This window comes from Zonotrichia leucophrys, unplaced genomic scaffold, assembly GCF_028769735.1.
Source record: "Zonotrichia leucophrys gambelii isolate GWCS_2022_RI unplaced genomic scaffold, RI_Zleu_2.0 Scaffold_64_270646, whole genome shotgun sequence".
NCBI lineage: Eukaryota > Metazoa > Chordata > Aves > Passeriformes > Passerellidae > Zonotrichia > Zonotrichia leucophrys.
The window spans coordinates 195646-262484 of record NW_026992269.1 but is presented as its reverse complement, the minus strand read 5'-3'; the positions used below and the strand labels follow the sequence as shown (position 1 = coordinate 262484).

Sequence of the window (66839 nt, the reverse complement as noted above, 5' to 3'; positions counted from 1 at the left end):
CAGGTGAGTGGGCGTGGCCATACAGGTTAACCCTCACCTGCCCAGGTGTTATCGGGCCAGGGGGCGGAGCGACACCTGCAGGGGCGGGGTTTAGGGGTGTGTCTATGCAGGTGGGCGTGGCCATACAGGTTAACCCTCACCTGCCCAGGTGTTATCGGGCCAGGGGGCGGAGCGACACCTGCAGGGGCTGCGCCAGGCGGCGCTGGCGGCCGGGGAGCCCCTCCCCGAAATCTTCCTTGACCCCGCCTACGCCGAGGCCACGCACTTCCGGCTCTGCACCCTGCAGGTAACCCCGACACACCTGGGGGAGCCAAAAATTCACCTGGGGGAGAAAAAAAAATCACCCGGGAAGCCAAAATTCACCTGGGGATCGCAATATCCACCTGGCGGACCCCAAAATCTCCCAAAAATCCCCAGCCAAATTCCCCAATAATTCCCAAAAATTCCCCAAAATTACTTCCACCAATAAAATTCCCCTGAAGTCTCCCCAAAATCCCTCTAAAATCCCAGAATCCACAAAAGTCGCCAAATCTCCCCAAATCCAGCAAAATGCCCCCAGAACTTCTCGAAATCCCCTCAAAATCAGCAAAAGTCCCCCGAATCCCTCAAAAATTACACCAGAACTCCCCGAAATCCCCGAATCTCCAAAACTACCCCCCCAAAAAATCCCAAAATCCTAAATCCCCAAAAATTCCCCAAGAAATCCCAAAATCCCTCAATATCCCTTCAAATCCGCCAAAACCCCCCAACGCGCCCAGAATCGCCCCAAAAAATGCCCCAAAATTCCCCTGAACCCCCAAAAAAATTCCCCAAAAAATCCCCAAAAAATCCCCAAAATCCAAAAAATCCCCAAAAAATCCCCAAAATGCCCCAAATTCCGCCCTCACCTGTCCCCAGGTGCGCTCCCGCGAGGGCTCTTGGCTGCTCCGGGGTCCCCTGGTCCCGGACGGGTACGGGGTGGGGGTGGGGCACGTGCTGGCCCCGCCCCCCGGGGACCCCCGAGGCCCCTCCCCCGGCGTGGGGGCGGGGCTTCGCGTGGCCGTCACCGCCTTCGCCTGCTGCAGCCACACCCAGGCCGCGCACCTGGGCGGGGCCATCCGCGAGGTGTTCGACCAATTGGGGGCGCTGCTGAGGGGGCGGAGCCTCGGCTGAGACACGCCCACTTCGGGGGACACCGCCTACTTCATGGGGACACGCCCACAGCTGGGGGGACACGCCCACATTGGGAGACACGCCTGCATTGGGGGGACACGCCCACATGGGGGGACACGCCCACACACACCAGGACACGCCCACAGCTGGAGGGACACGCCCTCACCCCCCCCGAAAAATTGTAACTCCTCCCCCCTCCACCCGATGTTGGAATTTGGGGTTAAAAACGTCGGATTTGGGAACAGAAATAAAAACTTTTGGATTCGCGGTGGAGTTTTTGGAGTTGGGGGGGGTTGGGGGGACAGGTGAGGGTTGGGGTGGAATTTTGGGGTTCGGGGGAAAATTTGGGGTCCAGGTGAAGGTTTGGGGGTTCAGGTGAGATTTGAGATGGAAATTTGGGGGGTTCAGGTGGGAATTTTGGGGGATCCAGGTGAGAATTTGGGGGTTCAGGATTTGGGATCAGGATTTATTGGGAAAAGGTCCAATCCAGGGAATCCAGGCCGGGTTTTGGGGCTGATTCCAGGTCAGAACCGCGGGGATCCAGGCCGGGATTTTGGGGTTCAAAAAACTCCAATCCATGGAATCCAGGCCGGGGCTTGGGAGTGATCCTGGTCTAATCCAGGCCGGGTTTTAGGAAGTTCCTGTTCATGGAATCCAGGCCACGATTCGGAGTTGATTCCAGCCCCAATCCAGGGAATCCACACCAGGTTTTTGGGGATCCAGGCTGGGATTTGGGAGTGGATCCTGATCCAATCCAGGCCAGATTTTGGAGTTGATTCCAGGTCAGAATTTAACCGAAACCAGGCCAGGATCAATCAGACCCTGATCCAGCAGAATCCACGCCAGGATTTGGGGGTGATCCTGATGCAATCCAGGCCAGGTTTTTGGAGAGAATCCTGATCCAATCCAAGGAATCCAGGCCAGAATTTGCCACACCCAGGCTAAGTTTTGGGGCTTGATCCTGATTGGATCCAGAAGAATTCAAGCCGGGTTTTGGGGAGGGATCCTGATCCAATCCATGGAATCCAGACCAGGATTTGGGATTTAAAGAAGTCCAATCCAGGAATCCAGGCCAGGATTTGCCAGATCCAGGCCGAGTTTCAGGGGCCAATCCTGATCCAATCCAGGCCAGGTTTTGGGCCTGATTCCAGGTCAGAATCTGGGGGATCCAGGCCGGGATCTTGGTGTTCAAAAAAGCTCCAATCCAGGGAATCCAGGCCGGGTTTTAAAGATCGATCCCGGTGCAATCCAAACCAGGTTTTCAACTCAATCCTGATCCCATCCTATGGAATCCAGGCCGGGTTTTGGGCTCAATCCTGATTCAATCCAGTGGAATCCAGGCCGGATTTTGGGGATGGATTCTGATCCAATCCAGGCCGAGTTTCAAGGAATCCAGGCCGGGTTTTGGGGCTGATTCCAGCTCCAATCCAGAGAATCCAGGTCAGGATTTCGGCTCGATCCTGATCCAATCCAGGCCGGGTTTTTGTGGTGATCCTGATCCAATCCAGAGAATCCAGGCCAGGATTTGGGATTCAATCCTGATCCAATCCAGGCCAGGATTTGGAGGTTGACTCCAGCCCCAATCCGTGGAATCCAGGCCAGATTTGGGCTCAACCCTGATCCAATCCAGGTCGGGTTTTGTGCTCGATTCAGTCCCACTCCAGCCGATCCAGGCCAGGTTTTGGGGATCCATCCTGATCTAATCCAGGCCAGGATTTCAGGATCAATCCTGATCCAATCCAGGCCAGGATTTCGGCATCAATCGTGATCCAATCCAGGCCGGGTTTTGGTTGATCCAGGCCGGGATTTGTGCTGGATCCTGATCCAATCCAGGCCAGGATTTTGAGGACTGATCCTGATCCAATCCAGGCCGGGTTTTGGGTGATCCAGGCCGGGTTTTGTGCTCGATCCTGACCCCGCTCCAGCCCAGCGGATCCAGGCCGGGTTTTGGGGGTCCCGGTCCCGGTTCGGCCCGGCCATGGCGGCCGAAAAACCCGGTACGGAGCGAGGGGGGGGGGATGGGAACCGGGGGGGGGTCCCCAAAATTTGGGGGGTCGGGATGTGGGGGGGGCGAGGGGGGGGGGCTGCGCGCGACCCCTCCCCCAACGGTGCTAAAAATAACCCGAAATGGGGAGGGGGGGAGGGGGCGGGGCGACCCAAAAACGTGGATGGGGGGAGGGTGGGGGAGGGGTGGGAAATTTTTAGTGGGGGGGGGAGATGGGGATGAGAATTTTGGGGGATGGGATTTTTTGGGGGGGTGGGGGATGAGAATTTTGGGGGGCGAATGGGAATTTTTGGGGGGCTTTGGGAATGGAATTTTTTTGGGGTGAGGAATGGGAATTTTGGGGTGGGGGATGGATTAAATTTTTCGGGTTGGGGGCTGGAATTTTTTTGGGGGGGGGGGGAATTTTTAGGGGGGCGGGGGATGGAAATTTTGGGGAAAATGGGAATTTTTTTGGGGGGGTCAATGGGAATTTTTGGGGGGGTGGAGATGAAATTTTTTTGGGGTAAATGGGAATTTTTGGGGGTGAGAAATGGGATTTTTTAGGGGGGATGGAATTTTTGGGGGGTTGGGGGATTAATTTTTGGGGTGCCGGATGGGAATTTTGGAGTGGGGAATGGATGGAGTTTTTTTGGGGGGGATGGATAAAATTTTGGGGGGGTTGTGGGATTTTTTAGGGGGGGTGGGATTTTTTAGGGGTGGGGGAGCTGAGATTTTTGGGATGAGAGATGGGAATTTTGGGGGGGGATGGAAATTTTGGGGTGTGGGATGGATGAATTTTTTGGGGGGTGGGATGGGAATTTTGGGGTGAGGAATGGAAATTTTGGGGTGGGGGAAGGATGAATTTTTTGGGGGGTGGGATGGGAATTTTGGGGTGAGGAATGGAAATTTTGGGGTGGGGGTCTCGCTGCTGACCCCTCCCCCTTTTTTTTTTTTTTCTCTCTCCCCTCCCCCTTTTTACCCCCCCCCCCCAGGAGGGCCGGACGGGGCGCCCCTCCCCCACGCCTCCCCTCCCCCCTATGGCCCCCCAGCCCCTCCCCTGGGCGTGGCAGGGGGCGGGGCCTCCACCCTGCCCCGGGGTTTCCCAGGGGCCGCCACGTTACCCCGGGGATGGGCAGGGGGCGGGGCTTTAGGAGTAGGGGGCGGGGTTGGGGGCGGGGCTCTGGGCGCGGCCACGCTGCCTCGGGGGCTGGCGGGAACGGGAGGGGGCGGGGCTCTGGGAGGGGGCGTGGCTCTGGGAGGAGGGGGCGGGGCGGCGCACGCGGCCACGCTGCCCAGACCCCCCCACCACCACCACGCCCCCCACCACGCCCCGCCCCTCCCGCCGCAGCCCTACGGCCCCGCCCCCAGCGCAGGCCCCGCCCCTCCGGCCCCGCCCCCTCCGGTGGGGTTCGCGGCCCCGCCCCCCCCGCCCCCCTTCGCGCTGCAGCTGCAGCAATGCGGGAACAGCGGGGGAGGGGCGGCGTACCTGCCCGTGTACCCCGGGCAACAGGTGAGGGGCGGGGCTTAAATGGGTGGGGCTTAATGGGGTGGGGCCAATGAGGGAGGGGATTGAGGGGGTGGAGCCCAATGGAGGTGGGGATTGAGAGGGTGGGGCCACCGACCTGCCCGTGTACCCCGGGCAACAGGTGAGGGGCGGGGCTTCAATGGGTGGGGCATGAGGGGGCGGGGTTGGAGAGGGTGGAGCCATTGTGGAGGGGGTGGAGCCCAATGGAGGTGGGGATTGAGGGGGTGGAGCCAATAGGGAGGGGATTGAGAGGGTGGGGCCACCGACCTGCCCGTGTTATCTGGGCAACAGGTGAGGGGCGGGGCTTAAATGGGTGGGGCTTAATGGGGTGGGGCCAATGAGGGAGGGGATTGAGGGGGTGGAGCCAATGGGGTTGGGGATTGAGGGGGTGGAGCTTGAAGGGGTGGGGTTGGAGGGGGTGGAGCAATCATGGACAAAGCATGAGGGGGTGGGGCTTAATAAGGTGGGGCTGGAGGGGGTGGAGCCATTGGGGGAGGGGAGTGATGGGGTGGGGCCATGGGGGGCGGGGTGGAGGTAGGGAGGGGTGGGGTTAAATTCGGGGGTGTGGTTAAATAGGGGCGTGGCTAAAGGGGGTGTGGTTAAATAGGGGGCATGGTTAAATAGGGGTGTGGTTAGATGGGGCGTGGCTAAAGGGGTGTGGTAAAGTTGGGGCGTGGTTAAATAGGCGTGGTTTGAAGTAGGCGTGGATAAATGGGTGTGGTTAAAGAGGGCGTGGTTTAATACAGGTGTGGTTTAGGTGGGTGTGGTTTAAAGGGGTGTGGTTTAAAATGGGTGTGGTTAAAGTGGAGATGCGGTTAAAGAGGGTGGGTGGAGTTTAAGGGGCGTGGTTAATAGAGGGCGTGGCTTATGGACAGGGTCATTATGCAGGTGGGCGTGTCCACTTACGGGAAGGGGGCGTGGCCTTGTAATCACAAATGAGGCGTTTCCTAAACAGGGCGTGTCACCCCTAAAGGGGGCGTGGCTTAACTCTCACCTGACCCCATTTTGGGTTAAAACCCAGGAAATTAATTTCAAAAAAAGGCAAATTTTGGGGTGGGGTGGAAGGGGGCATGTCCTAAAAAAGGGGGCGTGGCTTAACTCTCACCTGACCCCATTTTGCGTCAAAACCCAGGAAATTCATTTCGAAAAAATTATTATTTTGGGGTAAGGTGAAAGTGGGTGTGGCATAAAAAGGGGGCGTGGCTTAACCTCCACCTGACCCCATTTTGGGGGTAAAACTGGGGAAAATAATTTCGAAAAAATTCATATTTTGGGGGTGAGGTGAAAGTGGGCGTGGCATAAAAGGGGGCGTGGCTTAACCTCCACCTGACCCCATTTTGGGGTTAAAACTGGGGAAAATAATTTCGAAAAAATTCATATTTTGGGGTGAGGTGAAAGTGGGCGTGGCATAAAAAGGGGGCGTGGCTTAACCTCCTCCTGCCCCCATTTCGAGCTAAAACCCCGGGAATAAATTTTTAAAAAATTCAAATTGTGAGGTGGGGTGAAAGTGGGCGTGTCCCTTTCTAACCCCACCCCCTTTTCCCCCACACAGACCTTTGGCTCCGCCCCCCCCGGGCCCGGCCCTTTGCCCGGCTCGGTGGGCGGGGCCGGGGGGGCTCCCCTGGGTCCTCCCCTGGGTCTGGGGGTCCCCGAGGGGCACCGGGGGTCCCCTCCCCACGATTACCTGCCCATCGCCGTGCTGACCACGCTCTGCTGCTTCTGGCCCACCGGCGTCGTGGCCATCGTCAAGGCCGTGCAGGTACCAGCGGGTTTTGGGGCATTTTTTGGGGGTTTTTGGGATTTTTTGGGGATTTTTGGGGCGATTTTTGAGGCGTTTCGAGAAAATTTTGGGGCATTTTAGGGGGGGGGGGTTGGAGGTTCTAGGGGGGCTTGGGGGTGTTTGAACAGGATTTGGGGAGGTTTTGGGGGGATTTTGGGGGGTTTTGGGGGTTTTTGGGATTTTTTGGGGATTTTTGGCGCAATTTTTGAGGGTTTTTTGGGACATTTCAGGAAAGTTTTGGGGCATTTTAGAGGGGGTTTGGAGGTTCTAGGGGGGGTTTGGGGGTGTTTGAACAGGATTTGGGGAGGTTTTGGGGGGATTTTGGGGGGTTTTGGGGATTTTTGGGATTTTTTTGGGTTTTTTGGCGCGATTTTTGAGGGTTTTTTTGGGGGGGTTTCGAGAAAATTTTGGAGCATTTTAGGGGGGTTTGGAGGTTCTAGGGGGGTTTGGGGTGTTTGAACAGGATTTGGGGGGTTTGGGGGGGTTTTGGGATTTTTAGGGGTTTTTGGGATTTTTGGGATTTTCTTTTGGGAATTTTTTGGGGATTTTTGGCGCAATTTTTGAGGGGTTTTTTGGGGCGTTTCGAGAAAATTTTGAGGCATTTTAGGGGGGGGTTTGGAGGTTCTAGGGGGGCTTGGGGGTGTTTGAACAGGTTTTGGGGGGTTTGTGGGGATTTTGGGGGGTTTTGGGGAATTTTTGGGATTTTTTGGGGATTTTTGGGGCGATTTTTGAGGGTTTTTTTGGGGCATTTCGAGAAAATTTTGGGGCATTTTAGGGGGGGTTTGGAGGTTCTAGGGGGGGCTTGGGGGTGTTTGAACAGGATTTGGGGAGGTTTTGGGGGGATTTTGGGGGGTTTTGGGGCATTTTTGGGGCATTTTTTGGGGATTTTTGGGCAATTTTTGAAGGTTCTTTTGGGTCATTTCGAGAAAATTTTGGGGCATTTTAGGGGGGGGTTTGGAGGTTCTAGGGGGGCTTGGGGGTGTTTGAACAGGATTTGGGGAGGTTTTGGGGGGTTTGGGGGGATTTTGGTGGAATTTGGGGTGGTTTTGGGGCAGTTTTACTGAAGTTTTTGGGGAGTTCGTGGGGTTTGGGGGAGCTGTGAGTGGATTTGGGGGAATTTATGGGGTTTGGGTCATTTGGGAGGATTTTGGGGTTTTTTTTGTTTTATTTTCTGTGGGATTTTGGTGGTTTTAGGTGGAATTTTGAGGTTTTTTTGGAGATTTTGCTTGGGATTCTGGTGGTTTTAAGTGGGATTCTGGTGGTTTTGAAGGGATTTGAGTGGGATTTTGGTGGTTTTAGGTAGGATACTGGTGATTTTAGGTGGGATTTTGGGGTTTTTGGTGGAATTCGAGTGGAATTTTGGTGATTTTAGGTAGAATTCTGGTGATTTTAGGTGGGATTTTGAGGAGATTCGGGTGGAATTTTATATAGGATTTTAGGTGGGATTTTGGGGGGATTATGGTGATTTTAAGTGGGATTTTGGCCGGGATTTTCATGGTTTTAGGTGGGATTTTGGGGGAGTTTGTGAGGTTTTGGGTGGGATTTTGTTGGTTTTAATTGTGATTTTTTTTGAGCGTACGGGTGGGATTTGATATTTGATCACGGTGGCGATGGTTAATTAACGAATTTGCGCTAACGAGGTGCGCACGGCGGTGGCGCGGGGGGACATCGTGTCGGCCGAGATCGCCTCGAGGGAGGCGCGGAATTTCTCCTTCATCAGCCTGGCCGTGGGCATCGCCGCCATCGTGCTCTGCACCATCCTCACCGTCGTCATCATCATCGCTGCCCAGCACCAGGACAACGACTGGGACCCCTGAGACCCCTCCCCAAAAAAAAAAAAGAAAAAAATCCCTCTGAAAAAAAAAAATCGCAAAAAAATCCCCCCCAAAAAAGCCCCAAAAAATCGAAAAAAATCCCCCAAAAACCCACAAAAAATCACAAAAAATCCCCCCAAAAATGCCCCAAAAATCGAAAAAAATCCCCCAAAAAATTACCCCAAAAATGCCCCAAAAACCCACAAAAAATCACAAAAAAGTCCCCCAAAAATACCCCAAAAATTAAAAAAAATCACAAAAAATCCCCCCAAAAATACCCCAAAAATTAAAAAAAATCCCATAAAAAATTACCCCAAAAATGCCCCAAAAACCCACAAAAAATCACAAAAAATCCCCCCAAAAATACCCCAAAAATTAAAAAAAATCACAAAAAAATCCCCCCAAAAATGCAAAAAATCGTAAAAAATCCCCGAAAAATTACCCCAAAAACCACAAAAAATCACAAAAAAATCCCCCAAAAATGCCCAAAAAATCGAAAAAAATCCCCCGAAAAATTACCCCAAAAATGCCCAAAAACCCACAAAAAATCACAAAAAAATCCCCCCAAAAATGCCCCCAAAAATCGAAAAAAATCCCCCAAAATTACCCCAAAAATGCCCCAAAAACCCACAAAAAATCACAAAAAATCCCCCCCAAAATACCCCAAAAATTAAAAAAAAATCCCATAAAAAATTACCCCAAAAAAGCCCAAACCCCCCCCCCACAAAAAAAATTTAAAAAAAATCAAAAAAATTCCCTGAAACAACAACCACAACAAAAAAAAATTCCCAAAAATTCTGAAATAATTTCCAAGAATTCTGAAAACGTGCCAGCAAAAATCCCCCAAAACATTCCCTCAAAAAGTTTGTAAAAATCCCCCCAAATCCTTTAAAAATAGGAAAAAAAAGTCAAAAAAATTTCTCCCCAAAATTAAAAAAAAAAAAAAATTACTAAAAATACAAAAAAAAAAAAAATCCAAAAAATCCTGAACAAAATTCTCAAAAAAATCCTCCAAAAATTCCAAAAAAATCCTATAAAAACTCTCTGAAAAAAACAAAAAAAAAGAAAAAAACCCCCAATTAAAACCCCCCCCAAAAATCCCTCAAAACCCACCGGGGAGGGGCTTCGCCATCCCATAATAAGCCCCGGGGACGCGGTGATGGTTTTGGGGGGCCGGAGGAGCGACGCCGTTGCCATGGCAACAAGGGCTTAAAGAGGAAAGGATCCACCCCAAAAATGGCGTTGCCATGGCAACGGGGAATAAACTGCATTGCCGACATCCCATAATAAGGGAGGTGGGGGGGGGTGTGATGCCGGCCGTCGACGTTGCCGTGGCAACCGTGGACGCCCACACGAAGGAGTTGCCATGGCAACGGGGCAAAAATCGGCGCCCGGCACCCCATAATAAGGGCGGGGATGTTGCCATGGAGGTGAAGAGCGTTGCCGTCACCATGGTAACGGGGAAGAAAACGCATTTTTCGGGGGCGTTGCCATGGCAACGGGAGCCTGGAATCAGGTGCCTGGCATCCCATAATAAGAGCGGATGACGTCACGGAGCGAAGGCGCGTCGGCGTTGCCATGGCAACGCGGCGGAAACGGCAGCGATGGCGTCTGGAGCGTTTCCATGGCAACGGGGGGGAGGGAATCGCGTTGCTACGGCATCCCATAATAAGGGGGAGAGAGAGGTCATCGTCGCCATGGCAACGGCTCAGAAGAAGCGTTCTTAGGGTCGTTGCCATGGCAACAGGGCAGAAACCCACGCTCTCCATCCCATAATAACCCGCCCACGGTCGCCATGGCAACGGCCGGCAATCCCCGCCCCCCCTCCCGGCTCTCCCAGGATGCTTTGCGGCCGCACCTCATTTGCATGCCAAGCCCCGCCCCCCTCGCGCTGTGCCCCGCCCCCTTTGGTGGCTCAATAAAGCTCTATATTGATACTGGGGGAGGGGCGGTGCTTATGGTAATGAGGGGCGGGGCTTATGAGAGTGGGAGGGGTTTGTGGTCTCCATGGTAACACCCCCAAATTAATGATTCCTTGTTAATGAGGGGGTTATTAATTTGAGGTGGGCTTCACGCTAAGGAAATATGGTTTAGGGGTTAATTAGCATAAATTAGAATTAACAAGATATGCTAATTAGCATAATTTACACCCTCAAAACAGATCCACTCCCAATCCCTTGATAGACCCGCCCTCATTAACACACTCGTTAATTTCCTTTAATGACATCGTTAATTAACAACACAACAAACCCCCTGTAATCACCATAATGAACACGCTTTAATTATACATTACACAATTAACAGCTAATTAACGAACAACGGCCCCAACAACGCCCATCCAACAATATGAATTACTCTGCCTCCCTAATTGCCCCAATTAACCACAAAATACCCCCTAATTAGCGCAATTTAAGCCAAAACAGCGCTAATTACCCCCTAATTCACACGAATTAACGTTAATTAGTGTTAATTAAGGGAACATTTTCCCCAAGCGCACGGCCACCTCTGTGTCCCTCTCCATTGCCATGTCCCTGACCCTAAATAGCCCCAAATTACCCCAAATTTACTCCTCTAATTAACCCCAAATTATCCCCTAATTACACCCCAATTACCACCAATTTCCTCGCTAATTACCCCCAAATTTCTCCCTAATTAGCGCTAATTACAGGAACATCTTCCCCAGGTGCACGTTCAGGTGCGCGTCTCTCTCCACAGCTGTGCCGCTAACTATAAACAGCCCGAAATTACCCCAAATTTACTCCATTAATTAGCCCCCAAATTATCCCCTAATTACACCCAATTTACCTCCAAATTACCCCGGAAATTACCCTTAATTACCCCTAATTAGCGCTAATTAAAAGAACACTTTCTCCAAGCACATGGCCAGTTGCACGTCCCTCTCCATGGCTGTGTCCCTGACCCCAAATAGCCCCAAATTACCCCAAATTTACTCCACTAATTACCCCCCAAATTATCCCCTAATTACACCTAATTTATCTCCAAATGATCCCCTAAATCACCCCCAAATTACCCCTTAATTACCCCCTAATTAGTACTAATTAGGCGGACATCTTGCCCAGCTTAATGGCGAATTGTGCATCACTCTCTATGGCTGTGCTGCTGACCCTAAATAGCCACAAATTACCCCAAATTTACTCCATTAATTAGCCCCCAAATTATCCCCTAATTACACCCAATTTACCTCCAAATTAACCCCAAATTACTTTGGAAATTACCCCCTAATTAGCACTAATTAAGTGAACACTTTCCCCAAGCACATGGCCAGTTGCACGTCCCTCTCCATGGCTGTATCCCTGACCCCAAATAGCCACAAATTACTCCAAATTTACTCCCCTAATTAGCCCCCAAATTATAACCTAATTACACACACTTTACCTCCAAATTAACCCCAAATTATCCCCTAATTAGCGCTAATTAAGAGAACACATTCCCCAAGCACATGGCCAGGTGCGCCTCCCTCTCCATGGCTGTGTCCCTGACCCTTAACACCCCATAGATACCTCCAAGTTAACACTAATTAACGCCTAATTAGTGCTAATTAACACCTAATAACTCCTAATAAGTGCCAATTACACGCTAATTAGTGCCAATTAACCACTAATTAGCACTAAACAACCCCTAATCCTCCCATAAATACCCCTAATTCCTCCATAATTCCCAGTAATTGACACTAATTAGCGCTAATTAACACCTAATAAATCCTAATAAGTACCAATTACACACTAATTAGTGCTAATTAACCACAAATTAGCACTAAACAAGCCTAATCAGTGCTAATTTCCCCCCAATTTCCCCATATTTTCCCCAAATTTTCCCCTAAAATCCTCGAATTTTCGCTAATTAGCGCTAATTACGCGAACATTTTCCCCAGTCTCGTTGCCAGCTGCGTGTCCCTCTGCCGGGCCTTGTCCCGGACCCGCGCCAGCTCCTTGGTGGCGCCGGGGTGTCCGGGCCGGGCCCTGAGCACGGCCAGCAAATCCTCCCGGGCCGCCTCCAGATCCATCATGGCGGCCCTGGCCACGCCCCTCACGTACCGCGCGCTCAGGTGGGCGGGGCGCAGCTCCAGGGCCCGGCCCGCGTTGGCGGCGGCGGCCGCGGGGTGGCCGAGCCGCAGTTGGACGTCGGCCATGCCGGCGTGGAGCTCGGCCTTGAGCTCGCTGACCGCCGGGGGGAACGGGGGAGGCCCCGCGGCCGCTGCGGCAGCGCGGAGTGACCGCCGGAAGGCGCGTCCGGCCGCGCTGACCAGCCCGGCGTTCAGCAGCTGCGCGGCGTGAGCGTGGCCGGAGCGCACTGACCGCCAGCGTACGGATGGCGGGATGGCCCAAAATGGCGGCGGCGCGGTGAAACGGCCGAGCCGGACGCTGAGGGCCGCGCTGTCCGCTCCGCGCGGCCGCAGCCAGGCCAGCTCGCCCGCGGTCATCGTCTCCAGGACGGCGTCCAGCAGCGATGACCACTGACCGTCGGCCGAGCCCAGGCGGACGTTGCGCCAGCGGCCGCAGCCGGACGCGGCGGCCGGAGGGGCCCAGGGGGAGTGGCCGGAGGGAGGGACGGACAGACGGACACGGCACAGAGAGCCCGGGCCCGGCCGGGCCAGGCCACGCCCACGCCGGACGGTCAGCTTGGACCACGCCCCGTCCGGGCTGGGCAGCCAATGGCCGGCCTGGGGAGGGGCTGGACACGCCCCCATGGGTCTAAGCTCCGCCCCCTGGGTATTAGAACCCTCCTCATAGTGTTTAAGCTCCGCCCCTTTGCCTTTAAGCTCCACCCCCTGGGCTTTGAGCTCCACCCCCTGGCCCTTAGGCTCCGCCCCACAGTTCTCAAGCTCCACCTCCCAGTCCTCAAGCTCCGCCTCCTCATCATTAGGCTCCACCTCCCAGCCTTCAAGCTCCGCCCCCCAGGCTGCCAGCCCCTCCTCCTCAGGTGCCCTAAGCCACGCCTCCTCCAGCGACCAATCCCAGGGGTCTCGCGCCTGATTGGCTGTGGCCGCCAGAGGTGTGAGGTCATTGGTGGGATCCAGGAGGGGTGGGGCTTGGCTGTCATTGGGTCTGGGAGCTGCGTTCTGATTGGTGGATTGTGTTGCTTTGTCCTGATTAACTGGAGATTTGTGTCCTGAGCTCTGATTAATTGAAACTCTGTGTGCTGTGTCCTCATTGGCTGCCGTTACCTCCTTGCTGTGATTGGTCACCTCCGTTGTCTCTGTGTCCTGATTGGCTGAGCTGCTCCTCCCCTTCCTCTCATTGGCCGAGCCCTGAGGTGCATCATCCATATTGGCCGCTAGTAATCCCCCGTCTCGCTGCTGATTGGCCAGCGCTTCCTCAGTGTCTTTGCTTCCATTGGCTCCCTCAGGAAGCGCTGCTCCCTCATTGGCTGATGTCGCTCCTTCCATCTCCTCTCAACGAATCGCGATCCTGCTAGAAAATAAAGGGCGTGTCTTCATAAAATGGGCGTGGTCTCGTATACAGGGGCGTGGTCAGCCCTAAGGGGGCGTGACTATCCCTGCGTGGGCGTGGCCTGACAGCGGTTTGCTCTCAGGGAGCTGAAGCCCAACCCCTTGCCCTCCCTTTGCCTTGACGTCACTTCCGCTCTCCCCCGCTAGGCCCCGCCGCGCCGCTCCGCGGTTGCCATGGAAACCCCGCTCGCCCTTTCCCGCCCCCGCGGGCCCGGGCCCGTCTCCTACCGGCTCTGCGCTCCCGGTTCTCTGCTCCGGTTCCTGAATTGGCGCCGGTGCCGCCGGCCCGGGCCGGTCCCGCCGCCGCTTCCCCTTTAAAACCCTGAGGGAGCCCTGAGGGAACCCGGAAGCGCCGCACTGCGCAGGCGCCAAGAGGCTGGCGGGAATTCTCCGCGCTGCTATTGGCCGGAGGGTGAAGCAGAGCAAGCGCTGATTGGCTGGCGGCCAGAAGGGGCGTGGCCAAGCGGCGTGAGGGGGGGAAGATGGCGGCGGCGGCGCTGGCGCCGGAGCTGCTGGTGCAGCTGGACCCGGGGCGGTTCCGGGCCGATAATTTGCTGGGGGCCGAGGATTGGGGTGAGGCCGCGGCCTGGGGAGGGCTCTGAGGGCTGAGGGAGGGCGGGGAGGGGAAGAAAAGGGGGGAGGATTCGTGTGGGAAAAGGGGGCGTGGCTTGTGCAAGGGGCGTGGTTTCTATAAACAAATTAAGGTAGGTGTGGCTTGTGTGGGCGTGGTTTTGTGGGTGGGGTTCAATATGGCATGGCCTGGAGAAGGGGGCGTGTCTCGTTGATGGGCTTGGTTTGCATAATTTAACAAAAATAGGCGTGGCTACATTGTTTATGGGCGTGGCTTCGTCGCTGACCACGCCCCTTTTTATGCAGATGACGCCCTTTACGGTTGCCTTGACGACCGCCTGGACCCCGCCCACCTCTTCCCCTCCCTGGACCCCGACCCCATGGTAAGCCCCGCCCATTTCCTCAAGCCCCGCCCGTTTGTGGGCGTGGTTTGCTTTGGCCACGCCCACCCGGGGGTCCCCAACACCTCCCCTCCCCCACAGTTCGGCTGCGCCCTGGACCCCCCCGACCCCCCCTGGCACCAGGAGCCCCCCCCGGCCTGCCCAGGTGAGATTTGGGGGGATTTTGGGCGGTTTTGGGTAAATTTGGGGAGGTTTCGGGGAGATTTGTTGAATTTTGGGGGTTTAGAGGGGGTTTAGGGGGTTCCTTGCGGGTTTTTGGGATATTTTGGGGGAAATTTGGGGAATTTTGGGGGATTTTGCAGCAATTTAGGGGAAGTTTGGGGAGTTTAGGGTTGTCCTGAGGGAATTAGGGGAGATTTTTGGGGAATTTTGGGGTTTTAGGAGGAATTTTGGGGGGGTTCAGGGTGGATTTGAGGAGATTTTGGGGTTTTTTTGGGGTCTGTAGAGAAGGATTTGGGATATTGGAGTGGGAGGGGTCACCCAAAACCCCCAAAATTCCCCAAAATTCCCCAAAATTCTTCCCCTCCACCCCCCAAAGATCTGCAGGTGAAATCTGAGCCGGACTCCCCGACCTCGTCCCTGAGCTCCGACTGCTCCTGCTCCTCTGAGCCCCAAATCTGGGTAAGAGACCCCCAAAAATCCCCCCAAAAATCCTCCTTTAAAACCCCAAAAAACCTCAAAAATCCCCCAAAAATCCTGTTAAAAATCCCCTCAAAATCCCCCAAAATTCCTCCTCAAAATCCCCAAAAGTTCCCCAAAAATTTCCCCCAAAAATCGCCTTTTAAAAAACCCTGAGAATTTCCCCAAATCCTTCACAAAATCCCCCAAAATCCCCCCCAAAAATCCCCCAAAAACCCCCTTAAAAATCCCCCAAAATCCCCAAAAATTCCTCTCAAAACTCCATTCAAACTCCCATCAAACTCCCCAAAAGTTCTTCCTAAAAATCCCAAAAAATTACTCTAAAAGTTCCCTCAAAATCCTTTCAAAATTCCTGTAAAATAACCACGAAAAAAAATCTCTAAAACCCTCCCAAAATCCGACTAAAAATTCCCTAAAAACCCATCAAAATGCCTAAAAATCCTATTAAAAATCTCTGAAAAACCGTCTCAAATCTCTCCCAAAAACTCCAAAATCCTTGAAAAAATCCCCTAATAATTCCCGAAGAAATATTTTAAAATCTCCCAAATTTCCCACAAAAATCCCCCAAAAACTCTTAAAATCTTCTCTAAACTTCTCCAATAATCCCCATAAATCCCCAAAAATTCCTCCTAAAATCCCCCTAAACTCCTAAAAACTCCCTGGAAAACACTCTCAAAATCCCCCCAAAATCCTTCCAAAAGTCCCCAAAAATCCACCTAAAAATGCCCCCCAAAAAACCTGAAAAATCCCTTAAAACCTCCCCAAAATTGCCACCAAATCCCACAAAAATCCTCTCAAAATATTCCCAAAAATCCTCCTAAAATCCCCAAAAATTCTTCCCAAAAATCCCCAAAAATCCTCTAAAAAATCCCTAAAAAATCTCCTAAAAATCTCCCAAAAAATTCCCCCAAAATCCCCCAAAAATCTCCAAAAAATCCCCCCAAAAAATCCCCCAAAATCCCAAAAAATATTAAAAAAAACCCCAAAATTTCCTCAAAATCCTTCCAAAATCACCTTAAAATTCCCCAAAATCCCCAAAAATCTCCCACAAAATCCCCAAAAATCCCCAAAAATCTCCCAAAAAATCCTCACAAAATCCCCCGAAAATCCCCTCAAAAATCCCCAAAAATCTTTTAAAAAAAACCCAAAAATTCCTCAAAATTCTCCCAAAATCACCGTAAAATTCCCCAAAAATCTCCAAAAATCTCCCAAAAATCCTCACAAAATCCCCTGAAAATCCCTCAAAAATCCCCAAAAATTTTTAAAAAAACCCCCAAAATTTCCTCAAAATCCCTCCAAAATCACCTTAAAATTCCCCAAAAGTCTCCAAAAATCTCCCAAAAAATCCTCACAAAATCCCCCGAAAATCCCCTCAAAAATCCCCAAAAATCTTTTAAAAAAACCCCAAAAATTCCTCAAAATCCTTCCAAAATCACCTTAAAATTCCCCAAAAATTTCCAAAAATCTCCCAAAAAATCCCCATAAAATCCCCAAAATCTCCCAAAAAATCCTCACAAAATCCCCTGAAAATCCCCTCAAAAATCCCTAAAAATCTTTTAAAAAAACCCCCAAATTTCCTCAAAATCCCTCCTAAATCACCTCAAAATCCCCAGAATCCTCCAAAAAATTCCCAAAAAATCTCCCAAAAAAAAACCCCAAAAAATCCCCAAAAATTTTTAAAAAAACCCCCAAAATTTCCTTAAAATCCCTCCAAAATCACCTTAAAATTCCCCAAAAGTCTCCAAAAATCTCCCAAAAAAACCCACAAAAATCCCCCAAAAAATCCCCAAAAATTTTTAAAAAAACTCCCAAAATTTCCTCAAAATCCTTCCAAAATCACCTTAAAATTCCCAAAAATCTCCCAAAAAATCCCAAAAAATCCCAAAAATCTCCCAAAAATCCTCACAAAATCCCCTGAAAATCCCTCAAAAATCTCTCCAAAATCCCCAAAAATCTTTAAAAAAACCCCAAAAATTCCCCAAATTGCCCCAAATCCCGCTCAGCTCTGTCCCCACAGGCCCCCAGCCCCCCCGAAATGGGGGTGAAACCGGAGCCCCCCCAGGACCCCCCAGGTGAGTTTGGGAAATTTGGGGAGGGGGCTCCAAAAAACCCCAAAATCCTCCCCTAAAAACCCCAAAATTCACCCCAAAACCCCAAAAATCCACCCCCAAAAAACCCCAAAAATCCACCCAGAAACTGACCCCAAAACCCCCAAAAACCCACCCAAAAACCCTCAAATTTTCCCAACAACACCCCAAAATCCACCCCAAAATTCACCCCAAAATCCCCAAATTCCTCACAAAATCCATGCCAAAAACCCCCCAAAAATCCTCTAAAAAATCCCTAAAAATTCTCCTAAAAATCTCCCAAAAAACCCCAAAAATCCACCCCCAAAATCCTCCCCAAATTCCCAAAATCTCCCCAAAAGCCCTTTGGACCCCCAAATTCCCAAAATCCCCCCAAAATCCATCTGGGACCCCCCAAAATCCCCCCAAAAACCCTTTGGGACCCCCAGATCCACCCAGGACCCCCCAAAATCCCCCCAAAACTCCCCTGGGACCCAAAAATCCCCCCCAAAATGTCCCCAAAATCCCATTAAATCCCCCCAAAATCCATCTGGGACTCCCCAAAAATCCCCCAAATCTCCCCCAAAATCATCCTAAGCCCCAAATTCCCTCAAATCTCCCCAAAACCCCTCTGGGACCCCCCCAAAAATCCCCAAATCCCCCCAAATTCCCCCCAAATCCCCCCTAAAACCTTTCCCAAATTCCCCCCAAATCCCCCCAAATCCCCCAAATTCCCTCAAATCCCCCCAAAACCCCTCTGGGACCCCCCAAAAATCCCCAAATTCCCCCAAATACCCCCAAATTTCCCCCAAATCCCCCCTAAACCTTCCCCAAACCTCCACCCAAAATTCCCCAAAAAATCCCCCCCAAAATCCCCCCAAATTCTCCTCAAATCCCCCCAAAACCCTTCTGGGACCTCCCCAAAAATCCCCAAAATTGCCCCAAACCTCCCCAGGACCCCCCAAAAATCCCCCAAAAATCCCCAAAAATCCCCCAAAATTCCCCAAAAAATCCCCAAAAAATCCCCAAAAAATTCCCAAAAATGCCCAAATTTCCCCAAAAATGCCGGAATTTCCCCAGGGCAGCCCCCGGGGGGGGTGAAGGCCGAGGGGCCCCCCCAGATCCAGCCCCGACCCCCCCAGAGCCCCCCAAAATCCTTCGGGCCCGGGAACGGCGGCACCGCGACCCTGCCAGGTGGGCACGGGGGGATTTTGGGGATTTTGGGGAGAAATTTGGGGGTTTTGGGGGGAAATTTGGGGGGTTTGGGGATTTTGAGGGGGATTTTGGGGGGTTTTGGGGGATTTGAGGGGAAATTTGGGGGGATTTTGGGGGAGTTTCAGGTGGATTTTGGAGGGGGATTTGGGAGGTTTGGGCATTTTTGGGGGAAATTTGTGGGATTTAAGGGGGGATTTGGGGGAAATTTTGGGGGAGTTTCAGGTGAATTTTGGGGGGATTTTGAGGGTTTTTTTGGGGAGTTTTGGGGGGATTTTGGGGGATTTTGGAGGATTTGAAGGGAAATTTAGAGGGATTTTGGGGGAGTTTCAGGTGGATTTTGGAGGAGCTTTTTGGGGGAAATTTGGGGGGAATTTGTGGGATTTGGGGGAAATTTTGGGGAGTTTCAGGTGAATTTTGAGGGGATTTTGGGGGGATTTGGGGGTTTTTTGGGGGGATTTTGGGGGGTTATTTGGGGATTTGAAGGGAAATTTGGGGGATTTTGGGGGAGTTTCAGGTGGATTTTGGAGGTTTGGGGATTTTGGGGGATTTGTGGGGTTTAAGGGGGGATTTTGGGGAGAGTTTTGGGGCAGATTTTGGGGTGATTTTGGGATTATTTTGGGGTTTTTTTAGCTGATTTTTGGGATAATTTCAGGATTATTTTGGGATAATTTCAGGATGATTTTGGGTTAATTCCCGCTGATTTTGGTCCATTCCAGTGCCCTGCACGCTGCTGCTCTCCCTGATTTGGGGCTGATTTTGGGGTGGATTTTTCAGGAATTTTTGGGGTTTTTTTAGCTGATTTTTGGGATAATTTGGGGCTGATTTTGGGATAATTTTGGGCTGATTTTGGGGTTGATTTTGGGTTGAATTTGTGATATTTTGGTCCATTCCAGTGCCCTGCACGCTGCTGCTCTCCCCGGCCGAGCTGCTCCTCCCGGGGGGGCTCCTGTGCCTGCCCCGCCCCCCCCCAGCCCCCCCCAGAACCGAAACCCCCCGGGCGGCCATCGCCCCTGGCCCCGCCCCCGCCACGCCCACGGCCACGCCCACACAACAGCCAGACGTGAGTGACCAATGAGTGATCAATGAGTGACCCCTGAGTGACCCCTGACACCCTGAGTGACCCCTGAGTGACCCCTGAGTGACCCCTGACCCCCCCGAGCGGCCATCGCCCCTGGCCCCGCCCCCGCCACGCCCACGGCCACGCCCACGGCTGATGTGAGTGACCAATGAGTGACCCCTGAGTGACCCCTGAGTGACCCCTGGCCCTACCTGAGCCCACCTGTGCCCACCTGGGGCTTCCCTGAGCTCACCTGGCCCCATTTTGTGTCCACCTGTGCCCATTTGGGGCTCACCTGTCCCCACTTTGTGCCCATTGGGGGCTCACCTGCCCCCACTTTGGCCTCACCTGTGCCTGTTGGGTTCACCTGTGCCCACCTGTCCCCATTGGGGGCTCCCCCGTGCCCACCTGTGTCCATTGGGGGCTCACCTGTTCCCACTTTGTGCCCACCTGTCCCCATTGGGGGCTCCCCTGTGCCCACCTGTGCCCATTGGGGGCTCACCTGTCCCCACTTTGTGCCCACCTGTCCCCACTTTGGCCTCACCTGTGCCCATTGGGGGCTCACCTGTGCCCACCTGTCCCCATTGGGGGCTCACCTGTGCCCACCTGTGCCCATTGGGGGCTCCCCCGTGCCCACCTGTTCCCATTGGGGGCTCACCTGGCCCCACTTTGTGCCCACCTATCCCCATTCTGTGCTCCCCTGTCCCCACTTTGTGCCCACCTGTCCCCATTGGGGGCTCACCTGTGCCCATTGGGGGCTCACCTGTGCCCACCTGTCCCCACTTTGTGCCCACCTGTGCCCATTGGGGGCTCCCCTGTGCCCACCTGTGCCCATTGGGGGCTCACCTGTGCCCACCTGTTCCCACTTTGGGGTTCCCCAAGCCTACCTGACCTCACCTGTCCCCATTTGGCGCCTGACCTGTCCCCATTTGGGCTCACCTGTCTCCATTTGGGGCTTCCCTGAGCTCACCTGTGCCCATTTTGTGCCCACCTGTGCCCATTGGGGGCTCCCCCGTGCCCACCTGTGCCCATTGGGGGCTCACCTGTTCCCACTTTGTGCCCACCTGTCCCCATTTTGGGGTTCCCCAAGCCCACCTGAGCTCACCTGTCCCCATTTGGGGCTCACCTGTCCCCATTTTGTGCCCACCTGTGCCCATTGGGGACTCACCTGTGCCCATTGGGGGCTCCCCCGTGCCCACCTGTCCCCATTGGGGGCTCCCCCGTGCCCACCTGTCCCCATTGGGGGTTCCCCCGTGCCACCTGTGCCCACCTGTGCCCACCTGTGCCCACCTGCCCAGGTGCGTGCCCTGCGGCGGCAGCAGCGCATGATCAAGAACCGCGAGTCCGCCAGCGCCTCCCGGCGGCGCCGCAAGGAATACCTGGAGCAGCTGGAGCGGAGCCTGAGCCTGGCGCTGGCCGACAACGAGCGGCTGCGGCGCGACAACGGCGCCCTCCGGCGGCGGCTGCAGGAACTGCAGGTGAGACACACCTGGGATACACCTGGGATACACCTGGGATACACCTGAGAGAGGTGAGATACACATGGGATACACCGGGGTTACACCTGGGTTACACCTGGCGCTGGCCGACAACGAGCGGCTGCGGCGCGACAACGGCGCCCTCCGGCGGCGGCTGCAGGAACTGCAGGTGAGACACACACAGGATACACCTGGGACAGGTGAGAGACACCTGAGAGAGGGGAGATACACATGGGATACACCGGGGTTACACCTGGGTTACACCAGGGTTACACTGCGCTGGCCGACAACGAGCGGCTGCGGCGCGACAACGGCGCCCTCCGGCGGAGACTGCAGGAACTGCAGGTGAGACACACACAGGATACACCTGGGTTACACCGGGGTACACCTGGGATACACCTGGGACAGGTGAGAGACACCTGGGATACACCGGGGATACACCTGGGATACACCGGGGTTACACCTGGCGCTGGCCGACAACGAGCGGCTGCGGCGCGACAACGGCGCCCTCCGGAGGAGACTGCAGGAACTGCAGGTGAGACACACACAGGATACACCTGGGATACACCGGGGTTACACCTGGGTTACACCTGAGAGAGGTGAGATACACATGGATACACCGGGGTTACACATGGGATACACCTGGGTTACACCTGGCGCTGGCCGACAACGAGCGGCTGCGGCGCGACAACGGCGCCCTGCGGTGGAGGCTGCAGGAACTGCAGGTGAGACACACCTGGGACAGGTGAGATACACCTGGGATACACCTGGGATACACCTGGGTTACACCTGAGAGAGGTGAGATAACTGAGACAGGGACAGGGACAACGGCGCCCTGCGGAGGAGACTGCAGGAACTGCAGGTGAGACACACACAGGATACACCTGGGATACACCTGGGATACACCTGAGATACACCTGAGATACATCTGGGTTACACAGGGGTTACACTGGGACACCCTGGATCACCTGAGTACATCTGGGTTACACAGGGGTTACACCTGGGAACACCTGGGTTACACAGGGGTTACACCTGGGATACACCTGGGATACACCTGGGATACACCGGGGTTACACCTGGGATACACCTGGGATACACCTGGGTTACACTGGGGTTACACCTGAGATACACCTGGGTTACACACAGGTTACACACAGGTTACACCTGGGTTACACCTGAGATACACTGGAGTTACACCTGGGTTACCACCTGGGTTACACCTGGGTTACACACTGGGGTTACACCTGGGTTACACACAGGTTACACACAGGTTACACACAGGTTACTCCGGGTTACACACAGGTTACACACAGGTTACACACGGTTACTCCAGGGTTACACACAGGTTACACCTGGGTTACTCCGGGTTACACACGGGTTACACACAGGTTACACACAGGTTACACCTGGGTTACACACAGGTTACACCGGGGTCTACACACAGGTTACACCTGGGTTACACACAGGTTACACACAGGTTACACCTGGGTTACACACAGGTTACACACAGGTTACACACAGGTTACTCCGGGGTTACACACAGGTTACACACAGGTTACACCTGGGTTACACACAGGTTACACCTGGGTTACACACAGGTTACACACAGGTTACACACAGGTTACACCGGGGTTACACACAGGTTGCACACAGGTTACACACAGGTTACTCCGGGGTTACACCTGGGGGTTGCGGTGCCCCCCTGACCCCTCCCCCGTTCTGTGCCCGCAGAGCCCCCCGCCCCTCCCCCCGGTGAAGCTGGCGTGTGTGGGGGCGCTGCTGCTGCTCACCTGGTACCTGGCACCGCTCAGGTGAGCCCGCCCCGAACCCCCAAATCACTGAAATAGCCCAAAAACAGCGGGAAAAAATATCCCCAAAATTCCAGAAAAATCCCCCCAAAAACACCAGAAAAATCCCCAAAAAAAGAAGGAAAAAATCCCCAAAAATCCAAAAATATCCCAGGAAAATCCCCCAAAAATCGAAAAAAATCCCCAAAATCCAGAAATCCAAAAATCCCCCCAAAAAATCCCCAAAAATCCCAGAAAAACCCCCCCAAAAACACACCAAAAATCCCTAAAAATCCCAGAAAAATCCCCCCATAAAATCCCGAAAAATCCCAGAAAAATCCCCCCCAAAAACACTGAAAAAATCCCCAAAATAAAAATCCCAGAAAAATCCCCCCCAAAAACACCGAAAAAATCCCCAAAAATCCCAGAAAAATCCCCCCAAAAACACCGAAAAAATCCCCAAAAATCCCAGAAAAATCCCCCAAAAACACCGAAAAAATCCCCAAAAATCCAGAAAAATCCCCCAAAACACTGAAAAAATCCCCAAAAAAACCCCCCCAAAAACACCGAAAAAATCCCCAAAAATCCCAGAAAAATCCCAGAAAAATCCCCCCAAAAACACCGAAAAAATCCCCAAAAATCCCAGAAAAATCCCCAAAAATCCCAAAATATCCCAGAAAAATCCCCCCAAAAACACCGAAAAAAATCCCAGAAAAAATCCCCAAAAATCCCAGAAAAAAATCCCCAAAAATCCCAAAAAATCCCACCCAAATACCCAAAAATCCCTAAAAACCCTAAAAAATCCCAGAAAAATCCCCAAAAATATTGGAAAAAATATTCTCAAAATCCTTGAAAAATTTCAGAAAAATCCCCCCAAAAATCCCAGAAAATTCCCCCCAAAAAACCAAAAAAAAATTTCCCCAAAATCCCTAAAATTCCAGAAAAATCCCCAAAATGCTGGAAAAAAATCCCCAAAAATCCCTAAAAATCCCGGAAAAATCCTCAAAAATCCTAAAAAAAAACCCAAAAAATGCTGGAAAAATCCCAGAAAAATAAAAAAAAAAAAAAGCTGGAAAAAATCTCCCAAAATCCTTGAAAAATTCCGAAAAATCCCCCCAAAATCCCAGAAAAATCCTCCAAAAACATTGAAAAAATATCCCCAAAATCCTAAATAATTCCAGAAAATCCCCCCAAAAACCCCAGAAAAATCCCAAAAAATCCTGGAAAAAATATCCCCAAAATCCCTGAAAAAATCCAGAAAAATCCCCAAAAAATCCTGGAAAAAAACCCCCAAAAATCCCTAAAATATCCCAGGAAAATCCCCCAAAAAATCCTGGAAAAAATTCCCCTCAAAACCAAAAAATCCAAAAATCCCAAAAACATGAAAAAAAAATCCCCAAAAATCCCCAAAAATCACCAAAAAACGCTGGAAAAAATACCCCAAAAATCAAAATCCCAAAAATCTGGAAAAATCTCCAAAGATTCATTCAGAAATCTTGGAAAAATCCCAAAAGGTCCCCAAAAATAAATCAAATAAAGCCCCAAAAAATCTCTTAATTGCTCCCTAAAAGAATCCCTGAAAATCCCCCAAAAATCCCCAAAAATCTCTGAAAATTCGCCCCCAAAAAAAAAAAAAAAAAAAAACCAAAAAAAAAAAATCCGAAAAAATCCAAAAAGTATCCTGGAAAAATTCTCAAAAATTCTCCCAAAAAATCCCTGGAAAAAGTCCAAAATTCAAAAAAAAAAAACCCACAAAAATCCCCAAAAAAATCCTCAGAAATCCCCAAAAAATCCCTAAAATTCCCAAATTTTCTCTTTTTTTTGCAGCCTCGCTCCAGGCCCCGCCCCTGCCCCTCCCCCGCGGGGGGGGCGGCGCCTCCTGGGGGCGGGGCCAGAGCCGGGGCCCCTCCCCCCCCTCGGGGACCCCCCCGGCATTTGGGGACCCCCCCGGGAGCCCCGCGGCCCCTTCAGGTAAGGACACCCAAAAATTCCAACTTTTACCCCAAAATTCCTCAAAATTTCCACAAAATTTCAGCCAAAATTGCCCCAAAAATTCCCCCAAAATTGCCTCAAAATTCCCCCAAATTTCTCCAAAATTTCCCCAAAAATTCCCTCAAAATTCCCCCAAAATTGCCTCAAAATTCTCTCAAAATTCTGCCCAAATTTCCCCAAAATTTCCCCAACAATTCCCCCAAAATTGCCCCAAAATTTCCTCAAAATTCCCCCAAATTTCTCCAAAATTTCCCCCAAAATTTCCTCAAAATTCCCTCAAAATTCCCCCAAATTTCTCCAAAATTTCCCCCAAATTTTCATTCCTCAAAGTTCCCCAAATTTCTCCAAAATTTCCCCCAAATTTTAATCAAAATTCCCTCGAAATTTCTCCAAATTCCCCAAAAATTCCCTCAAAGTTTCTCCAAAATTGCCTCAAAATTCCCCCAAAATCTCCCCCAGTATTTTACCAAGATTTCCCAAAATTCTCCCAAAAATGCCTCCTAATTTTCCCAGAATTTCTCAAAAAATTCCCTCAAATTTTTCTCCAAATTCTCCCAGAATTTCCCCCAAAATTTCCCCAAAATTCTCCCAGAATTTGCCTCAAAATTTTCCCCAGAATTCCCCAAAAATGCCCCAAAAGTGGAGAAAATTTTATGGAAATTTGGATTTTTTTAATGGAAAAATCTCCAAATCTTTGTGGAAATTTTGAATTTTTTAATGGAAAAATCCCCAATTTTTGGTGGAAATTTTGAATTTTTTAATGGAAAAATCCCGAATTTTTGGGAAAAATTCCCAAATTTTGGGGTTTTTTCCCCTCCCCCCACCAGGAATTCGTCGCTGACCCCGTGGGGCCACGCCCCCATCGCTGGCCCCGCCCCCTCCGCTGGCCACGCCCCCAGCGCTGGCCCCGCCCCCAGCCCCGAGTGCCGCAGCTTCAACCGCAGCGAATCCCTCAGGTAAAAATGGGGAAAATTCGGGGAATTTTGGGAAAATTTGGGGAAATTTGGGGAATTTTTTTGGATTTTTCTGGATTTTTGGGGGGGAATTTGGATTTTTTTTTTTTCGGATTTTTTGGGGGTTTTTTTAAAAATTTATTTTTGGGGAATTTTTAGAGAGTTTTGGGACAATTTTATTTTTGGGGGAATTTTTTGTGAGATTGTGAAGATTTTGTCAAGATCTTGGGAGGATTTTTGGGGCTGTTTCTGGGAGAATTTTGGGATTTTCTGGGGGTTATTTGTGAAGATTTTGGGCTGCTTTTTGGGATTTTTGGGAATATTTTGGGAGGGTTTTGTGAAGATTTTTGGGGCTGTTTTTTGGGAGGATTTCTCGGTTTTCTGGGGTTATTTTGGGGAGGATTTTGGGGCCATTTTTTGGGAATTTTGGGGCCGGTTTTTGGGATTTTTGGGAGGATTTTGTGGGGATTTTTGGGAATATTTTGGGGGGATTTTGGGGGTCATTTTGGGAGGATTTTGGGGCTGTTTTTTGGGAGAATTCTGTGGGGATTTTTGGGAATATTTTGGGAGGATTTTTGGGGCTGTTTTGGGGGATTTTTGGGGGAAGTCTGTGGGATTTTTGGGAATTTTTTGGGGGGGGGATTTTGGAGGTGATTTTGTGAGATTTTGGGGCTGTTTTTTGGGATTTTTGGGGCTGTTTTTTTGGGATTTTTGGGGCTGGTTTTTGGGAGAATTTTGGAATTTTTCTGGGAGTTATTTTGGGGCTGTTTTTTGGAGAAATTTTGTGGGGATTTTTTGGGAATATTTTGGGAGGATTTTGGGGCTGTTTTTGGGGATTTTTAGGGCTGTTGTTTGGGATTTTCTGGGGTTATTTGGGGCTGTTTTTGGGGATTTTTGGGGCTGTTTTTTGGGAGAATTTTGGGATTTTCTGGGGGTTATTTTGGGAGGATTTTGGGGCTGTTTTTGGGGATTTTTGGGGCTGTTTTTTGGGATTTTTGGGGTTTTTTGGGAGAATTTTGGGATTTTCTGGGGGTTATTTTGGGGCTGTTTTTTGGGGATTTTTGGGGCTGTTGTTTGGGATTTTTGGGAATATTTTGGAGGATTTGGGCCGTTTTTTGGGATTTTTTGGGGTGTTTTTGGGGTCCCCGCCCCGGGCAGGCTGGCGGATGAACTGCGGGGTTGGGTCCGGAGGCACCAAAGGCAAAAGGAGCGAGAGACCCCCGGGGGGACCCCCCAGAAACCCCCCAAGGGCCAGGTGAGAGCGGGGGGGGCTTTGGGGGGATTTTGGGGGGATTTGGGACATTTTGGGGGGAAATTTGGGGGGATTTGGGGGAGTTTGAGGGTCCCAAGGGGGTTTTTTGGGGGTCTCTGTGTGGATTTGGGGAGGTTTTGGGGGGGCCCAGGGGAGTTTTAGGGGGAATTTGGGGGTCCCAAGTGGTTTGGGGTGGTTTCAAGGAGATTTTGGGGGATTTTGGAGGAATTTTGGGGGAGTTTGAGGGGTCCCAGGGGGGTTTTGGGGGTCTCTGGGAGGATTTGGGGAGGTTTTGGGGGGGTCCCAAAAGGGTTTTGGGGGGATTTTAGGGGGAATTTGGGGAGGTTTTGGGGGGGTCCCAAGAGATTTTGGGGGGGTTTGAGGGGTCCCAGGGGGGTTTTGGGGGGGGATTTTGGGAGTCCCAAGAAGATTTTGGGAGTTTTTTGAGGGGTCCCAAAAGGTTTGGGGGGATTTGAGGGGGGTTTGGGGGGGATTGCCAAGGGATTTTGGGGGGATTTTGGGGGGATTTTTGGGGAAATTTTTGGGATTTTTTGGGGGGGGGTCTCTGGAAGGTTTTGGGGGGGGGATTTTGGGGGAAATTTGAGGAGATTTTTGGGGTTTTTTGGGGAGGTTTTTGGGGGGATTTGGAGGATTTTGGGGAGGTTTTGGATTTTGGGATGTTTTTGGGGGTCCCTGGAGGTTTTGGGGTTCCAGGGAAGTTTTTGGGGTTTTTTGGGGAGGTTTTTGGGGGATTTGGGGATTTTGGGGTTTTTTTGGGGTCTTGGGAGTTTTTTTGGGGGAATTTTGGGGAGGTTTTGGGGGATTTTGGGGAAATTCGAGGAGGTTTTTGGGGTCTCTGGATTTTGGGGTTTTTTGGGGAGATTTTTGGGGGGATTGGAGGATTTGGGGAGTTTTTGGGATTTTGGGGATGTTTTTTGGGGGTCTCTGGGAGTTTTTGGGATTTTGGGGAAATTTGAGGAGGTTTTTGGGGGTCTCTGGGAGGTTTTGGGGTTCCAGGGAAGTTTTGGGGTTTTTTGGGGAGGTTTTTGGGGGGATTTGGAGGATTTTGGGGAGGTTTTTGGGATTTTGGGGAGGTTTTTGGGGGTCTCTGACCCCTCATTTTTGGGGCAGTTTCAGGGCTCGGGGCTGCTCCCGGCTGCGCCCCCCAGGCCTGAGAGGTGAGACCCCAAATTCGGGCACCCCAAAACCCTCCTGGACCCCCCCAAAAATCCCAAATCCCCCCAAAATCCCCCCCTAAAACCCCCTCCCCAAAAAATCCCAAATTCCCCCAAAATCCCCCAAAATTCTTCTCCAAACTCCCCCCCAAAATTTTCCCTTTTTCCCTTAAATACCCCCCAAAATTCCCCCAAATCCCACAAAAATCTCCAAAAAATGCCCCCAAAAATTCCCCTAAAATCTCCCAAGTTTCCCCTAAAATCCCCCCTAAACCCCAAAATCCCAAAATTTTCCCTAAATTTTTCTCTCCCAAACCCCAAATTTACCCCAAAATCTCCCTCAAAATCCCCGCGAATTTTACCCAAATTTCTTCCCTAAACCCCAAAAATCCCCCAAACCCCCCCCAAAATCCCCAAAATTCCCCCCAATCCCAAATTTTGCCCCAAATTTACCCCAAAATCCCCCTCAAAATCCCCCAAATTTTCTCCCCCAAACCCTAAATTTGTCCCAAAATTCCCCAAATTTTCCCCCAAAAATTTTTCCCCAAAACCCTCAAATTTTCCCCAAATTTACCCCAAAATCCCCCCTAAACCCCCCAAAATCCCCTGAAAATCCCCCAAAAATCCCCAAATTTTCCCCAAATTTTCCCCAAATTTTCCCCAAATTTTCCCAAATTTCCCCAAATTTTCCCAAATTTTCCCAAATTTCCCCAAATTTCCCAATTTCCCCCATTCCAGGCCCCCCCCGTGGCCGCTGCAGCCGTTCCAGGGCCGGGTCCCCCCCGAGCCCCCGATCCTGGCGGCCATCGAGCGCAGGGACGACACCTTCTACGTCGTCTCCTTCCGCAGGGTAAAATTGATTTTTTTGGGGATTTTTTGGGATTTTTGGGGTTTTGGGGGTTGGGGGATTCTTGGGGAATTTTTTGGGATTTTTTAGGATTTTTTTGGGATTTTTTGGGGTTTTTTTTGCATTTTTTTTGTGATTTTTTGCGGATTTTTATGGTTTTTATTTGGATTTTCAGAGGAGTTTTTTTTGGGATTTTTTTGGGGGATTTTTGGGGTTTTTGGGGTTTTGGGGGTTGGGGGATTCTTGGGGAATTTTTTGGGATTTTTTTGGGATTTTTTGGGGGGGTTTTGGGGGGTTTATTTGGATTTTTTTGTGATTTTTTGAGGATTTTTACAGTTTTTATTTGGATTTTCAGTGGGGTTTTTTTTGATTTTTGGGATTTTTGGAGTTTTGGGGGGTTGGGGGATTTTTGGGAATTTTTTGGGATTTTTTTAGGATTTTTTTGGGGGTTTATTTGGATTTTTTTGTGATTTTTTTGAGGATTTTTACAGTTTTTATTTGGATTTTCAGAGGGGTTTTTTGGGATTTTTGGGTAATTTTGGGGGTTTTGGGGTTGGGGGATTTTTGGGGAATTTTTTGGGATTTTTTTTGAATTTTTTGTGGGGTTTATTTGGATTTTTTTGTGATTTTTTGAGGATTTTTATGGTTTTTATTTGGTTTTTCAGAGGGCTTTTTTTCGGGTTTTTTGGGAATTTTGGGGTTTGGGGTTTGGTGGATTCTTGGGGAATTTTTTGGGATTTTTTAAGGATTTTTTGTGGGGTTTATTTGGATTTTTTTGTGATTTTTTGAGGATTTTTATGGTTTTTATTTGGGTTTTCAGAGGGGTTTTTTTGGGGATTTTGGGAATTTTAAGGGATTTTTTGGGGGGGTTTTTTAGTTATTTTATTTGGGTTTTTTTAGGGGATTTAAGAAGCATTTTTGGGGATTTTATTGGGATTTTGGGAGGCATTTTTGGGTTTTTTTGGTGCAATTTTGGGGTTAATTTAGGGATGGTTTTTATGGGATTTTGGTGTTTTTTAATGGGATTTTGGGATTAATTTAGGAAGGATTTTAATGAGATTTTGGTTTTTTTTAACGGGATTTTGAGGTTTTTTGGATGGGATTTTGAGGTTAATTTAGGAAGGATTTTAATGGGATTTTGGGGGGTTTTTTAATGGGATTTTTGGGGTTTTTTAATGGGATTTTGGGGTTTTTTTAATGGGATTTTTTAATGGGATTTTTTAATGGGATTTTGGGTTTTTTTTAATGGGATTTTTGAGTTAATTTAGAAAGGATTTTAATGAGATTTTGGGGGTTTTAATGGGATTTTGGGGTTAATTTGGGGATGGTTTTTAATGGGATTTTGGGGTTAATTTAGGAAGGATTTTAATGGGATTTTGGGGTTTTTTTAAATGGGATTTTGGGGTTAATTTGGGGAGGATTTTAATGGGATTTTGGGGTTTTTTAATGGGATTTTGGGGTTAATTTGGAAAGGATTTTAATGGGATTTTGTTGGATTTTTTTAATGGGATTTTGGGGTTTTTTTAATGGGATTTTGGAGTTAATTTAGGGAGGATTTTAATGGGATTTTGGGGTTTTTAATGGGATTTTGGGGTTTTTTTAATGGGATTTTTAATGGGATTTTGGGGGTTTTTTAATGGGATTTTGGGGTTAATTTAGGGAGGATTTTTAATGGGATTTTGGGGTTTTTAAATGGGATTTTGGGGTTAATTTGGGGATGGTTTTTAATGGGATTTTGGGTTTTTTTAATGGGATTTTGGGGTTAATTTAGGAAGGATTTTAATGGGATTTTGGGGTTTTTTAATGGGATTTTGGGGTTAATTTGGGGATGGTTTTTAATGGGATTTTGGGTTTTTTAATGGGATTTGGGGGTTAATTTGGGGATGGTTTTTAATGGGATTTTGGGGTTAATTTAGGAAGGATTTTAATGAGATTTTGGGGTTTTTTAATGGGATTTTGGGGTTAATTTGGGGATGGTTTTTAATGGGATTTTGGGGTTTTTTAATGGGATTTTGGGGTTAATTTAGGGAGGATTTTTAATGGGATTTTGGGGTTTTTTAATGGGATTTTGGGGTTAATTTGGGGATGGTTTTTAATGGGATTTTGGTTTTTTTAAATGGGATTTTGGGGTTTTTAATGGGATTTTGGGGTTAATTTGGGGAGGATTTTAATGGGATTTTGGGGTTTTTTTTAATGGGATTTTGGGGTTAATTTAGGGAGGATTTTAATGGGATTTTGGGGTTTTTTGATGGGATTTTGGGGTAAATTTGGGGTTTTTTGGTGCCTCCAGGACCACCTGCTCCTCCCAGCCCGGAGCCACAACAAAACCTCGAGGCCCAAAATGTCCCTGGTGATGCCGGCGGCCGCTCTGAACGGTGAGGGGAGGCCCAAAAACCCCGAAAACGCCCCAAAAATCCACCCAAAACACCCCAAAAACCCACCCAAAACAGCCCAAAAATCCCCCTAAAAATGCCCCAAAAATCCACCCAAAACAGCCCAAAAATCCCCCTAAAAATGCCCCAAAAATCCACCCAAAACAGCCCAAAAATCCCCCTAAAAATCCCACCAAAAAACCCCAAAAATGCCCCAAAAATCCACCCAAAACACCCCAAAAATTCCCCCAAAAAACCCCCCAAAAAACCCCAAAAATGCCCCAAAAATCCACCCAAAAACCCCAAAAATCCCCCTAAAAATCCCACAAAAAATAAACCAAAAATGCCCCAAAAATCCCCCCAAAAATGCCCCAAAAATCCACACAAAACACCCCAAAAGTACCCCTAAAAATGCCCCAAAAATTCCCCTAAAATTGCCCCAAAAATCCACCCAAAACACACCAAAAATCCCACCAAAAAACCCAAAAATCCCCCTAAAATTCCCACCAAAAAAAACCCCAAAAACACACCCAAAAATCCACCCAAAACACCCCAAAAAATATCCCAAAAATCCCCCTAAAAATCCCACCAAAAACCCCAAAAATCCATTCAAAAACATCCCAAAATTCCCCCTAAAAATCCCACAAAAAATAAACCAAAAATGCCCCAAAAATCCACCCAAAAACCCCAAAAATCCCCCTAAAAATCCCCCAAAAATCCACCCAAAACACCGCAAATTCCCTAAAAATCTCACCAAAAATAAACCAAAAATGCTCCAAAAATCCACCCAAAACACCCAAAAATCCATTCAAAAATATCCCAAAAATCCATTCAAAAATATCCCAAAAATCCATTCAAAAATATCCCAAAAATCCCCCTAAAAATGCCCCAAAAATCCACCCAAAACACCCCAAAAATCCAGTAAAAACACCCCAAAAATCCACCAAAAACACCCCAAAAATCCCCCTAAAAATCCCACCAAAAATAAACCAAAAATGCCCCAAAAATCCACCCAAAACACCCCAAAAATCCCCCTAAAAATGCCCCAAAAATCCACCCAAAAACCCCAAAAATCCCCCTAAAAATCCCACCAAAAATAAACCAAAAATCCACCCAAAAATCCCCCTAAAATTCCCACCAAAAAATCCTTAAAATTCCCACAAAATTCAACCCAAAACACCGCAAAAATCCATTCAAAAAATATCCCAAAAATCTCCCTAAAAATCCCACAAAAAAACCCAAAAAATGCCCCAAAAATCCACCCAAAGCACCCCAAAAATCCCACCAAAAACCCCAAAAATTTCCCCAGAATTCTCTCTAAAATTTCCCCAAAAAATCCCTAAAAATGCCCCAAAAACCCCTCAAAAATCCAGACAAAAATCCCTCAAAAATGCCCCAAAAATCCACTTAAATCCCCCCAAAATCCCTCAAAATTCCACCCAAAAATCCCTAAAAAAACCTCCAAAATCCCAAAGTAAAAGATCCAAAAATTCCCAGATTTTAGAAATTCCGATTTTAGGAAATTCCAGGGTTTGGGATTTCCAATTTTTGGAAACTCAAATTTTTGGGATTTCCAAATTTTAGAAATTCCACTTTTAGGAAAATCGTATTTTAGGAAATTACAATTTATGGGATTTCCAATTTATGAGATTTCCGTATTTCTGGGTTTCCAATTTCAGGAAATTCCAAATTTTGAGGTTTGTAGTTTTTGGAAATTCCAGATTTTGGGGTTTTCAATTTTTGAGAATTCCACATTTGTTAATTTTTTGAAAGCTCCAATGTCTGAAAATTCCAATTTTACGAAATTCCAAATTTGTGAATTTTAGGAAATCCCAATTTCTGGAAATTCCAATTTTATGAAATTCCAAATTTGTGAATTTTAGGAAATCTCAATTTCTGGAAATTCCAATTTTATGAAATTCCAAATTTGTGAATTTTAGGAAATCCCAATTTCTGGAAATTCCGATTTTACAAAATCCCAATTTTAGGAAATTCCAAATTTTTGAATTTTTGAAAACTCCAATTTCTGAAAATTCCAATCTCAGAAAAATCCCAATTTCTGGATATTCCAATTTTACGAAATTCCAAATTTGTGAATTTTAGGAAATCCCAATTTCTGGAAATTCCAATTTTACGAAATTCCAAATTTGTGAATTTTTGAAAACTCCAATGTCTGAAAATTCCAATTTTAGGAAATTCCAAATTTTTGAATTTTTGAAAACTCCAATTTCTGAAAATTCCAATCTCAGAAAAATCCCAATCTCCGGATATTCCAATTTTGGTAAATTCTGAATTTTAGAAAACCCCAAATTTATAAATTTTAATATTTTTCCCCCAAATTTAGAGTCGCTGGGCGGGGCCCAGCCCATGATGCAGGTGGACTGCGAGGTGATGGACACGCGCGTCATCCACGTGCGCCGGCAGGCCACGCCCCCTCCCAGAGCCACGCCCCCTCCCAGAGCCACGCCCACCCGCAGACCCCGACCAATCAGCTTGGGGGGAGATGGCGGCTGAGACACACCCACTTCCGGGAAAAGCCACGCCCCCTTTGTTATATGTGCAGGTAGAAGCCACGCCCCCTTGCGATTGAGTTTAAGCCACGCCCCCTCATAACTCACGAGTTTGAGGCCACGCCCCCTTTAAACTCATGTCTATGAGGCCACACCTCCATCGGATTGAGAGGTTAAGCCACGCCCCCTCTAAACTCACATGCTTGAGGCCACGCCCTCTTTAAACTCATGTCTATGAGGCCACGCCCCCATTGAATTGAGAGGTTAAGCCACGCCCCCTCTAAACTCACATACTTGAGGCCACGCCCCCTTTAAACCACGTGTTTGAGGCCACGCCCCCATCAGATTGAGCGGCTAAGCCACGCCCCCTCTAAACTCACGAGTTTGAGGCCACGCCCCCTTTAAACTCATGTCTATGAGGCCACACCTCCATCAGATTGAGAGGTTAAGCCACGCCCCCTCTAAACTCACATGCTTGAGGCCACGCCCCCTTTAAACTCACATGTTTGAGGCCACGCCCCCTTCCAACTCACGAGTTTGAGGCCACGCCCCCTTTAAACTTACATGTTTGCGGCCACGCCCCCTTGAGGATCGCGTTTAAGCCACGCCCCCTTCCAACTCACGAGTTTGAGGCCACGCCCTCTTTAAACTCACATGTTTGAGGCCACGCCCACTTGAAAGTGAGAGCTTAGGCCACACCCCCTTTGAATTAATGTGTTTGAGGCCCCGCCCTCTTTGGATCAATCATTTAAGCCCCGCCCCCCACACATGTTTGAGGCCACACCCCGTGTCAATCCACAGGGTTTAGGCCACGCCCCCACAATGCAATTTAAGCCACGCCCCCTGCCCAACAAGCACGGTTCATGGCCGTGCCCCTCTAATTTGCATAATTAAGCCACGCCCTTCCTTTTAGAAGTTTATTCAATGCTATCTGGCCTTTAAGCTCCACCCACTTTTACATCAGGCCCTGCCCCCTCATTAAAACCCATTTGTGGCCACGCCCCTCAAGGGAAGTGAACCTGGCCATGCCTACTGTGAAGCCCCGCCCCTTTTGTGTGTGGGCGTGGTTTATGCTGAGGCCACGCCTCTTCTTAAAGGGGCGGCGCCATTTTCTGTCCCCGCCTCTCCCCTTGCAGCGTTTTTTTACCCGAATCAATAAAAAATGGGGGAAAATCCCCAAAAATCCACCTGGAGTTTGTCTGTGGGGGAGGGGCTGGGGAAATCTGGGATTTTGGGGGGAAATCTGGGGATTTTGGGCAATTTTGGGGAAATTTTGTGATTTTTTGTGTGATTTTTTGTGTGATTTTTGTTGTGAATTTTTAGGGGAATTTTGGGGGGAATTTTGGGAAATTCTTGTTTTCTCTTTAAGGAATTTTTTGGGGTTTTTTTGTGGTTTTTGGGTGAGTTTATTGGAATTTTAAAGGAGTTTTTTAGGAACTTTTGGGGCATTTTTTGCAACATATTTCAAGTGTTCCTCACGAGTTTTTAGGGGGGATATTTTGCAGATTTTTTTTGAGGAACTTTTCCAGAACTTTTGAGGGATTTGGGGGGGAATTTTTGGGGTTTTTCCCTCAATTCCAAACCACAAACCACACTCAGCCTCGTCGGTGGTGGAACAGCTGCTTTAATTTAATTTTTGGGGTTATTTTTAGTGGAATTCGTGGGGATTTGGGGGTTTTGAGGGAAATTTTTTGTTTCTGGGGTTTTTTTTTGAGAGGGGGGCTCTCACCTAATGGGTGAGAGACCCCAGATTCCCTCCCAGGAGGCCCCAACCCCCCAAAAACCCCCCAAATTTCTTCAGTAGTGTCTTCAATCTCTCTTAAATCTCCTTTTTTGGGCTCCCAGCCCCTCAGAACCTCAAAATCCCCATAAATTCCCCAAAACCCCTCACGATCGCTCCTGGTTGCCGCCATCTCTTCTTCCCCTCACACACCATCCTCCCTTCCCATTGGCCGCCTAGCCTGCCAATCAAATTACCGCACTGCTATTAGTGGAAACTCTCAAGGATCCGCCCACCATGAGGCGCTGTGTATTGATCCTGGGCGTGCCGCGCGCTGATTGGTTATTTAATTTGACAAGCAGCTCTCTTGTCCAATCAGCTCCGCGAGCCTGCGTTGCCCTCGCGACGCCGCAATTTCCCGCCTGTTCGTTACCACGACAACCACGCAGAGCGAGGAGGCGGGGCCAGCCGCGCTGTTTAAGGCGGCGATTCGCCGAGCGCGCTGTCAATCAGCGACGTGGCTTCCGGCGGCGGGACGGGCCCGCGCCGCCGCCGCAGCCGCCGCCCCTCCCGGTACCGGCGGGGCCTGAGGGGACCTGGGGGGTCCTGAGGGGATTTTGGGGCTCCCGAGGGGTCCCGGGGGGTCCCAGCGGCTCCCGAGGCTCCCGGCGAGGCCTCGAGGCCCTTCCCGGGCCGGGGATGCCCCGCCCGGTCCCGCCCGGTTGGGCCCGGCCGAGCCCTGAGGGGAGGGCGGGGCCGGGGTGGGGCCCGTGAGGGGAATTTGGGGAGCCTGAGGGGATTTGGGGCGTTCTGAGGGGATTTGGGGGTGGAAATGGGGAATTTGGGTTGGAAATTGGGAATTCGGGGTGGAAATCGGGGATTTATAGTGAAATTTGGGGTTTCGGGGGATTCTGAGGGGAATCTGGGGTTCATGAGGGGAATTTGGGGAGCCTGAGGGGATTTGGGGCGTTCTGAGGGGATTTGGGGGTGGAAATGGGGAATTTGGGGTGGAAATTGGGAATTCGGGGTGGAAATGGAGGATTTGGGGTGAAATTTGCGGATTCGGAGGATCCTGAGGGGATTTTGGGGGTCTTGAGGGGAATTTGGGGAGCCTGAGGGGATTTGAGGGGTTTTGGGGTGTTCTGAGGCGATTTGGGGTGGAAATGGGGAATTTGGGGTGGAAATTGGGAATTTGAGGGGTTTTGAGGAGAATTTGGAGGTCTTGAGGGGAATTTGGGGTGAAAATGGGGATTTTTGGGATGGAAATGGGGAATCTGAGGTGAAAATTGGGGATTTTAGGGCTTCTGAGGGGAATTTGGGGAGCCTGAGGGGATTTCAGGATTTTTGGGACATTCTGAGGGGATTTTGGGGTGGAAAGGGGGAATTTGAGGTAAAAATGGGGAATTTTAGGGGTCCTGAGGGGATTTTGGGAAATCCTGAGGGGATTTTGGGGTGTTCTGAGGTGGTTTTGGGGTGAAAATGGGGAATTTGGGGAATCCTGAGGGGAATTTGGGGAGCCTGAGGGGATTTCAGGGATTTGGGAGAATTCTGAGGGGATTTGGGGCTGGAAATGGGGAAATTTAGGTGAAAATTGGGGATTTGGGGGGTTCTGAGGGGGATTTTGGGAGTTCTGAGGGGAATTTGAGGTGAAAATTGGAGATTTTGGGGCGTTCTGAGGGGAATTTGGGGTGAAAATGGGGAATTCGGGGGGTTCTGAGGGGATTTGGGGGTGGAAATGGAGAATTTGGGCTGGAAATGGGAAATTTTGAGGTGAAAATTGGAAATTTTAGGAGTTCTGAGGGAATTTGGGGGGTCCAGAGCGGATTTTGAAGCTCCTGAAGGGATTTGAGGAATTTTTGGGCATCAAATTTGGGTTTTTTAATGGGGTTTTTTGCCATTTCTGACCCCAAATCTTTGGGATTTTTTGCTCTTTGACCCCATCACCCACCAAGGAGATAAATTTAATTTAATTTTATTAATTTTTGGTCCTTTTAGACACGGTGGAGGTGACGGTGGGGAGCGAATTTGGGTTTTTTAATGGGGTTTTTTGGCATTTTTAACCCGAAATCTTTGGGATTTTTTTGCTCCCTGATCTCAATTCCCACAGAGATGATAATTTATAAAAATTTAAATAATATAATATAATATAATATAGTATAGTATAGTATAATATAATATAATATAATATAATATAATATAACATAATATAATAGATATAACAATATCATATAATAATTGTTTTTAATTCTAATTTTTTTGCTTTTTTTGACATCATGGAGGTGACATTGGGGGCCAAATTTGAGGGGTTTTTTTTGGTTTTTTTTTTCAAATTTTGCCCCCAAATCTTTGGGAATTTTTGCTCTTTGACCCCATCACCCATTATTTATTTTAGTAAACTTAAATTTAATTTAAAGTTATTAATTTTTTGGTCCCTTTAGGCACCATGGGGGTGACGGTGGGCATCAAATTTGGTTTTTTTAATGGGGTTTTTTGCCATTTCTGACCCCAAATCTTTGGGAAATTTTTGCTCCTTTACCCCATCACCCACTGAGGAGATCATTTATAAAAATTTAAATAATATAATATAATATAATGTAATGTAATATAATATAATATAATATAATATAATGTAATATAATATAATATAATGTAATGTAGTATAATATAATGTAATGTAATGTAATATAATATAATATAGTGTAATATAGTATAATATAATGTAATGTAATATAATGTAACATAATATAATACATAATATGATATCTTAGATGATATGTTATGATTTTATATAATATATGAAAATTAATATAATAATCATGATTATTACAATTTATTATATAGGTAATAATTACATAATAGACATAATATTATGGTATAATAACTTTTTTAAAATTTGAGTTTTGATGCCTTTTCAGACACCACGGAGGTGACGGTGGGGTTCAAAATTCGCGTTTTTTAACGGGGTTTTTTGCCATTTCTCCCCCCAAATCCCGGGATATTTTTTGCTCCCTGCCCCCATCTCCCTTAAATTAATTAAAATCCATTAATTTTCCCCATTTAGGCGCCATGGAGGTGACGGTGGGGTTCAAAATTCAAATTTTTAACGGGGTTTTTTGCCATTTCTCCCCCCAAATCCCAGGATATTTTTTGCTCCCTGCCCCCATCTCCCTGTGAACACCCATTTTAATTAAAATCCATTAATTTTAAATTAATTTTCCCCCGTTTTAGGCGCCATGGAGGTGACGGTGGGGTTCAAAATTCGAGTTTTTTAACGGGGTTTTTTGCCATTTCTGCCCCCAAATCCCGGGATATTTTTTGCTCCCTGCCCCCATCTCCCTGTGAACACCCATTTTAATTAAAATTAATTAATTTCCCCCGTTGTAGGCGCCATGGAGGTGACGGTGGGGGCCAAATTTGAGGGGTTTTTATGGGGTTTTTTTCAATTCCTGACCCCAAATCTTTGGGAATTTTTGCTCCTTTACCCCATCACCCACTGAGGAGATCATTTATAAAAATTTAAATAATATAATATAATATAATATAATATAATATAATGTAATATGGTATAATAATTTTTTTAAAATTTGAGTTTTTATGCCTTTTCAGACACCACGGAGGTGACGGTGGGGTTCAAAATTCGCGTTTTTTAACGGGGTTTTTTGCCATTTCTCCCCCCAAATCCCAGGATATTTTTTGCTCCCTGCCCCCATCTCCCTGTGAACACCCATTTTAATTAAAATTAATTAATTTTGCCCCGTTTTAGGCGCCATGGAGGTGATGGTGGGGTTCAAAATTCGAGTTTTTAACGGGGTTTTTTGCCATTTCTCCCCCCAAATCCCGGGATATTTTTTGCTCCCTGCCCCCATCTCCCTGTGAACACCCATTTTAATTAAAATTAATTAATTTCCCCCGTTTTAGGCGCCATGGAGGTGACGGTGGGGGCCAAATTTGAGGGGTTTTTATGGGGTTTTTTTCAATTCCTGACCCCAAATCTTTGGAAAATTTTTGCTCCTTTACCCCATCACCCACTGAGGAGATCATTTATAAAAAATTAAATAATATAATGTAATATAATATAGTATAATATAGTATAGTATAATGTAATGTAATATAATGTAATAATAATATAATATAATATAATATAATGTAATATAATATAATATAATATAATGTAATATAATATAATATAGTATAATATAATGTAATATAATGTAATATAATATAATATAATGTAATATAATGTAATGTAATATAATACATGATATGATATCTTAGATGATATGTTATGATATTATATAATATATAATAATTAATATTTTAATTATGATTATTTTAATTTATTATGTAGGTAATAATTATATAATAGATTTAATAATATGCTATAATAATTTTTTTAAAATTTGAGTTTTTATGCCTTTTCAGACACCATGGAGGTGACGGTGGGGTTCAAAATTCGCGTTTTTTAACGGGGTTTTTTGCCATTTCTCCCCCCAAATCCCAGGATTATTTTTGCTCCCTGCCCCCATCTCCCTGTGAACACCCATTTTAATTAAAATCCATTAATTTTAAATTAATTTTCCCCCATTTTAGGCGCCACGGAGGTGACGGTGGGGTTCAAAATTCGCGTTTTTTAACGGGGTTTTTTGCCATTTCTGCCCCCAAATCCCGGGATTTTTTTTTGCTCCCGCTGTGAACACCCATTTTAATTAAAATCCATTAAAATTAATTAATTTCCCCCGTTGTAGGCGCCATGGAGGTGACGGTGGGCACGGCGGCGCTGGCGCTGGCGCTGCTGCTGCTGCCGCTGCTCTACGAGCGCTGCGGCTCCTTCCGGTTCTTCTGCAAGATGGGGTTCTATAACGGCTGGATCCTGCTGCTGGCCCTGCTGGCCATCCCCCTGTGTGCCCTCAGGGGCAGGGACGTGGAGAACATGAAGTGAGAGGGGATTTTGGGGTGAATTTGGGGGGTTTGGGTCTGTTATTGGGGTTTTGTGTGAGTTATTTCATTATTTGTGGAGATTTGGGGGTTCTACAATGGCTGGATCCTGCTGCTGGCCCTGCTGGCCATCCCCCTGTGTGCCCTGAGGGGGAGAGATGTGGAGAACATGAAGTGAGAGGGGTTTTGGGGTGAATTCGGGGGGTTTTGGGTCTGTTTGTATCAGTTATGGGGTGTTTATGGGGGATTTGGGGGTTCTACAACGGCTGGATCCTGCTGCTGGCCCTGCTGGCCATCCCCCTGTGTGCCCTCAGGGGCAGGGACGTGGAGAACATGAAGTGAGAGGGGATTTTGGGGTGATTTGGGGTGAATTTGGGGTGATTTGGGTCTGTTTGTATCAGTTATTGGGGGTTTTGTATGAGTTATTTCATTATTTGTGGGTTTTATAACGGCTGGATCCTGCTGCTGGCCCTGCTGGCCATTCCTTTATGTGCCCTGAGGGGCAGGGACGTGGAGAACATGAAGTGAGAGGGGATTTTGGGGTGAATTCGGGGGGATTTGGGTCCGTTATTGGGGATTATTGGGGTATTTCAGTCAGTTATTGTGGGGATTTGTGGGTTCTACAATGGCTGGATCCTGCTGCTGGCCCTGCTGGCCATCCCTCTGTGTGCCCTGAGGGGCAGGGACGTGGAGAACATGAAGTGAGAGGGGATTTTGGGGTGAATTCGGGGGGATTTGGGTCAGTTTGTATCAGTTATTGGGGTATTTGTATCAGTTATTTCATTATTTGGGGGGATTTGGGGGTTCTACAATGGCTGGATCCTGCTGCTGGCCCTGCTGGCCATCCCTCTGTGCGCCCTCAGGGGCAGGGACGTGGAGAACATGAAGTGAGAGGGGGTTTTGGGGTGAATTCGGGGGGTTTTGGGTCCGTTATTGGGGTGTTTGTATCAGTTATTTCATTATTTGGGGTTCTATAATGGCTGGATCCTGCTGCTGGCCCTGCTGGCCATCCCTCTGTGTGCTCTGAGGGGCAGGGACGTGGAGAACATGAAGTGAGAGGGGTTTGGGGTGAATTCGGGGGTTTTGGGTCTGTTTGTATCAGTTATGGGGGATTTTGTATCAGTTATTTCATTATTTGGGGGGATTTGTGGGTTCTACAATGGCTGGATCCTGCTGCTGGCCCTGCTGGCCATCCCTCTGTGCGCCCTCAGGGGCAGGGACGTGGAGAACATGAAGTGAGAGGGGATTTGGGGTGAATTCGGGGGGTTTTGGGTCCGTTATTGGGGTGTTTGTATCAGTTACGGGGTGTTTCTGTGGTTCCCTCAGGATCATCCGCGGGCTGATGCAGCACGTCAAGCGCCTCTACGGGATCCGCATGGAGGTGCGGGGGGCGCAGCACTTCCCACCCCGGCAGCCCTACGTGGTGGTCAGCAACCACCAGAGCTCCCTGGACCTGCTGGGTATGGGGCTGCCCCATAGATCCCTGCCCCATAGGGCACTGACCCCATAGATACTCATAGATACTGATCCTATAGAGCCCTGACCCCATAGAGCCCCATCCCATGGAGCCCTGAGTGACCATTGCCAGCGGTCAGCAACCACCAGAGCTCCCTGGATCTCTTGGGTACGGGTTCCTGACCCATAGATCAGCCCTGACCCCAATAGATACTGATCCTATAGAGCCCTGACCCCATAGACCCCCATCCCATGGAGCCCTGAGTGACCATTGCCCGTGGTCAGCAACCACCAGAGCTCCGTGGATCTCTTGGGTACGGGTTCCTGACCCATAGATCAGCCCTGCCCCATAGATCCCCATAGAACCCTGCCCCATAGGGCACTGACCCCATAGATCCCCATAGATCCTGATCCTGTACAGCCCTGAGTGACCATTGCCCATGGTCAGCAACCACCAGAGCTCCCTGGACCTGCTGGGTACGACATCCTGCCCCATAGAGCCCCATAGAACCCTGCCCCATAGGGCACTGACCCCATAGATCCCCATAGATACTGATCCTGTACAGCCCTGAGTGACCATTGCCCATGGTCAGCAACCACCAGAGCTCCCTGGACCTGCTGGGTATGGGGCTGCCCCATAGATCTGACCCATAGATCCCCATAGAACCCTGCCCCATAGGGCACTGACCCCATAGAACCCCATAGAAACCCCAAAATCCCCATCCCATGGAGCCCTGAGTGACCATTGCCCATGGTCAGCAACCACCAGAGCTCCCTGGACCTGCTGGGTATGGGGCTGCCCCATAGATCTGACCCATAGATCCCCATAGATACTGATCCTGTACAGCCCTGACCCCAAAAAACCCCATAGAAATCCCAAAATCCCCATCCCATGGAGCCCTGAGTGACCATTGCCCGTGGTCAGCAACCACCAGAGCTCCCTGGACCTGCTGGGTATGGGGCTGCCCCATGGATCTGACCCATAGATACTGATCCTATAGGGCCCTGACCCCATAGATCCCCATAGAAACCCCCAAATCCCCATCCCATATAGCCCTGAGTGACCATTGCCCATGGTCAGCAACCACCAGAGCTCCCTGGACCTGCTGGGTATGGGGCTGCCCCATAGATCTGACCCATAGATACTGATCCTATAGAGCCCTGACCCCATAGATCCCCATAGAAACCCCAAAATCCCCATCCCATATAACCCTGAGTGACCATTGCCCATGGTCAGCAACCACCAGAGCTCCCTGGACCTGCTGGGTATGGATTCCTGACCCATAGAGCCCCATAGAACCCTGCCCCATAGGGCACTGACCCCATAGAGCCCCATAGATAGTGATCCTGTACAGCCCTGACCCCATAGAGTGACCATTGCCCATGGTCAGCAACCACCAGAGCTCCCTGGACCTGCTGGGTACGGATTCCTGCCCCATAGATCCCCATAGATCCTCACCCCATAGAGCCCTGACCCCATAGATCCCCACCCCATAGGGCCCTGACCCCATAGAGCCCCATAGATCCCCATAGAAACCCCAAAATCCCCATCCCATGGAGCCCTGAGTGACCATTGCCCATGGTCAGCAACCACCAGAGCTCCCTGGACCTGCTGGGTATGGGGCTGCCCCATGGATCTGACCCATAGATCCCCATAGAACCCCATAGATCCCCATAGATAGTGATCCTATAGAGCCCCGACCCCATAGAGCCCCATCCCATGGAGCCCTGAGTGACCATTGCCCATGGTCAGCAACCACCAGAGCTCCCTGGACCTGCTGGGTACGGATTCCTGCCCCATAGATCAGCCCTGGCCCCATAGAACTGACCCATAGGGCACTGACCCCAAAAAACCCCATAGAAACCCCAAAATCCCTGCCCCATATAGCCCTGACCCCATAGAGTGACCATTGCCCATGGTCAGCAACCACCAGAGCTCCCTGGATCTCTTGGTAGGACATCCTGCCCCATAGATCAGCCCTGGCCCCATAGAACCCTGCCCCATAGGGCCCTGACCCCAAAAAACCCCATAGAAATCCCAAAATCCCTGCCCCATATAGCCCTGAGTGACCATTGCCCATGGTCAGCAACCACCAGAGCTCCCTGGACCTGCTGGGTATGGGGCTGCCCCATAGATCCCCATAGATCCCTGCCCCATAGAGCCCTGACCCCATAGATCCCCATAGATCCCTGCCCCATAGAGCCCTGACCCCATAGATCCCCATAGATCCTGATCCTATAGATCCATGACCCCATAAATTCCTATAAATCCTGCCCCATAGATCTGCCCCATAGATCCCTGCCCCATAGAGCCCTGACCCCATAAATCGCCATTCTATAGAGCCCTGACCCCATAGATCCCCATAGATCCCTGTCCCATAGAGCCTTGACCCCATAAATCCCCATTCTATAGACCCTGCCCCATAGATCCCCATAGAACCCTGCCCCATAGAGCCCTGACCCATAAATCCCCATCCTATAGATCCTGCCCCATAGATCCCCATAGATCCCAATCCTATAGATCCGCACCCCACACATCCCTGACCAGTGGCTGCCCCATAGAGCCCCAAACTCCTCCCAGCCCCATACGTGCCCCACACACCCCACATGTGCCCCACAGACCCCAGACCTGCCCCACATGTGCCCCATAACCCGCAGGGATGATGGAGGTGCTGCCCGACCGCTGTGTGCCCATCGCCAAGCGCGAGCTGCTCTACATGGGGCAGCTATGGGGCAGCTATGGGGCAGGTGTAGGATATCCCATGGGCCCCAAACCTGCCCCATAACCCCAAACCTGCCCCATAACCCCAAACCTGCCCCATAACCCCGCAGGGATGATGGAGGTGCTCCCGGATCGCTGTGTCCCCATTGCCAAGCGCGAGCTGCTCTACATGGGGCAGCTATAGGGCACCCCACACACCCCACACACCCCAGACCTGCCCCACATGTGCCCCATAACCCCATATAACCCGCAGGGATGATGGAGGTGCTGCCCGATCGCTGTGTGCCCATTGCCAAGTGCGAGCTGCTCTACATGGGGCAGCTATGGGGTGGTTATAGGGCAGCTATAGGGCACCCCACACACCCCATAACCCCACAGACCCCACATGTGCCCCATAACCCCCAGGGATGATGGAGGTGCTGCCGGATCGCTGCGTGCCCATCGCCAAGCGCGAGCTGCTCTACATGGGGCAGCTATGGGGCAGCTATAGGGTTGCTATAGGGCACCCCACACACCCCATAACCCCACATTTACCCCATATCACCCCACAGGGATGATGGAGGTGCTCCCCGATCGCTGTGTGCCCATCGCCAAGCGCGAGCTGCTCTACATGGGGCAGTTATGGGGCAGGTGTAGGGTTGCTATAGGGCACCCCACACACCCTACACACCCCACACACCCCAAACCTGCCCCACATGTGCCCCATAACCCGCAGGGATGATGGAGGTGCTGCCCGATCGCTGCGTGCCCATCGCCAAGCGCGAGCTGCTCTACATGGGGCAGCTGTGGGGCAGGTGTAGGATATCCCACACACCCCAAACCTGCCCCACATGTGCCCCATAACCCCACATTTACCCCATATCACCCCACAGGGATGATGGAGGTGCTGCCCGATCGCTGTGTGCCCATCGCCAAGCGCGAGCTGCTCTACATGGGGCAGCTATGGGGCAGGTGTAGGATATCCCATGGACCCCGAACCTGCCCCATAACCCCAAACCTGCCCCATAACCCCACATGTGCCCCATATCACCCCAGGGATGATGGAGGTGCTCCCGGATCGCTGTGTGCCCATCGCCAAGCGCGAGCTGCTCTACATGGGGCAGCTATGGGGCAGTTATGGGGCAGGTGTAGGATATCCCATGGACCCCGAACCTGCCCCATAACCCCACATGTGCCCCATAACTTGCAGGGATGATGGAGGTGCTGCCCGATCGCTGTGTGCCCATCGCCAAGCGCGAGCTGCTCTACATGGGCGCCGTGGGCGTCGTGTGCTGGCTCGGCGGCATCATCTTCATCGACCGCAAGAGGACGCACGACGCCATCAGCGTCATGGCCGAGGCCGCGCACACCATGCTCAGCCAGGACGTCAGTTATGGGGTGATATGGGGTGCTGTGGGGTGGTTATGGGGCGCTATGGGGCTGGCAGAGCCCACAGTGCCATCAGCGTCATGGCCGAGGCCACGCACACCATGCTCAGCCAGGACGTCAGTTATGGGGAGATGTGGGGTGCTATGGGGCGGTTATGGGATGATACAGGGTGGTTATGGGGTGTTATGGGGTGCTGTGGGGTGGGTATGGGGCACTATGGGGTAGATATGGGGTGGTTATGGGGCGCTTTGGGTGGTTATGGAGTGACATGGGGCGGTTATGGGATGATACAGGGTGGTTATGGGGTGGTTATGGGGCGCTATGGGGCTGGCAGAGCCCACAGTGCCATCAGCGTCATGGCCGAGGCCGCGCACACCATGCTCAGCCAGGACGTCAGTTATGGGGCGCTATGGGGCAGTTATGGGGTGCTGTGGGGTGGTACAGGGTGGTTATGGGGCGCTATGGGGTGGTTATGGGTCATTATGGGGTGCTATAGGGAGATACAGAGTGGTTATGGGGCACTATGGGGTAGATATGGGGCGGTTATGGGATGATGTGGGGTGGTTATGGGGTGCTCTGGGGTGGGTATGGGGTGGTTATCGGGGGATATGGGGTGGTTATGGGGTGATATGGGGTGGTTATGGGGTGATATGGGGTGGTTATGGGTGGTTATGGGGCGCTATGGGATGGTTATGGGGTGATATGGGGTGGTTATCGGGGGATATGGGGTGGTTATGGGGCACTATGGGGTGGGTATGGGGGGTTATGAGGGGTTATGGGTCATTATGGGGTGGTTATGGGGTGATTATGGGATGGCTGTGGGGTGCTATAGGGTGGCTATGGGGCAGCTCCACATCCCGTTGTGCCCCACAGGTGCGGGTGTGGGTGTTCCCTGAGGGCACAGTGGGGGCTATGGCGGATATGGGGCGCTATGGGGTGGCTATGGGGTGCTATGGGATGGTTATAGGATGCTATGGGGTGCTATGGGGCAGCCCCACACGCAGCTCTGCCCCACAGGTGCGGGTGTGGGTGTGCCCCGAGGGCACAGCGGGGGCTATGGCGGATGTGGGGTGGTTATGGGGTGGTTATGGGGCGCTATGGGGCAGTTATGGGGTGCTATGGGGCAGTTATGGGGCGCTATGGGGCAGCCCCACATCCATCCCATTGTGCCCCACAGGTGCGGGTGTGGGTGTTCCCCGAGGGCACAGCAGGGGTATGGCGGATATGGGGCGGTTATGGGGCAGTTATGGGGTGCTATGGGGCAGTTATGGGGCGCTATGGGGCAGTTATGGGGCGCTATGGGGCAGTTATGGGGCGCTATGGGGCAGCCCCACATCCATGCCATCCTGCCCCACAGGTGCGGGTGTGGGTGTTCCCCGAGGGCACAGCAGGGGCTATGGGGCGCTATGGGGCAGCCCCACATCCATGCCATCCTGCCCCACAGGTGCGGGTGTGGGTGTTCCCCGAGGGCACAGCGGGGGCTATGGGGCAGTTATGGGGTGCTGTGGGGCGCTATGGGGTGGTTATAGGATGCTATGGGGCAGTTATGGGGCAGCCCCACATGCATGCCATCCTGCCCCACAGGTGCGGGTGTGGGTGTTCCCCGAGGGCACGCGCAACCACAGCGGCTCCATGCTGCCCTTCAAACGGGGGGCGTTCCACCTGGCCGTGCAGGCACAGGTATGTGGGGCAATGTGGGGCGCTATGGGGCGGTTATGGGGCGCTATGGGGCACAGCTCCATGCTGCCCTTCAAACGGGGGGCGTTCCACCTGGCCGTGCAGGCACAGGTATGTGGGGCAATGTGGGGTGGTTATGGGGCGCTATGGGGCGGTTATGGGGCGCTATGGGGCGGTTATGGGGCGCTATGGGGCACAGCTCCATGCTGCCCTTCAAACGGGGGGCGTTCCACCTGGCCGTGCAGGCACAGGTATGTGGGGCCATGTGGGGCACTATGGGGCGGGTATGGGGCAGTTATGGGGCAGTTATGAGTCGGTTATGGGGCGGTTATGGGGTGGTTATAGGGTAGTTATGAGTCGGTTATGAGTCGGTTATGGGGCAGCTGTGGGGCAGTTATGGGGTGGTTGTGGGGCAGATATGAGTCAGTTATAGGGCAGTTATGGGGCAGTTATGAGGCAATTATAGGGCAGTTATGGGGCAGTTATGGGGTGGTTGTAGGGCAGTTATGGGGCAGTTATGGGGTGGTTATGGGGCAGTTATGAGTCAGTTAGGGGGTGGTTTTGGGGCGGTTATGGGGCAGTTACAAGGTGGTTGTGGGGTAGCTGTGGGGTGGTTATGGGATCAGTATGGGGCAATTGTGGGGCAGTTATACGGCAGTTATGGGGTGGTTATGGGGCAGTTATGGGGCAGCTATGGGGCAGTTATGGGGCAGTTATAAGGCGGTTATGGGGCAGTTATGAGTCGGTTATGGGGCAGCTGAAGGGCAGTTATGGGGCAGTTATGAGTTAGTTATGGGGCAGTTATGAGGCGGTTATGGGGTGGTTATGGGGCAGCCATGGGGCAGTTATAAGGCAGTTATGGGGCAGTTATGAGTCAGTTATGGGGCAGCCATGGGGCAGTTATGAGTCAGTTGTGGGGCGGTTATGGGGCAGTTATGAGTCGGTTATGGGGCAGCTGTAGGGCAGTTATGTGGCAGTCATAGGGCAGCCATGGGGCAGTTATGAGTCAGTTATGGGGCAGTTACGAGTCGGTTATGGGGCAGTTACGAGTCGGTTTATGGGGCAGTTATGAGTCGGTTATGGGGTGGTTATGGGGCAGCCATGGGGCAGTTATGAGTCAGTTATGGGGCAGTTATGGGGCAGCCATGGGGCAGTTATGAGTCGGTTATGGGGCAGTTATGAGTCGGTTATGGGGCAGTTATGGGGCAGCCATGGGGCAGTTATGAGTCGGTTGTGGGGCGGTTGTGGGGCAGCCATGGGGCAGTTATGAGGCAGTTATGGGGCAGTTATGAGTCGGTTATGGGGCAGTTATGGGGCAGCCATGGGGCAGTTATGAGTTGGTTATGGGGCAGCCATGGGGCAGTTATGAGTCGGTTGTGGGGCAGCCGTGGGGCAGCAGCAGCCCCCCCCGAGCCCTCCGTGCCCCACAGGTGCCCGTGGTTCCCATCGTGATCTCGTCCTACCAGCACTTCTACAGCAAACGGGAGCGGCGCTTCACCCCTGGTGAGGGCATCTATGGGGCTGGGGGCTCCCTGTGGGGCTGGGGGCTCTCATTGGGGTGTCTGTGGGGCTGGGGGCTCCCTGTGGGGCTGGGGGCTCCCTGTGGGGCTGGGGGCTCCCTGTGGGGCACCTGTGGGGCTGGGGGCTCCCTGTGGGTGTATCTGTGGGTCTGGGGTCTCTTGGCTGGGGCTCCTGTGGGGCTTGGGGGCTCCCTGTGGGGCTGGGGGCTCCTGTGGGCTCCTGTGGGGCTGGGGGCTCCTTGGGGTCACTTGTGGGCTGGGGGTCTCTTGGGGTGTCTGTGGGGCCTGGGGGCTCCTGTGGGGCTGGGGCTCCCTGTGGGGTGGCTGTGGGGCTGGGGTCTCCCGTGTGGGCTGGGGGCTCCCTGTGGGCTGGCTGGGGCCCGGGGGCTCTCTGTGGGGCTGGGGGCTCCCTGTGGCTGGGGGCACCTGTGGGCTGGGGCTCCCTGTGGGGCTGGGGGCTCCTGTGGGGTGTCTGTGGGGCTGGGGCTCCCTGTGGGGTGGTGGGCTCCCTGTGGGGCTGGGGGCTCTCATTGGGGTTCTTGTGGGGCTGGGGCTCCTGTGGTTCTGGCTGTGGGTGGGGTTTATTTGGTCTGGGTCTCTGTGGGTCTGGGGTCTCACTGTGGGTCTGGGGTCTCCATAGGCGAGTGTGTGATCCAGGTGCTGCCCCCGCTGCCCACGCTGGGCCTGGCTCTGGGTCTGGGGGTATTTATGGGTCTGGGGTCTCTCTGTGGGTCTGGTTTTGTAGGGTTCTATGGGGTATTTATGGGTCTGGGGTCTCTCTGTGGGTCTGGGGTCTCTCATTGGGGTGTATTTGGGTCTGGGGTCTCCCCAGGTGAGTGCGTGATCCAGGTGCTGCCCCCGCTGCCCACGCTGGGCCTGGCTCCGGCCGATGTTCCCGGCTGGGGTCTCTGTGGGTCTGGGGTATCACTGTGGGGTCATCTATGGGGGGTATTTTATGTGGTCTGGGGTCTTCTATGGGGTATTATTATGGGTCTGGGGTCTCTTCCATGGGTGTCAGTGGTGTGATCCAGGTGCTGCCCCCGCTGCCCACGCTGGGCCTGGCTCCGGCCGATGTTCCCGGGGGTATCTGTGGGTCTGGCTGTGGGTCAGGGGGTTTATTTGGGTCTGGGGTCTCTCTGTGGGTCTGGGGTCTCTATGGGGTATTTATGGGTCTGGGGTCCCCCATAGGCGAGTGTGTGATCCAGGTGCTGCCCCCGCTGCCCACGCTGGGCCTGGCTCCGGCCGATGTTCCCGCGCTGACCGAGCGCGTCCGCGCCGCCATGCTGGACGCCTTCGAGGCGCTGTCGGCCGAGCTGGGAGTGACCGCCCGGACACGGAGTGACCACCAGAGTGACCACCAGAGTGACCACCGGAGTGACCACAGCACTGACCACCGGAGTGACCACTGACCACGGCACTGACCACCGGAGTGACCACAACACTGACCACCCAAAGAGTGACCACCCAAAGGTGACCACGGCAGTGACCGCCAGAGTGACCACCCAAAGGGTGACCACCACAGTGACCACCCCAGGAGTGACCACCCAAAGGGTGACCACAGGAATGACCACCCCAGTGACCACAGGAATGACCACGGGAGTGACCACCCCAGTGACCACAGGAGTGACCACCAGAGTGACCCAATAGCCACGCTGAGTGACCCACAGAGTGACCACAGGAGGAGTGACCACAGGAGTGACCACCAGAGTGAGCACTGGAGTGACCCCCAGAGTGACCACCGGAGTGACCACCGGAGTGACCACCGGAGTGACCAACACAACCACACGGCCCTGAATGACCCCTGGAGTGACCCCCAGAGTGACCACCACAGCCCTACGGCCACGCCGAGTGACCCCCAGTGTCCGGCAGTGACCCGGAGTGACCCCCAGAGTGACCCCCAGAGTGACCCCCGGAGTGACCCCTGCAGTGACCCCCAGAGTGACCCCCAGAGTGACCCCCGGCCCTGCCCAGTGGGGCAGGGACTGACCCCCAAGTGTGGCCTGGACTGACCCACAAGTGTGGGCTGGACTGACCCACAAGTGCGGCCAAACTGACCCAAAATGGGGCCGGACTGACCCACAAGTGGGGCCTGACTGACCACAATGGGGCCTGGACTGACCCCCAAATGGGGCCTGGACTGACCCACAAGTGTGGGCTGGAGTGACCCCCAAGTGGGGCCCAAACTGACCCCCAAGTGGGGACAAACTGACCCCCAAGTTGGACACGGTTTGACCCCCAAGTGGGGCCTGGACTGACCCCTAAGTGGGGACAAACTGACCCACAAGTGGGGACAAACTGACCCCTAAGTGGGGACAAGTGGGGACAAACTGACCCCTAAGTGGGGCAGGAACTGACCCCTAAGTGGGGCCCAAACTGACCCCTAAGTGGGGACAAAGTGGGGCCAAACTGACCCACAAGTGAGGACAAACTGACCCCTAAGTGGGGCAGGAACTGACCCATGGCACGATGTGGGGCTGACCCCCAAGTGGGGCCTGGACCGACCTCCAGGTGAGGACAGAGTGACCCCTAAGTGGGGACAAACTGACCCACAAGTGTGGCCAAGACTGACCCCCAAGTGTGGCCACAACTGACCCACAGATGGGGCTCAAAGTGACCCCCAAGTGTGGCCACAACTGACCCACAAGTGGGGCCACAACTGACCCCCAAGTGGGGCCAAAGTGACCCCTAAATGGGGCAGGGACTGACCCCCAAGTGGGCCTGGACTGACCCCCAAGTGTGGCCACAACTGACCCACAAGTGGGGCCAAAGTGACCCCCAAGTGGGGACAAACTGACCCACAAGTGGGGGCAAACTGACCCCGGGCTGCCCCACGGTGGGGGCGTGGCCGGGGCGTGGCCGGTGCTGATTGGCCGCTGCAGCCAAGCCCCGCCCCCTCGCTGCCGTGTATTTATTTGGGGTGGGGGAGGGGGGGGGGCGCGGATTTTGCCAAATTTCCCTCCCCGGCTTTTAATAAACCCCCCCAAAATCCCCCCAAAATAACGGGGTGCTGTGACATCGCTGTGACGTCATCCGGGTGGGGATGATGTCATTGAATGGGGGATTGGGGGGTTTGGGGTGGGGGTGTGCTGTGACATCCTGTCATCATTGGGGGGGATGATGTCATCGAATTGGGGGTCATTGGGGAGGGGCTTTGGGATTGGGGAGAGGGATGCTGTGACATCGCTGTGACGTCATCGGGGGCGGGGATGATGTCATTGAATGGGGATTGTTTGGGGAGGGGTGCTGTGACGTCATCCGGCGGGGATGACGTCATCGAATTGGGGGTCATTGGGGAGGGGCTTTGGGATTGGGGGTGGGGGGTGCTGTGACATCACTGTGATGTCATCGGGGCGGGGATGATGTCATTGAATGGGGGATTATTGGGGGAGGGGGTTTGGGGGGTGCTGTGACATCACTGTGACGTCATTGGGGTGGGGATGATGATGTCATTGAATGGGAGGGTCATTGGGACTGGGGGGGAGGGTCCCAGGAATTGGGGGGCACTGGGGGGGAACTGGGATGGAAACTGGGATGGATTGGGATGGGATTGGGATTGGAACGGGAATCTGGGATGGACTGGGTTTGGGATTTGGACTGGGTTGGGATTGGGGTGGAACTGGGACTGGGATTGGGACTGGGATTGGGATCTGAACTGGGATGGACTGGGATTGGGATTTGGATCTGAACTGGGACTGGGATGGAACTGGGATTGGGATGGGACGGGGATCAGGATCAGAACTGGGTCTGGGACCAGAACCAGGACCGGGATTGGGATGAGGATTTGGGTTGGGATTGAGATTCCGGCTGGGATCAAGACAATGGGACTGAGACCCAGACTGGGACCAGAACCAGAACTGGGACCGAGATTGGGATCAGGACCAGGACCAAGATTAGAACTGGGACTGGGACCAAGGCTGGAACTGGATGGATTGGCGGTCAGACATGGACGGAACCAGAGCAAACCAGAACTGGGGTTGGGACCAAGATGAAACGGCATGGATAAGATTGGGGCTGGAACCAGACTTGGAGGAACCAAGATTGGACAGAACCAGACAGATTGGGACTGGGATTGGGATTAGGACTGGGATCAGGCTGGGACAGGAAATGGACTGGAGACCAGACTGGGACACAGAACCGGACTGGACTGGGATCAGTGATGATGGGACATGGGATCAAGACTGGGACCAGTATCAGGATTGGGACTTGGACTGGGATCAAGATGATGGGACTGAGACCAAGACTGGGACCAAGATCGGGACTGGGATAATGGGATCAAGAGACATTGGAACTGGCAATCAAAAGCCAAACCCAACACCAAAAAACACCAAGAAAATCCTGATAAAAAACTCAAATTACTCCACATTTCTTAATTTCACTCCTCAGAACCTGGCTGGGCAGCCCCAAACGTTTGCCATTCCCCCATTTCCCCCGTTGCCCGCGCTGTCCCCGCCGTGCGTGCGCTGGTGCCGCCGGCGGTGCGAGCTGCGGCCGGAGAGCAGGGCTGGGGCTGGGATCAAGATTGGAACTGGGATTGGGATCAGGACTGGGATTGGGGCTGGGACTGGGATCAAGATGATGGGACTGGGACCAAGATTGGGACCGAGATTGGGATCAGGACCAGGACCAAGATTAGAACTGGGATTGGGATCAGGACTGGGATTGGGACTGGGATCAGGACAATGGGACGGAGACCCAGACTGGGACCAGAACCAGAACCAGGACTGGGATTGGGATCAAGACAATGGGACTGGGATCAAGATTGGGACTGGAACCAGGACTGGGACCGAGATTGGGATCAGAACCAGGACCGGGATTGGGGGACAGAGATTGGGACTGGACCAGACGGGACAGATTGGGACCAAGTGGGATCATGGACCAGGACCAAGATAAACTGGACTGGGCCAGACTGAGACTGGGGCTGGGATCAAGACAATGGAAATGAGACCAAGATTGGGACCAGGACCAGGATTGGGATGAGGATTTGGACTGGGATGGAGATTTGAGCTGGGATCAAGACGATGGAACTGGGACAAGACTGGGACTGGGATTGGGCTGGATTGGGATCAAGACAATGGCACTGAGACCCACACTGGGACCAGAACCAGAACTGGGACTGGGATCAAGATGATGGGACTGGGATCAGAACTGGGACTGGGATTGGGATCAAGATCGGGACTGGGATTTGGGCTGGGATCAAGACACTGGAACGGCAACCAAACCCCCAAACCCACCACCACAAAAACCACCAAAAAATCCTCAAAAAAACACCATTACTCCAAATTTTCTTTAATTTTCGCTGCTCAAGAAGCCTGGCTGGGGCAGCCCCAGCTCTGCGCTGCCGCCCCGTTCCCCGCTGCCCGCGCTGTCCCCGCCGTGCGTGCGCTGGTGCCGCCGCCGGTGCGAGCTGCGGCCGAAGCGCTTCCCGCAGAGGGCGCAGCCGAACGGGCGCTCCCCGGTGTGGCTGCGGCGGTGCTGGCTCAGCGTGGAGCGCTCCGTGAAGCGGCGCCCGCAGTCGGCGCAGCCGAACGGGCGCTCCCCGGTGTGGATGCGGCGGTGGCGGCTCAGGTTGGAGCTGACGTTGAAGCGGCGCCCGCAGTGGCCGCAGGCGAACGGGCGCTCCCCGGAGTGGACGCGCAGGTGCTTGACCAGGTCCGAGCTCTGGCCGAAGCTCTGCCGGCACTGCCCGCACGTGTTGGGCCGGGGGCGGCCGCGGGGGCTCCTCCTGCGCTCCTGGGGGCGGGGGGTGGCCGGAGAGTGACCGCTGGTGGTGGTCAGTGCGTGTGAGAGTGACGCTGGTGGTCAGTGCGGTGTGGGATGGACCGCTGGTTGTGGTCATGCGGTTGGGGAGTGACTGCTGGTGGTGGTCAGTGCGGTGTGAGAGTGACCGCTGGTGGTGGTCAGTGCGGTTCCACAGGTACCGGTCAGTGTGGTGTGAGAGTGACCGCTGGTACCGGTCAGTGCGGTGTGAGAGTGACCGCTGGTTGTGGTCAGTGCAGTGTGGGAGTGACCGCTGGTTGTGGTCAGTGCGGTACCACAGGTACTGGTCAGTGCGGTGTGGGAGTGACCGCTGGTGGTGGTCAGTGCGGTGTGAGAGTGACCACAGGTAGCGGTCAGTGTGGTGTGAGAGCGACCGCTGGTTGTGGTCAGTGTGGTACGCAAGGTACCGGTCAGTGTGGTGTGAGAGTGACCGCTGGTTGTGGTCAGTGTGGTGTGAGAGTGACCGCTGGTGGTGGTCAGTGCGGTGTGAGAGTGACCGCTGGTTGTGGTCAGTGCGGTGTGAGAGTGACCGCTGGTGTGGTGCAGTGCGGTGTGAGAGCGACCGCTGTTGTGGTCAGTGCGGTGTGGGAGTGACCGTGGTGGTGGCAGTGCGGTGTGAGAGCGACCGCTGGTACTGGTCAGTGCAGTAGCAAGGTACCGGTCATGTGGTTCCACAGGTACCGGTCAGTGTGGTGTGAGAGTGACCGCTGGTACTGGTCAGTGCAGCACCACAGGTACCGGTCAGTGTGGTTCCACAGGTAGTGGTCAGTGCGGTGTGAGAGCGACTGCTGGTTGTGGTCAGTGTGGTGTGAGAGTGACCACAGGTTGTGGTCAGTGCGCACCACAGTAGTGTCTGTGTGTGGAGAGTGACCGCAGGTAGCGGTCATTGCGGAGTGGAGGACGCAGGTAGCGGCCAGTGCGGTGTGAGAGTGACCACTGGTTGTGGTCAGTGTGGTACCGCAGGTACCGGTCAGTGCAGTAGCACAGGTAGTGGTCACTGTGGTGTGAGAGTGACCACAGGTTGTGGTCAGTGCAGTGTAGAATGACCACGGTACGGTCAGTGCGGTGTGAGAGTGACCACTGGTACCGGTCAGTGCAGTAGCACAGGTAGTGGTCAGTGCGGTGTGAGAGTGACCACAGGTACCGGTCAGTGTGGTGTGAGAGTGACCACAGGTTGTGGTCAGTGCGGTGTGGGCACGGCGGTGACGCTGCAGGTGGGAGCTTTGGCCGCAGTCCGGACAGGTCAGTGGGCAGTGGTCAGTGCAGGGGGGGTGGGAGTTGGGGTGGTCATCGCTGTGGTCATCGCTGTGGTCATCGCTGCCGTGCTGCTGGCCGCTGCTGGGCGTGGGCTGTTGGTCATCGCTGTCAATGTCCATCTGTCCGGAGCCACCCCGCTGACCGCTGCTGTGGTCACTGCTCTGTCCGGAGCCCTGACCGCTGCTGTGGTCACTGCTCTGTCCGGAGCTCTGACCAGTGCTGTGGTCACTGCTCTGTCCGGAGCTCTGACCGCTGCTGTGGTCACTGCTCTGTCCGGAGTCCCCTCGCTGACCGCTGCTGTGGTCACTGCTCTGTCCGGAGCCACCCCGCTGACCGCTGCTGTGGTCACTGCTCTGTCCGGAGCCACCCCGCTGACCGCTGCTGTGGTCACTGCTCTGTCCGGAGCTCTGACCGCTGCTGTGGTCACTGCTCTGTCCGGAGCTCTGACCACTGCTGTGGTCACTGCTCTGTCCGGAGCCACGATCCCGCTGACCGCTGCTGTGGTCACTGCTCTGTCCGGAGCTCTGACCGCTGCTGTGGTCACTGCTCTGTCCGGAGCCACCCCGCTGACCAGTGCTGTGGTCACTGCTCTGTCCGGAGCTCTGACCGCTGCTGTGGTCACTGCTCTGTCCGGAGCCACCCCGCTGACCGCTGCTGTGGTCACTGCTCTGTCCGGAGCTCTGACCACTGCTGCCTCTTCGGCCGCTCCCTCTGAGGCCCCTCTGTCCGGACCTGCCCCGCTGACCACGGCCGTGCTTGACCCTCCGGCCATTCCCATCAATGTCCAGCTGTCCAGAGCTGCCCCGCTGACCCCTGCCGTGGTCTGGCTGTCCGGAGCCCCCTCGCTGACCATTGCTGCCTCTTTGTCCATCCCCACCGATGTCCAGCTGTCCAGAGCTGCCTTGCTGACCACTGTCCTGGTCCTGCTGACCGTGACCGCTGTCCGTCTGTCCTGAGTGGCCCTGCTGACCACTGCTGTGTCCGGAGCCATGGTCAGTGCTGTGGTCACTCCTGTGGTCACTCTGGTGCCTGTCCAGTGCTGCCCTCTGCTCAAAGCTCTGCCCGGAGCCGTGGTCACTCCGATGGTCAGTGTGGTCACTCCAATGGTCACTCCTGTGCCGCTCCAGCCCCTCTCTCCTCTCAAAGCACTGTCCATGGTCACTCCGATGGTCAGTGTGGTCACTCCGATGGTCACTCTGGTGCCTTTCCAGCATGGTGCTGTGGTCACTCGGATGGTCACTGTGGTCACTCCAGTGGTCAGTGTGGTCACTCCGGTGCCTGTCGAGCCCCTCCCTCCATTCAAAGCTCTGCCCATGGTCACTCTGATGGTCACTCCGGTGGTCACTGTGGTCACTCCTGTGGTCAGTGTGGTCACTCCTATGTCTCTCCAGCCCTCCCTCCATTCAAGCTCTGCCCGGACTGTGTCAGTGCTGTGGTCACTCCGGTGGTCAGTGTGGTCACTCCGGTGGTCACTGTGGTCACTCCGGTGGTCACTCCGGTGGTCACTCTGGTCACTCCGGTGGTCACTGTGGTCACTCCGATGGTCACTGTGGTCACTCCTGTGGTCACTCCAGTGGTCACTCCGGTGGTCACTCCTGTGGTCACTCCGGTGGTCACTGTGGTCACTCCAGTGGTCAGTGTTGTGGTCACTCCGGTGGTCACTCCGGTGGTCACTCCAGTGGTCACTCCTGTGGTCACTCCGGTGGTCACTGTGGTCACTCCGGTGGTCACTCCGGTGTCTCTCCAGCCCCTCCCTCCCCTCGAAGCCCCGCCCACATTCCCCGCAGATATTCGGTGGCTCCGCCCCCCCCCCCCCCCCCCGCCCCGGCTCCTTCCTCTTCCTCCCCCCCCCGCCCCTCCCCCCCCGCCGCCCCTCCCCCCCCCCCCCCACCCTTCCCCCTCCCCCCCGCTCGGACATCGCCGCCCCTCCCCCCCCCCCCCCAAAGCCCCAAATTGGGGCGAAATCGCCCCAAAATCGCGGCCGGGCCCGGAAGCGCCGCGGCCGCTGCGGACAAAGGAGGAGGAGGAGGAGGAGGAGGAGGGGGGGGGGGGGGAGGAAGGAGAGGAGGGGGAGGGGCTGACCCAGGAAGTTCAACCCCCGGGGGCTGCGGGGGGAAAAAAAAATAAAAAAAAAAATTTAAAAAAAATTTAAAAAATGTAAAAAAAGGATTGGGAGACCCCCCCCGCCCCTCCCCCACCCCGCTGACCCCTCCCCCACCCGCGACCCCTCCCCAAAAATTCCCGAAATTTTGTTGTTTTTTTTTTTGGGGGGGGGCAGAGTCGCACAGAGGGGCAGCGGAGATGGGGGAGGGGCTTTAATGAGGGGGGGGGAGCCCCCAGAGACATTTTGGGGTCATTTTTTCACTTTTTTGTCCCCCCAGGGACATTTTGGGGTCATTTTGCTCCTTTTTTGTCCTCCCTTGGTGGCACCGGAGGGGTCCCGACCCTCGGGGGGGGGGGGTGGGGTCACTCGAAGGTCCGGGATGGATTTGGGGGAGTCAGGAATGGATTCCCAAAAGTCTGGAATGGATTTTGGAGCTCAGGAATGGATCCCTGGCATCAGGAATGGATTCCGCGGGTCAGGAATGGATTCCCAGAGTCTGGAATGGATTTTGGGGTCAGGAATGGATTCCCAAAGGTCCGGAATGGATTTTGGGGTCAGGAATGGATTCCCGTGGGTCAGGAATGGATTCCCAAAGGTCCGGAATGGATTTGGGGGTCCGGAATGGATTTCGGGGTCAGGAATGGAGTCCCAAAGGTCAGGAATGGATTTTGGGGTCAGGAATGGATTTTGGGGAGTCAGGAATGGATTTTGGGGTCAGGAATGGATTCCTGTGGGTCAGGAATGGATTCCCAAAGGTCCGGAATGGATTCCCGTGGGTCAGGAATGGATTCCCAGAGTCTGGAATGGATTCAGGTCAGGAATGGTTCCAGAGTCCGGAATGGATTTTGGGGGGTCAGCAATGGATTTGGGGTCCAGAATGGATTTTGGGGGTCTGGAATGGATTTTGGGGGTCTGGAATGGATTTTGGGGGGTCCGGAATGGATTCCAAAGGTCCAGAATGGATTTTCGGGGGTCAGGAATGGATTTCGGGTCAGAATGGATTTTGGGGGGTCAGGAATGGATTTGGGGGTCTGGAATGGATTCCCAATGGTCTGGAATGGATTTGGGGTCAGGAAGTGGAATTCCCAAAGGTCCGGAATGGATTCTGTGGTTCAGGAATGGATTCTGGGTCTGGAATGGATTTTGGGGGGGTCAGGAATGGATTCCAGGTCTGGAATGGATTTTGGGGTCAGGAATGGATTTTGGGGGGTCCGGAATGGATTCCCAGGGTCCGGGGTTCCCCCACAGCTCCGTGGCCACGGGGACGTCCCCTCGAGTCCTTTCCCCTCCGGTCCAGCGGCTCCGGGGGGGTCCCGGTTCCGGAAGGTTCCCGGTTCCGAAGGGCTCCAGTTCAGAAGGGTCCCGGTTCCAGAAGGTTCCATGTTCTGGAATGGTCCCAGTTCTGGAATGGTCCCGGTTCCAGAGGGTTCTGGAAGGTTCCTGGTCCCAGTTCTGACTCTAGAAAGGTCCCAGTTCCGGTGGTTTCCTGGTTCCAGTCCTGGTTCCGGTTGTTTCCAGTCCCAGTTCTGATCCTGGTCCCAGTTCCAGAGTTTTTCTGGTTCCAGTCCCAATTCCAGTTCTAGAGGGCTCCAGTTCCAGTTAGTGTCCTGGTTCCAGTCCTGGTTTTGTTGTTTCCCAGTCCCAGTTCTGGTCCCAGTCCCAGTTCTGGTTCCGGTTCCAGTTTCAGTCCCAGTTCTGGAGGGCTCCGGTTCCAGTTAGTGTCCCAGTTCCAGTCCTGGTTTTGTTGTTTCCCAGTCCCAGTTCTGGTCCCGGTTCCAGTTCCAGTTCCAGCCTGGTTCCAGAAATTCCAGTCCCTGTCGTGCTCTGGTTCCATTCGGTTCGCTCTCAGTTCAGTTCCAGTTCCAGTTCAGTTCCAGTCCTGGTTGTGAAGTTTCCCTATCCCGGTTCAGGTCCGGTTCCAGTTCCAGTTCCGGTTCCGGAACTTTCCCAGTCCCGGTCCGGGTCCCAATTCCGGTTCCGGTTCCGGTCCAGTTCAGGTTCCAGTTCCAGTTCCAGTCCTGGTTCTGGAAGTTTCCCTATCCCGGTTCAGGTCCCGGTTCCAGTTCCAGTTCCGGTTCCGGAACTTTCCCAGTCCCGGTCCGGGTCCCAATTCCGGTTCCGGTCTCAGTTCAGGTTCTGATCCCAGTTCCAGTTCCGGTTCCGGAACCTTCCCAGTCCCGGTTTCAATTCCGGTTCCGGTTTTTCCTAGCCCAGGTGCAGCCGCTGGTGCCGGATGAGGGCGGAGCTTCCCCCGAATCCCTTCCCACAATCCCCGCAGGTGTAGGGCGTGGCACAGGTGATGGGCGTGGCACAGCTCAGGGGCGTGGCGCAGCTCAGGGGCGTGTCCTCAGCGTGCCCGTGCAGGTGTGCCAGGAGGGCGTGGCCATCTGCAAACCCCGCCCCGCAGAGCTGACAGGTGTGCCCTGTACAGGTGTGCCCAGCACAGGTGTGCCCAGCACAGGTGTGCCCAGGACAGGTGTGCCCAGCTGTACAGGTGTGCCCAGCACAGGTGTGCCCAGCACAGGTGTGCCCAGGACAGGTGTGCCCAGGACAGGTGTGCCCAGCACAGGTGTGCCCAGGTGTGCAGGTGTGCCCAGCACAGGTGTGCCCAGGTGCACAGGTGTGCCCAGGTGTGCCCTTCCTCCTCCTCCTCCTCCTGCCCTGCTCCTGGTGCTGCTCCTGCAGCCCGTGGGCGCGGCGGTGCTTGAGGAAGGCGGAGCTGTAGCTGAAGCCCCGCCCACACTCGCTGCAGGTGTAGGGCCGCTCGCCCAGGTGCGCCCTCAGGTGGGCGCTGAGGTTGGCGCTGCGGCCGAAGCTCCGCCCACACTGGCCACACCCGAAGCGCCGTTGGCCGCCCTGGTGCAGCCGCAGGTGCCGCGCCAGCTGGGGGGCGTGGCCGAAGCCCCGCCCACAATGGCCGCAGGTGTGCGGGCGCTGGCCCAGGTGCGTGGCCAGGTGGGCGTTGCGGTTGGAGCTGCGCGTGAAGCCCTTCCCGCACGCCAGGCAGGTGAACGGCTTGGCGGGGGGCGGGGCTTGTTGTTGGCTCCGCCCACAGCCGCCGCCGCCGCGCCGGCCACGCCCACCGCGGCGGGAGCCACGCCCCGCGGAGGAGGGGGGGGGGAGGGGGCAGGGAGGGGGGAGGGGGCAGGGAGGGGGAGGGGAGGGGGGGGAGGGGAGGAGGAGGAGGGAGTCCAGCGTGGGGGGAGGGGCGGGCTCCGCCTCCAAGGGGGCGGGGTCGGCGTCGGTGTCGTCATCATCGCTCGGGGGGCGGAGTCTGGGGAAAGATGTTGGTGGGCGGGGAATAATGGGAATTGGGATGGGGATTGGGGGGATTGGGGAAATTGGGGAATAATGGGGAAATAACGGGGAAAATAATGGAGGGAAATTTGGGCAAAATAATGGGAATTAATTGGGGAAATTTGGGGAATAATGGGAAATAATGGGAAATAATGGGGAAAATAATGGGGAAATAATGGGGAAATAATGGAGAAAATGGGGAAAATAATGGGAAATAATGGGGAAATTACAGGAAAAATTGAGGGAAATTTTGGGGAAATAATGGGGGAATTTTGAGAAAATAATGGGGAAATAATGAGGGAAATTTTGGGGAAAAAAATGGGGGAATTTTCAGAAAATAATGAGGAAAATAATGAGGGAAATTTTGGGGAAAAAAATGGGGAATTTTCAGAAAATAATGGGGGAATAATGGGGAAATAATGGGGGAAATAAGGGGGGGAATAATGGGGGAAATTTGGGGGAAATAATGGGAAAAATGGGGAAAATAATGAGGGAAATTTTGGGAAAATAATGGGGGAATTTTGAGAAAATAATGGGGAAATGGTGGAAATAACGGGGAGGAATTGGGGAAAATAATGGGAAATAATAAGGGAAATAATGGGGAAATAATGGGAAAACAATGGGGGAAATAAGGGGGGAATAATGGGGGAAAATTGGGGGAAATAATGGGAAAAATGGGGAAAATAATGAGGGAAATAATGGGGAGAAATTTGGTGAAAATAATGGGGAAATATGGGAAAATAATGGGGAGAAATTGGGAAAATAATAGAAATATACGGGAAATAATGGGGAATATGAGAAAAATGGGGGAAAATAATGGTAAATAATGGGGAAAATAAGGGGAAAAAATGAGGGAAATTTGGGGAAAAAATGGGGGAATTTTGAGAAAATAATGGGGAAATTTAGGGAAAATAATGGGGAAAATAATGAGGGAAATTTAGGGAAAATAATGGGGGAATTTTCAGAAAATAATGGGGAAATAATGAGGGAAATTTTGAGAAAATAATGGGGGAACGGTGGAAATAACGGGGAGAAATTGGGGGAAATTGGGCAAACTGGGGGAAATACAGAACGGGGGAGAATTGGGGTGGGGGAATGGGGACCCCCCAATTGGGGAGGGGTCCCACCGACCTGCAGGCGCCACCCTGAGGATCTCCCACTCCTTGCAGTCGTTGGGGTCGGGCACCCCCAGCTCCTCCTCGGGCTCCAGCCGGGACACGATGTTGGGCTTGGGGATGGGGAAATCTGGGAAAAAATGGGAAAAAATGGGAAAAAAGGGAAATTTGGGGTTTTGGGGCTCTGTTACAGCGGGGTTGAGACTGAAAATTCATGGGGTTGTGTCTGATTTGGGGGTTTGGGGTTATTTTGGGGAGGGGGATTTTGGGGGGGATTTTTGGGGAGGATTTTGGGGTGGTTATTTAGGGGAGGGGGATTTTGGGGTGAAAGATTTTGGAGAATTTTGGGGGATAATTTTGGGGGATAATTTTGGGGAAGGGGATTTTGGGGGGGTTATTTTGAGGAGGTTATTTAGGGGAGGGGGATTTTGGGGTGGTTATTTAGGGGAGGGGGATTTGGGGATTTTTTTGGGGGGGATAATTTTGGGGGGTTTATTTTGGGGTGAAAGATTTTGGAGAATTTTGGGGGATAATTTTGGGGTGGTTATTTTGGGGAGGGGGATTTTTTGGGGGGGATTTATGGGGGAGGATTTTGGGGAGGGGGATTTTGGGGGAGTTATTTAGAGGTTATTTAGGGGAGGGGGATTTTGGGGGATTTTTTTGGGGATAATTTTGGGGTGGTTATTTAGGGGAGGGGGATTTTGGGGGATTTTTTTGGGGGATAATTCAGAGGATGAGGATTTTAAGGATGCCGATTTTGGGGCTAATTGGGGATAATTTTGGGGGATAAATTTGGAGGCAATAATTTTGGGGGATAATTCAGAGGATGAGGATTTTAAGGATGCCGATTTTGGGGATAATTTTGGGGGATAATTTAGGGGATTATTTAGAGGATGAGGATTTTAAGGAGGAGGATTTTGGGGACAATTTCGGGGGATAATTTAGGGGATAATTCAGAGGATGAGGATTTTAAGGATGCCGATTTTGGGGATAATTCGGGATAATTTTGGGGACAATTTTGGAGGATAATTTTGGGGGATAATTCAGAGGATGAGGATTTTAAGGATGCCGATTTTGGGGCTAATTCGGGATAATTTTGGGGACAATTTTGGGGGATAATTCAGAGGATGAGGATTTTAAGGATGCCGATTTTGGGGCTAATTGGGGATAATTTTGGGGACAATTTTGGGGGATAATTTAGGGGATAATTCAGAGGATGAGGATTTTAAGGATGCCGATTTTGGGGCTAATTCGGGATAATTTTGGGGACAATTTAGGGGATAATTCAGAGGATGAGGATTTTAAGGACGCCGATTTTGGGGCTAATTCGGGATAAATTTAGGGATAATTTTGGGGGATAATTCAGAGGATGAGGATTTTAAGGATGCCGATTTTGGGGCTAATTGGGGATCATTTCGGGGATAATTTTAGGGATAATTTTGGGGGATAATTCAGAGGATGAGGATTTTAAGGATGGCGATTTTGGGGATAATTTTAGGGATAATTTTGGGGGATAATTCAGAGGATGAGGATTTTAAGGATGCCGATTTTGGGGCTCATTGGGGATCATTCCGGGGCTCACCCAGCAGCATCAGGGACTCGTAGCTCTCCTGCATGGCGGCGGCGCGGGGGGGTCCCGGCACCCCCAGGGACCCCCGGGGACCCCCAGGGACCCCCGGGCCGGGCGATGCTCGGGGGGCGCCCGGGGCTCCCCCGGCCCGGCCGCTCCGGGAAGCTCCGCCCGCAGCGGGAGCGGCAGCGGCAGCGGGAGCGGATGGAGGCGCCGCCGCTGACCCCGGAAGTGCCGCCCCTGGGGGTGGGGCCGCCTCCTCCTCATCCTCTTCTTCATCCCAATGCCGTTATTCTTCTCTTCTTCTTCATCCCAGTGCCATTATCCTCCTCATCCTCTTCTTCATCCCAGTGCCGTTATTCTTCTCCTCTTCTTCATCCCAATGCCATTATCCTCCTCCTCTTCTTCATCCCAATGCCGTTATTCTCCTCCTCCTCATCCTCTTCTTCATCCCAATGCCGTTATTCTTCTCCTCTTCTTCATCCCAGTGCCGTTATCCTCCTCCTCCTCTTCTTCATCCCAATGCCGTTATCCTCCTCCTCTTCTTCATCCCTGTTCTGTTCTTCTCCTCCTCCTCTTCTTCATCTTCATGCCGTTATCCTCTTCCTCTTCTTCATCCTCATGCCATTCTTCTCCTCCTCCTCCTCTTCATCCCTATTCTGTTCTCCTCCTCCTCCTCTTCTTCATCCCAATGCCGTTATCCTCCTCCTCCTCTTCTTCTTCATCCTCATGCCGTTATCCTCCTCCTCTTCCTCTTCTTCATCCCAATGCCGTTCTTCTCCTCCTCTTCCTCCTTTTCTTCATCACTATTCTGTTCTTCTTTTCCTCCTCTTCTTCATCCCCATTCCTCTCTCCTCCTCCTGCTTTCCATCTCCATCCTCAGCCTGTTCGTTCCCTCCTCTTCCTCCCCTTCATCCCCATCCCACTCCCCTGCTCCTCTTTTCCATCTCCATCCTCAGCCCATCCTTCTCCTCCTCTTCCTCATCTCTATTTCCTTCTTCTCTTCCTCCTTTTCTTCACCCCTATTCCATTCTTTTCTTCCTCCTCTTCTTCATCCTCATGCCGTTCTTCTTCTCCTCCTCATCTTCTTCATCCACATCCCACTCTCTCCTCCTCCTGTTCTTCATCCCCACCCCGTTCTCATTGTCCTCCTCCATCTCCATCCTAATCTCCCCTCTCCTTCATCTCCATCCCACTCTCTCCTCTTCCTCTTCTTCATCCCCACCCTGCTCTCCTCCTCCTCCTCTTCTCCATCCCCATCCCACTCTCCTCCTCTCATTCATCCCCATCCCGCTCTCTTCCTCCTCTTCATCCCCATCCCACTCTCTCCTCTTCTTCATCCCCATCCTGCTCTCATCCTCCTCCCTCTCATCCCCATCCCTTTTTTTCCTCCTCCTCCATCTCCATCCTCATCTTATTCTCCTCCTCTTCCTCCTCCTGTTCTTCATCCCCACCCCCTCTTCCTCCTCCTCTTCATCCCCATCCCACTCTTCACCTCTTCCTCCTCTTCCTCCTCCTCCTCCATGTCCACACTGGGAGCGCTGGGAGTGGCCCCGGCTCTGGATTTGTGAGGGGCAGCCGGGGCAGGGCCGGCGCTGAGGGAACCCGAGGGACACCGGGGAGAATTTAACACCAAATAAATAAAAAATTTAAAAAACAAAACCTGCAAAATCCGCGCTGAAATCGCGGCCACGCCATGCCCGGAGCCGTGAGAGGACGAGGCGGGATCGCCCCTCAGCGCCGCCCTGGCCAATCAGCGTGCGAGAAACCAGGAGTGACGGGGCGTGCGGCCAATCAGAATGAGCGGTGGGGTTTGGGCGGGAAAACCAGCCAATGGCAGCGAGGGGCGGGCTCAGCGCGGGGGATTTGAAGGGGTCTGTGAGGGAGGGGGAGTGACGGGGCGTGCGGCCAATCAGAATGAGCGGTGGGGTTTGGGCGGGAAAACCAGCCAATGGCAGCGAGGGGCGGGCTCAGCGCGGGGGATTTGAAGGGGTCTGTGAGGGAGGGGGAGTGAGGGCTCAAAATGGCGGCGGGGAGGGGGAAACGGGCCTGGAACGTCCGGGAATGTCCCAAAATGCTCCAAAATGTCCCCAAAAGGCCAAGAAATCCCTGGGGGTGAGTCGGGGATGGAGCAGGGGATGCCTGAGAGAGGCACCGAGCCTTGGTGAGACTCCCGGCCCGGTCCTGAGGGGTTCAGTGCTTGAGATTTACAAAATTTTGTCATTTTCTGGTAAAATTCCTCCCCTGGAGAAGGCCCTGGGCGTTCCCGCATGGATTGGGGTGAATTTAATCAGGTTTGGGCA

General features: G+C 52.3%; 8 protein-coding genes across 11 annotated transcripts in view; 4 read left to right on the top strand and 4 right to left on the bottom strand.

The window, feature by feature from the left end:
• Positions 1-1204, top strand: part of LOC135460598 (carnitine O-acetyltransferase-like) — a gene marked incomplete at its 5' end in the record, with an annotated part of 8660 nt that extends 7456 nt beyond the window's left edge. The window contains 2 exons of the mRNA XM_064737487.1: positions 149-286; positions 898-1204. Of these exons, the coding sequence (XP_064593557.1) occupies positions 149-286; positions 898-1152 (393 nt within the window). The remainder of the gene's footprint in view (positions 1-148; positions 287-897) is intronic.
• Positions 1205-3021: 1817 nt separating this feature from the next.
• PRRT1 (proline rich transmembrane protein 1) lies at positions 3022-8651 on the top strand. The gene is made up of 4 exons (XM_064737493.1): positions 3022-3149; positions 4129-4646; positions 6214-6420; positions 8082-8651. Exons 1-4 carry the CDS (start codon positions 3131-3133, stop codon positions 8256-8258), a joined length of 921 nt encoding a protein of 306 aa, XP_064593563.1. The 5' UTR covers positions 3022-3130; the 3' UTR covers positions 8259-8651.
• A 2246-nt stretch (positions 8652-10897) lies between these two features.
• FKBPL (FKBP prolyl isomerase like) lies at positions 10898-13000 on the bottom strand. The gene is made up of 2 exons (XM_064737496.1): positions 11458-13000; positions 10898-11060 (listed from the first exon to the last, which is right to left on the bottom strand). Exon 1 carries the CDS (start codon positions 12961-12963, stop codon positions 12127-12129), a length of 837 nt encoding a protein of 278 aa, XP_064593566.1. The 5' UTR covers positions 12964-13000; the 3' UTR covers positions 10898-11060; positions 11458-12126.
• Positions 13001-14077: 1077 nt separating this feature from the next.
• On the top strand, positions 14078-35226 carry LOC135460604 (cyclic AMP-dependent transcription factor ATF-6 beta-like). Of its 3 annotated transcripts, none has more exons than XR_010443256.1 (17): positions 14078-14298; positions 14602-14678; positions 14778-14841; positions 15235-15317; positions 17353-17407; positions 18482-18595; positions 19510-19676; positions 20972-21151; positions 22883-22962; positions 24766-24909; positions 25758-25886; positions 27042-27138; positions 28267-28313; positions 29049-29160; positions 31448-31532; positions 33874-34488; positions 34582-35226. XR_010443256.1 is itself a non-coding variant. In XM_064737495.1 (16 exons), the coding sequence occupies exons 1-16, from the start codon at positions 14208-14210 to the stop codon at positions 34041-34043; spliced, it is 1695 nt and encodes a 564-aa protein (XP_064593565.1). In that variant the 5' UTR covers positions 14078-14207; the 3' UTR covers positions 34044-34561. The 3 variants fall into 3 exon arrangements, 1 of the variants encoding a protein (XP_064593565.1); XR_010443257.1 differs by having other exon boundaries at positions 33874-34519; positions 34672-35226; XM_064737495.1 differs by lacking the exon at positions 34582-35226 and having other exon boundaries at positions 33874-34561.
• A 1030-nt stretch (positions 35227-36256) lies between these two features.
• AGPAT1 (1-acylglycerol-3-phosphate O-acyltransferase 1) lies at positions 36257-51496 on the top strand. Of its 2 annotated transcripts, none has more exons than XM_064737488.1 (8): positions 36257-36332; positions 40505-40694; positions 42021-42154; positions 46061-46236; positions 47824-47919; positions 49347-49419; positions 50625-50795; positions 50887-51496. In XM_064737488.1, the coding sequence occupies exons 2-8, from the start codon at positions 40510-40512 to the stop codon at positions 51081-51083; spliced, it is 1032 nt and encodes a 343-aa protein (XP_064593558.1). In that variant the 5' UTR covers positions 36257-36332; positions 40505-40509; the 3' UTR covers positions 51084-51496. The 2 variants fall into 2 exon arrangements, with proteins under 2 accessions (XP_064593558.1, XP_064593559.1); XM_064737489.1 differs by lacking the exon at positions 36257-36332 and adding an exon at positions 38846-39154 and having other exon boundaries at positions 40516-40694.
• Positions 51497-54706: 3210 nt separating this feature from the next.
• Positions 54707-56007, bottom strand: LOC135460597 (zinc finger protein 771-like; the record flags this gene model as incomplete). The annotated part of the gene is made up of 2 exons (XM_064737486.1): positions 54707-55202; positions 55906-56007. Coding segments are annotated over 2 exons (582 nt in total), but the record flags the coding sequence as incomplete, so codon positions are not given.
• Positions 56008-56436: 429 nt separating this feature from the next.
• LOC135460600 (mucin-5AC-like) lies at positions 56437-57838 on the bottom strand. Its single transcript, XM_064737491.1, has 2 exons — positions 56666-57838; positions 56437-56593 (listed from the first exon to the last, which is right to left on the bottom strand). The coding sequence occupies exons 1-2, from the start codon at positions 57763-57765 to the stop codon at positions 56437-56439; spliced, it is 1257 nt and encodes a 418-aa protein (XP_064593561.1). The 5' UTR covers positions 57766-57838.
• A 2921-nt stretch (positions 57839-60759) lies between these two features.
• On the bottom strand, positions 60760-61808 carry LOC135460596 (zinc finger protein 358-like). Its single transcript, XM_064737485.1, has 3 exons — positions 61638-61808; positions 61215-61569; positions 60760-60941 (listed from the first exon to the last, which is right to left on the bottom strand). Exons 1-3 carry the CDS (start codon positions 61806-61808, stop codon positions 60760-60762), a joined length of 708 nt encoding a protein of 235 aa, XP_064593555.1.
• Between the last annotated feature and the right edge of the window lie 5031 nt (positions 61809-66839).

Excerpts from the sequence above, each read along its gene's own strand:
- AGPAT1 (XM_064737488.1), top strand. The coding sequence starts at position 40,510 with ATGGAGGTGACGGTGGGCACGGCGGCGCTGGCGCTGGCGCTGCTGCTG. Across the intron at positions 47,920-49,346 it reads ACCTGGCCGTGCAGGCACAG|GTGCCCGTGGTTCCCATCGT; the intron begins GTATGTGGGGCA and ends CGTGCCCCACAG. Across the intron at positions 49,420-50,624 it reads GGAGCGGCGCTTCACCCCTG|GCGAGTGTGTGATCCAGGTG; the intron begins GTGAGGGCATCT and ends GGTCCCCCATAG.
- LOC135460600 (XM_064737491.1), bottom strand. The coding sequence starts at position 57,765 with ATGGGCAGAGCTTTGAATGGAGGGAGGGGCTCGACAGGCACCGGAGTG. Across the intron at positions 56,594-56,665 it reads AGAGCAGTGACCACAGCACT|GGTCAGCGGGGTGGCTCCGG; the intron begins GGTCAGAGCTCC and ends GACCACAGCAGC.
- LOC135460596 (XM_064737485.1), bottom strand. The coding sequence starts at position 61,808 with ATGACGACACCGACGCCGACCCCGCCCCCTTGGAGGCGGAGCCCGCCC. Across the intron at positions 61,570-61,637 it reads GGGGCGTGGCTCCCGCCGCG|CCGTTCACCTGCCTGGCGTG; the intron begins GTGGGCGTGGCC and ends CCCCCCGCCAAG. Across the intron at positions 60,942-61,214 it reads GGAGCAGCACCAGGAGCAGG|ATGGCCACGCCCTCCTGGCA; the intron begins GCAGGAGGAGGA and ends CGGGGTTTGCAG.
- PRRT1 (XM_064737493.1), top strand. Across the intron at positions 4,647-6,213 it reads CCGTGTACCCCGGGCAACAG|ACCTTTGGCTCCGCCCCCCC; the intron begins GTGAGGGGCGGG and ends TCCCCCACACAG. Across the intron at positions 6,421-8,081 it reads CCATCGTCAAGGCCGTGCAG|GTGCGCACGGCGGTGGCGCG; the intron begins GTACCAGCGGGT and ends TGCGCTAACGAG.
- FKBPL (XM_064737496.1), bottom strand. The coding sequence starts at position 12,963 with ATGGGGGCGTGTCCAGCCCCTCCCCAGGCCGGCCATTGGCTGCCCAGC.
- LOC135460604 (XM_064737495.1), top strand. The coding sequence starts at position 14,208 with ATGGCGGCGGCGGCGCTGGCGCCGGAGCTGCTGGTGCAGCTGGACCCG. Across the intron at positions 22,963-24,765 it reads TGGTACCTGGCACCGCTCAG|CCTCGCTCCAGGCCCCGCCC; the intron begins GTGAGCCCGCCC and ends TTTTTTTTGCAG. Across the intron at positions 29,161-31,447 it reads ACGTCGTCTCCTTCCGCAGG|GACCACCTGCTCCTCCCAGC; the intron begins GTAAAATTGATT and ends TGGTGCCTCCAG.